At 41.7% G+C, this 60,948-nt stretch overlaps 2 protein-coding genes across 2 annotated transcripts in view; both read right to left on the bottom strand.

Moving 5' to 3' along the window:
• The window catches only part of LOC114561301 (cytochrome P450 2J2), a 6,294-nt gene extending 3,555 nt beyond the window's left edge, over positions 1–2,739 (bottom strand). Inside the window, exons 1-2 of the mRNA XM_028587239.1 lie at positions 2,506–2,739; positions 1,563–1,725 (exon numbers count right to left, since the gene is read on the bottom strand). Coding sequence (XP_028443040.1) covers positions 1,563–1,725; positions 2,506–2,688 — 346 coding nt within the window. The 5' untranslated portion in view covers positions 2,689–2,739. The remainder of the gene's footprint in view (positions 1–1,562; positions 1,726–2,505) is intronic.
• A 30,104-nt stretch (positions 2,740–32,843) lies between these two features.
• LOC114560944 (cytochrome P450 2J2) lies at positions 32,844–40,290 on the bottom strand. The gene is made up of 9 exons (XM_028586572.1): positions 40,108–40,290; positions 39,406–39,568; positions 34,813–34,966; positions 34,562–34,718; positions 34,298–34,474; positions 33,691–33,832; positions 33,393–33,580; positions 33,153–33,294; positions 32,844–33,019 (listed from the first exon to the last, which is right to left on the bottom strand). The coding sequence occupies exons 1-9, from the start codon at positions 40,288–40,290 to the stop codon at positions 32,844–32,846; spliced, it is 1,482 nt and encodes a 493-aa protein (XP_028442373.1).
• Positions 40,291–60,948: the final 20,658 nt, after the last annotated feature.

The following is a 60,948-nucleotide window of genomic DNA, read 5'->3' on the forward strand; positions in this document are numbered from 1 at the left end:
GTGAATGAGGCCCATTGTTTTTTGTTCTCTTGCACTATGTTGATTGTGAAACTTTATATGTTGTCTTGTACGCTTACGCTTCTCTCAGCCAGGTCGCCGTTGTAAATGAGAACCTGTTCTCAACGGCCTACCTGGTTAAATAAAGGTTAAATAAAAAAACAAACAGAAAAGACATTTTCTGTTTGTTGTGGTCATAGACAGTATATAATGGACCAATAGACCCCGTTGCTCTGGACGGAGACCAGTGAAGGCTATTAGAAGCACTTTTCCGGTGATCTCTTGCTTTACTGCGCAGCCTCCAACTGACAGAGACAACGTAAATGTGACGTGAGCAACGTGTCTGAAAGTTGTAAGTCTTCTGGTAGATGTGACAAGAGAAATCTCCATCATTTCCAATCTTACAGAGACGGAGAGCGTAGGTATATGTAAGGAGATAACATAAGCACAGGCTAATTATTGCTAACTAACATGCTAGTTAACATTAGTAATTAAACCTAAACAGCTAATGTAAGTCGAAACTGCCTGCGAGCTTCTCCTGTACTATACAGTAATTCCTCTACTGTGCAACAGTAAGTCACTTGGTTATGACACAATCGTTAGCTTATTTTTACAAAAACGTCTGCTACGGAGCTATAACGTGAGGTACAAGGTAATGGAGCCTTTTATACATTGTCGTGTTTCTTTAGAAATAAACAATGGACAAATAGAGTCTTTAAACGCTTCAGATGTAAAGTTATTCGCAGTCAAGTGACATAAAAAAAAATGGCGGTCAGTGTAATGCTAACAAGAGGTGATCGCTTTGTAGCAACAAAATTGCGCCATCGGAGGTTCGCGTTCTGAAGCGAAGCTTACCCCCTTGGTCGTGGTCAGTTGATGAGTAAAAAAGAAAATGCCGATTGTTGTAAGAAGTGGTGGTTTTTGGCACGGGCGAACCGGGCAGCTGCCCGGGGCGGCATTTTTTCATGTCACATGGGGGACAGAACGAGAACTTACAAAAAAAAAAAAAAACAGTGTGGGGAGGCCGCGAGTTTGAGACCCCTGGTGTAGAGTGAGTCACGACACAAACAGGTGCTCAGTCAGTGTTTGCATGCAGTGTGAGAGGGGGAGTGGCCAGCGGCTATAGCGGCAAACTTGGCACTGTGGGGCCGTGAAGTGTGTTGCAGACTACTTTGCCAGGAGAAGAGGGAGTGTCAATTTCCGAGACAAATTAGCTAGATAGCTTGTCCTTCTCTGAAGTGGCGGGGAGGCGGAGGGACCCCAGCGCTGCCGCTTGCTGTTTAGCTAGCTATAGCTAACTAGTGGAAAGGTGGCTAGCCATGCTTTAGCCATGCTTTAATAATACACTAGTTAAAGTAATTTACTCTGGCTCTCCATGCTTCATACTACTCCACTGCTTGTTTTGGTTGTCTGCAAAACACACAGTCACAGCTCTTTTGCAATATACATACATGTAAAAATGTATCATGACCCTCCAGCTATCATGATTTGAATGGGAATGTCCGTTTTACTCTCTTTCTATTTCTATGGCTTCTATTTTTCACTCATTTGTTACGTATACTCACCAAGCCCATTGAAGACAACATGGAAGAGAGGGACAATAGGTCGATCAGGAAAGCTGTCTAGCTGGTTAACAAGAGCCTCTTTGACCATCTTGTATCCTGAAACAAACACCACCCTTTCACTGCCTTTCCTCAGGCTGAACACTGGACCGTACTCCTGAGAAAGCTGCATTTCAAAACAAATAAGAGGGAATGTTTCACAAAGACTTTTGTATTCCTTCTATATATGAACTATATATTGAATTGAAGGCATTTTTTTCTTTCAGGTGAAATGCTTAAAAAGAGTAGACAATTTCAACAACACTTCATGGAAAATAACTATAACTATAAAGTTAAAGTTTAACAGCCCCCTGCAACCACTGCAAAAGGTTAAACTTGGGTGCTTATATAATACTGTTAATTTAATCTTGTGCCCACTGTTCCTGTGTTAAATTTTTAGTTTTTGGGCTATTTAGCTTCTGAAGCATGTCTTCTCTTAGACTAAAACAACATCCAAAATGCACACTAGGTGTTTATTTTACCACACATTTTCTATTTACACCTTCAAATCTTTCCTAAATTCACTAAAAGTTAGCATTAGATAAGGCCTCATTCACATATTTAAACCCATCATTTCAGAAAACTTGTAATACAAAAATATACAGTATGTCTTAATGTAAGTAAATTTAAGTAATTAACCAGAAAGTTTCAGGGGACGTTTTATGTTGATATCATTTTTTTTTTACCCTATTCACCTGTAATGTATTGTAAAATGTCTGATATTTTACAATCCATATATCTTCAAAGGCCGTTTTCTCAAAATGGGTTTTTCTCAGACTCTGAGCCAGAAATCTCCACTTCAGTAGCACTTACAACTGACAAGCAACACAAACGCCAAACTCACGCCACGCAGGCAGTGTGTAACCGGCCTAAGTAATCTAAAATAAAGCGGTACGGGTTATCTCACCTTTTCCAATGTTTTGAAATCAACTCCTGTGAAGACATTTCCAAGAAAAGGCACAGCCCAGGGTCCAGGTGGAAAGCTGTGTGGCCTCCAGTTTCTGACAACATGTGTCAGGAGTAACACTACAAAGCTCAACAACAGACAACCAGTAAAGTCCATATATTCAAAAAGTGCATGAAAAATCATGATTAGTATATTTCAAAAGGCCCTCTGTAAAATCAATGTTCTCCTGCAAAGAGGATGATGTGTGTGTGTCTCATGTTATCTGAGTGAGGAGTGGAGGTGGCTGGGGGAAAATGCTAGCCTGGATGCCAGCCGAACTTAGCCCCGCCCACAACATTCGAGGTCGGGAAGTTCGGTCTGGACTTGATCCGTTGAGGAGCAATTATGCTCGAACAAGATCTGTTCGGACCAATCAAATTGTCGGACAGATGATCAACAGTAACAGAATCAACCACGTCACGAAAGAGCGCTTGGGTTGAATTTGTTTACAACAGATGGCTGCCGCCGGAGAATTGAGATGCGTAGATTCCACCACTGCGTCTGTTACAGAAGATATCAACAGCGCATTAATTTTAAAATCCTCAACCGTCCTGTCTCAAACTTGCTGATGGTGTGGCTGTGACCAGAGGTGGGTAGTAACGAGTTACATTTACTCCGTTACATTTACTTGAGTAAGTTTTTGAAAAAAGTATACTTCTAGGAGTAGTTTTAAATTACTATATTTTTTACTTTTACTTGAGTAGATTTGTGAAGAAGAAACTGCACTCTTACTCCGCTACATTAGGCTACAATGAGCTCGTTACTTTTCTTTTTACCTCTTTGGTATTCTACGCGACATGGTTTTCATCACCCCTGCGTACGCCTCATTTTAATGTTTTATTTTGAAAGAGAGAGAGACTTCCGCTAAAGGTTCTACCACGTGACTGTGTTTCACCAACCAAACGTAGTTGGATGAACTATAATTTGCCTAAAGATGATTATTTTGTATTTTTGTCTGTCTGATTGAATGCTTTTGTTAAAAAGTACTTGAGTAGTTTTTTCACCAAGTACTTTTTTACTCTTACTCAAGTAATTATTTGGATGACTACTTTTTACTTTTACTTGAGTCATATTATTCTGAAGTAACAGTACTTTTACTTGTATCAAAGGGTACAGCAGTAAAATAATTCAGTTTTTTAAAATCAGTAATAAAGATATAAGTGGCATTTCACTTCCACCTTATGATTTTACTTATTTACTTACTTAACTGTACTTGTAAGGACCTGACCGACATAATGCTTTTCCTAGCCCCTAACCCTCACCTTAACTATCAAAATATAATCAACTAATTAACTATAACTATTTAATATGAAGCTACCCAGTAGTATACAAAGTAGTTACAAAAAGTTTAATTAGGCCCACCTTTACTTGCTCCAACATTAAAATAATATGTACAAATGAATGCATCTATAGTTCCATCCATCCATCCATCTTCGTCCGCTTATCCGGTGTCGGGTCGCGGGGGGAGCAGCTCCAGCAGGGGACCCCAAACTTCCCTTTCCCGAGCAACATTAACCAGCTCCGACTGGGGATCGGCGTTCCCAGGCCAGGTTGGAGATATAATCCCTCCACCTAGTCCTGGGTCTTCCCCGAGGCCTCCTCCCAGCTGGACGTGCCTGGAACACCTCCCTAGGGAGGCGCCCAGGGGGCATCCTTACCAGATGCCCAAACCACCTCAACTGGCTCCTTTTGACGCAAAGGAGCAGCGGCTCTACTCCGAGCTCCTCACGGATGACTGAGCTTCTCACCCTATCTCTAAGGGAGACGCCAGCCACCCTCCTGAGGAAACCCTTTTCGGCCGCTTGTACCCTGGATCTCGTTCTTTCGGTCATGACCCAGCCTTCATGACCATAGGTGAGGGTAGAAACGAAAACTGACCCGGTAGATCGAGAGCTTTGCCTTCTGGCTCAGCTCTCTTTTCGTCCTGGCGGTGCGATAGATTGAATGCAATACCGCACCCGCTGCCCGATTCTCCGACCAATCTCCCGCTCCATTGTCCCTCACTCGCGAACAAAACCCCAAGGTACTTGAACTCCTTCACTTGGGGTAAGGACTCATTCCCTACCTGGAGAAGGCATTCCATCGGTTTCCTGCTGAGAACCATGGCCTCCGATTTAGAGGTGCTGATCCTCATCCCAACCGCTTCACACTCGGTTGCGAACCGATCCAGTGAGTGCTGAAGGTCGCAGGCCGATGATGCCATCAGGACCACATCATCTGCAAAGAGCAGCGATGAGATCCCCAGCCCACCAAACTGCAACCCCACCCCCGACTACGCCTCGATATCCTGTCCATAAATATTACAAACAGGATTGGTGACAAAGCGCAGCCCTGGCGGAGGCCAACCCTCACCTGAAACGAGTCTGACTTACTACCGAGAACCCGGACACAGCTCTCACTTTGGTCATACAGAGATTGGATGGCCCTGAGTAGAGACCCCCTCACCCCATACTCCCGCAGCACCTCCCACAGTATCTCCCGGGGGACCCGGTCATACGCCTTCTCCAAATCCACAAAACACATGTAGACCGGTTGGGCATACTCCCAGGCTCCCTCCAGGATCCTTGCGAGAGTGAAGAGCTGGTCCGTTGTTCCACGACCAGGACGGAATCCACATTGTTCCTCCTCAACCCGAGGTTCGACTATCGGCCGAACCCTCCTTTCCAGCACCTTGGAGTAGACTTTACCAGGGAGGCTGAGAAGTGTGATACCCCTATAATTGGCACACACCCTCTGGTCCCCCTTTTAAAAAGGGGAACCACCACCCCAGTCTGCCACTCCTTTGGCACCGTCCCAGACTTCCACGCAATGTTGAAGAGGCGTGTCAACCAGGACAGCCCCTCCACACCCAGAGCCTTGAGCATTTCTGGACGGATCTCATCAATCCCCGGGGCTTTGCCACTGTGTAGTTGTTTGACTACATCAGTGACTTCCGCCTGGGAAATCGACGACAATCCCCTGTTATCCTCCAGCTCTGCCTCTAACATAGAGGGCGTATTAGTCGGATTCAGGAGTTCCTCAAAGTGCTCCTTCCACCGCCCTATTACCTCCTCAGTGGAGGTCAACAGTGTCCCATCCTTACTGTACACAGCTTGGATGGTTCCCCGCTTCCCCCCCCTGAGGTGGCGAACAGTTTTCCAGAAGCACTTTGGTGCTGACCGAAAGTCTGGGAAGACCCAGGACTAGGTGGAGGGATTATATCTCCAACCTGGCCTGGGAACGCCTCGGGATCCCCCAGTCGGAGCTGGTTAATGTTGCTCGGGAAAGGGAAGTTTGGGGTCCCCTGCTGGAGCTGCTCCCCCCGCGACCCGACACCGGATAAGCGGACGAAGATGGATGGATAGTTAAAATCCAATTATTTCAATCCTGAAATTGGCCGTAGAATAAACAATCTAGCATAAATAAGATAAGAAATGGAGACAATATACAGTGTACTCCGCTTGGAGTGGATGGACGGCAGGAGTATTTTGATATTTCTGTTTGTTTTTCTGTTGTTGACTGATGTTTTGAAGAACAGGGTGTCGCCAAACTTTCCACCAGGACCATGGACTCTTCCTTTTATTGGTGACCTTCATTGAGTCCACACGATTCCACCTACAGATCAGAGAGATGTATTAGTATGTATAACGTACACTTATCACACTTCAGCACTCCTCTGCCAGTAAAACCCAAGTGGGTGACAGGGTGCTATTGGTCAGTCAGGACAGATGACAAACAACTTCTCTCGACTTGACTTGCTTGATTGTCACAAAAAATGACTTGGACTTGCTTGAGACTCGAAGGTTAAGACTTGAGACTTGCTTGCGACTTGCCCATGTGTGACTTACTCCCATCTCTGGTACTTCTACTTAAGTGTTGTGCTTAAAGAGCACTTCTACTTCTACTCAAATCACTTTTTTGATAGAGCACTTGTACTTTTACTCAAGTATGGGTCTTTAGTACTTTATACACGTCTGGGTAAATATCGCTAACAGCACATAGGCGTCCACGCCTCTGAGTCATTGGTTTACTGTCATCTGTCAGTGTAAGAAGCTGGTCTAACAATATCCCTAAGTGTTGCTCCTCCAATAGGCCTTAGGCAAAACTGTAACTACAGTTTGCACACACTGTGGACATACAGCACTTTGTCCAAATGCTAACACGCTGCTGGCAAAACGGTTAGCCACACATTCAAAACAGAATGGATTTCAGTCTGGTGCATATCAAACAGTGCTTCTTATTGCAATTTTAGCTGAAAGCCTAAGCAGGTTCCTTATTTTAGACTTGTTAGTGAACACATACTCAGTCTAGCTCAGAAAGCCTTTTTTGTAGTGACCATGTAACTCAATCCACCATTGGTTTACTGTTATCTGTAAGTGTAAGAAGCTGTTCTAACAACGTCCCTAAATGCCGCCACACATTCAAAACAAAATGGATGTCAGTCTGGTGCATATTAAACAATGCTTCTTATTGAAATTTTAGCTGAAAGCCTAAACAGGTTGCTTTGTTCCATATATGCTTCCTCTTGGTAATATTATTAGGAAACACTCAATTAACTTTCACTGTTATGCGGATGACACCCAATTATACTTGTCAATCAAACCAGATTAAACCAGTCAGTTAGCTAAACTTCATTAAAGATTGCATTAAAGATTTTATATCCATTAAAGATATAGGTTAGAACTGAGCTGGGGAAAAAGGCCTTTAAGTTTGCTGCTCCCTCTGCATGGAACAAGTTACAGAAATCCATGAAACTTACTGAACTAGTCTCATTGGTCGCTTTGGATGTTGTTTGACTTGGAGGCAGTCACATCTGGCTGTAGATGTTTTACCTGATTTGGTTAAGATTGTGGTTGACTTTGAGGGATTTGCTGTTTCAGTTGTTTTATGTTCTTAGTGTTTTTGTGTATTTTGTATTTGCATGTACTGTATGTGTGGTTGTACTGCTGCCTGCCTTGGCCAGGACACTCTTGAAAAAGAGATTTTTAATCTCAATGAGTTTCTTCCTGGTTAAATAAAGGTTAAATAAAATAAAAAAATAAAATATAAAATCCTGGATGACCTACAATTTTCTGATGTTAAACTCTTACAAAACTGAAGTTATTGTGCTGGGCCCTAAACACCTCCGAACCTCATTATCTAAAGATACAGCTACTCTGGATGGTATTGCCCTGGCCTCCAGCACTACTGTCAGAAATCTAGGAGTTATTTTTGATCAGGATATATCCTTTAACGCCCATCTAAAACAAACCTCAAGAACAGCCTTTTTTCATCTTCGTAACATTGCCAAAATTAGGAACATCCTGTCTCCAAACAATGCTGAAAAACTAGTCCCTGCATTCGTTACTTCCAGGCTGGACTATTGTAATTCCCTACTGTCAGGTTGCTCAAATAAGTCCCTTAAAACTCTCCAGCTGATCCAGAATTCTGCAGCACGTGTTCTGACAAGAACTAAGAAAAGAGATCATATTACACCTGTATTAGCGTCTCTGCATTGGCTTCCTGCAAAATCCAGGATTGAATTTAAAATCCTTCTCCTGACCTACAAAGCTCTAAATGGTCAAGCACCATCATATCTAGAAGAGCTCTTAGTACCTTATTGTCCCAGTAGAGCACTGCGCTCCCAGAGCTCAGAGCTACTAGTGGTTCCTAGAGTCTCTAACAGTAGAATGGGAGCCAGAGCCTTCAGCTACCAGGCTCCTCTCCTGTGGAACCAGCTCCCAGTCTGGGTTCGGGGGGCAGAAACCGTCACCGCATTTAAGAATAAACTTAAAACTCTCCTCTTTGATAAAGCTTATAGTTAAGGAGTGAGGAGTTGCAGCGTCCGCCTAGCCCGGCCACCTGCTTCTCTTCATAGTCATCAGATTAATAATATAATAAAAATAGAGGGAGGCAGGCCGATCCGGTTGGGGAGAGTTCTAGCCCGACCAGGCTCCTCTCCTTAACCCAGGGGTCTCAAACTCAAATGAGCTGGGGGCCACGGCTGCCAACATAATCTGATTGGAGGGCCATGTCAGTGTTAAAGATTAATACAAAAAAAGAATGGATATTTCTGAAAATGCAGTGTTTTTTTATTATTTCAAATACTGTATAACACAAAACTGCAACAGAAAGTGTAAATCTTTTTATCCCTTTTTAGACACCTGTGCTAGCAACCTGAGCTTAGAAATAAAATAATGATAAAATAAATATTAATACAAATTATAAAAAACAAACAGAACTAGAACTGCAAGCAGTTATGAACGGGGCCCAAGCCTCCGACGCCACTCGCCTCCGACGCCACTCGCCTCCGACGCCACTCGCCTCCGACGCCACTCGCCTCCGACGCCATTCGCCTCCGATGCCATTCGACGCCCCTGGGAGCCGCGCCAGTCGCCCCCGATGACCCAATTAATTTCAAAAATACCCGAAAAACTCTGGACTTCAAGGCTGGACGCAAAACCTTCTGTAAGGGCTAGTAAGACAAAGAAAACACCAGCAGAAAGGGGCAACTGTTAGCTTTTAGCTCCAAAAGACCCTACTCTTCGACTATTTATGATTATGAAGTTATAAAGTTAGTATTAAGAAGTGCCGTTTGGCGTTGCATACGACATGCTCGACCTCAGAATGGATTAAAAGGGCCAAACTGGTTTATACCAACATATGTTGACTATAGCGCCCCCTAATGGCTGATCTTCGCCAAATTTGGTACAGCGCCTCAGAACGAGAACGAGCAAATTTTGTGTTGATTGCTTTTACTGTGGCAGAGATATTGCAATTGCAAATTTCCCATTTAAATGCATTGAGTTAGTGGGCGAAACAAATAAACTTTGCTTATAGCGCCCCCTAAAGGCCGATCTTCGCCAAATGTGGTACAGAGCATCGTAGTGGAATGTTGAACAAGCATCTCAAATCATTTGGTGATAACTTTAAATTTAACGGAGATATGATATGATACGTGTGTGGTAGCTAGCTAGGACAATTTGTTTGGTTGTCAAATTGGCATAGTTTAATGTAGCAAAATGATTTCCATAACTTTTTGTCAGGTCTATCTGGAGATGCTAACTACCAGGTTTCGTGCAGATCGGTCGCACGGCCTAGGACGAGTTCGAAAAAGTTGGTTTTGCACGTTGCACGATACTGCGAAAAAACGTTTGCGCGGAAATGGGCGGGGCCTATATCAGGCAATTCAGCATGATTCAAGGAACACGTGGATGTAAGAAGATGTGTGATGTGTATTGTGGGAGTTAATGACAAAAAAACATTATAGCGCCACCTAGTGGTCCACATGTGTAATTTTTGGTAGGTGTGATCCACGGCCCATTGTCCATCTACCCTGTAAATTTAAAGTTGTTCACATTAGTGTAAGTGGTGAATCTAGAGTTTGGTCACATTGGGTCCCATAGGCCACGCCCACTTTGACCCCTCGGTACTCCATTCTAGGGGTGGCCTCAGGATTGGCCACAGATGGTACCCATCAAATTTCGTATAAATCGGATGAGCCGTTCATGAGATATAAACTTTTTGTAGTTGTAGCGCATTTAGGGACGTTGTTAGAACAGCTTCTTACACTTACAGATAACAGTAAACCAATGGTGGATTGAGTTACATGGTCACTACAAAAAAGGCTTTCTGAGCTAGACTGATTATGTGTTCACTAACAAGTCTAAAACAAGGAACCTGCTTAGGCTTTCAGCTAAAATTGCAATAAGAAGCACTGTTTGATATGCACCAGACTGAAATCCATTCTGTTTTGAATGTGTGGCTAACCGTTTTGCCAGCAGCGTGTTAGCATTTGGACAAAGTGCTGTATGTCCACAGTGTGTGCAGACTGTAGCTACAGTTTTGCCTGAGGCATCTTGGAGGAGCAACATTTAGGGACATTGTTAGAACAGCTTCTTACACTTAGAGATAACAGTAAACCAATGGTGTGTTGAGTTACATGGTCACTACAAAAAAGGCTTTCTGAGCTAGACTGAGTATGCGTTCACTAACAAGTCTAAAACAATTTCAATTCAATTCAATTTTATTTATAGTATCTCAGTTATCTCGAGACACTTTACAGATAGAGTAGGTCTAGACCACACACTATAATTTACAAAGCCCCAACAATTCTAATAATTCCCCCAAGAGCAAGCAGTGCGACAGTGGCAAGGAAAAACTCCCTATTAGGGAGAAACCTCAGACAGACCCAGGCTCTTGGTAGGCGGTGTCTGACGGTGCCAGTTGGGGATGTGATGGACAGTGGCAATAATAGTCACATTAAAGATAATGGAACAGTGACTTCAAATGGCAGTCGTAGTAGTTCATGTCATATCAGGGCGCTGCAGGGCGTTACAGGATGTAGTGTGGCACAGCAGAGCATGGATGGACGTAGCAGGAAGCAGCAGGGTTCAGCAGGACGCAGCATGACATTGCAGGGCACCGCAGAGCTTATCAGGGTGTAGCAGGGAGTGCAGCAGGACCACGGCGACAGCTGCAACCAAGATGTTGGTGCCATTGTACTCCAAGGAAATATGCTGGGTGAAAAAACATAAGGACTCTGGGGAGTAAACTCCCCAAAGCTGGTTAGTAACAAGCATTTCTGGGATGGGATGCACTAAAATGGAAGGGGAGAGGAGAGAGCAGCTCAGTGTGTCAAAGTAAGGAAGGCCCCCCGGCAGTCGAGAACTATAACAGCGTAACTAAGAGAGACAGGTTAGAGTCACCTGATTGACTTCAGCTTAGAAGACAAACTTGTGAACATTTGTTTCCCAATCATACCTTTTGACAAGGCTTATTTAACCAAGTCATGTCTTTTGGGCATTCTAAAAGACAAAACCTTCAGCTTGGATTCTACAGTCCTAAATTTTAACACTGACAGCTTTTCAATAGGGTTTAGGTTAGCCCAAGGCCAAGTTTACACATGTAAAAATCCTTTAACACACATACCAGCTGAAACCCCACAATAATAATTAAAAAATTGTATTTATTTGTTGTGTCTTCCAAGTAAACAGATAGAGAAGGAATAGGAAAGGATGACATGAAAAATAAATTTATAAAATAAAAAGATATCAATTGTGATGATATGCAAAATAAGCATACACTGTTTGAATTATATGAGGTATATATCAATTATCAACGTACTAATATAAATTGGTGTCCTAGAGTCATAGTGTCCATTACGGCTGTTGGAACGAATTCCGAAAGTCGAATATAATTTGAATAGTAAAAAAATCAATACTATTCGAATGCTGAAAGTACTATTCAAATGTGATTTTTATTTTATTTTTATAAGGGTGAGGCTATTTGCACCCCTGGTACAATTAGCAGTGTATGCTATTTGTACCCTGGTGCAATTAGAAGTGCTATTCGTACCCTGATGCAATTAGAAATGAATGCTATTCGTACCCTGGTGCAATTAGAAATGAATGCTATTCGTACCCCGCCGGTGCACACAGCAATGTATGCTATTTGCACCCCTGTGCATTTACAGTAGGCTACCTTGGCATATATTTACACACAGTTATCCATACTACTCATGTATTACACCTTTTTGGAATATTATCGCCCTGACATTCTTACCCTAACCATAACCAATCCCACTCCTCTTGCCTAAACCTAACCAACCCAACCAGAGCAGGCATATTCATGAGTCTTCCCCTACCACCCTGCCAAAAAAACATTTTGCGTTCGCGGTCCCTGACTTGTAGCCTGACGTGGTCATACTCAGATTCTAGTCAGAATGTGAGTCTGAAACCGCTCCATTGGGCTGTGATTATGGGGCATGTTCCAACCGAACCAGAAAAAAAAATGCCTCTGCATTCATTGGATAGACCTTCAACCAATCAGAGCAACAGAACTCAACACTATGTATCGTCTCCATAGCAACCACTGTTTGCACAATGCATTCGTTCTAACTTCCGACTTTTAGACTTTTTTGAAGCTGGATATATCATTTGTTGCGTGTAAATATAAATGTGGATAACGTTAATGATAGTGACATGCTCGCTACAGTTGCATTTCTAGAGATGAATCGGCAAAAACACGTTTTATTTCTCTGATTCACGGCTTTGTTCTAGCGCTGGCGCTCCCTCTCTTCAGTCTCTCTCTATGTCTCTCCACCATATAACGCTACCGTACTTTCGGGCAGTTGTTGAGGCTCCTCCGCTGGGGATTTTAAAATGAATGTGCTGTCGATATCTTCTGTAACAGATGCGATGGTGGAATCTACACATCTCAACAAATTCAACCCAAGCGTTCTTTGGTGACGTGATTGATTCTGTTACTGTTGATCATCTGTCCGACAATCTGATTGGCCCGAACAGATCCTGTTCGGGCAATAACCCGAACGGAGCGACTCCAGACCGAACTTCCCGACCTCAAATTTTGTGGGCGGGGCTAAGTTCGGCTGGCATCCAGGCTACCTGACTTGCGCAATCCAATCCAAAATTTAAAAAATAATATCACCTCACAGGGGAATTGAACTCCCAACTCCCATTCCAAAGGTAAGCATACTAACCACTCACCTAGCAGTTCTTACAGAATGTTGTGTAACTGTTTATGACTTGGTTTCTTCAAGCCTCGGTTGCTAGGTAACGGTACTGTATACAAAAGATAGTTACTAACTAACAAACTAACGGTTGTATACTTTCACTGAAGACAGAAAGCGCAACTGTAGTATCCATTTTCCGCTAGAAATTCAATTGTTATAAACTTAAGAGACAAAACTTTGCCAGTATTTGCGGTCATGGAAGATGAACGTCTGCCATGATTTTGGTGCACGCGAGCAACGTGTTTTTGTTGTTACGACACAGGGTGTGAATAGCTCAGCTGTGTGGCCGAGGCTATTCGTACCGGGGGTGCAAATAGACACTCCGTTTTTGTAAATAGGTTGACTAACGTTAGCTAACCTCCGTCTTCTCATGTCACGTCCAATGAACAATAAGTTATGGGAGTGAGAAACACAAGGCATTGTGAGCTAACGTTACATATCGAGTAACGTTAGTACAAGTGGGAGTGACAGCTGTCCTGCAGTTAGCTTTGACTTCATATCTTACCTTCTAACAGCTGTATTCTCAGTAACGTGACAATCTGCAAGAAACAACATACTGTTGTTTCTTTACTTTCAAACAAATCATTTGGGCTGTGCTTTCTAACATTTCTAACATCATTGTGCTAACCGAACAACGATAGCCTTTACAACAGAGCCGCTTCACTAGCTACACTTGTTAGATAATGGTTCATTACAGAGTTCTCTGTTGATTTGTGTTTGTTGCTGTGTGCTCGTGGTGGAATATAATGTAAACACAGAGCGGCGTGCAAGAAATGCAATGCGCCATGTCCCCTTCAAGGCTAGGCTGATGTTGGAAGTCCCTCTAGTGGACAGAACGTGTAACAACAACAACCACATGCTTATAGTGGCATTGTCAATGCATAAGCCAGAGTAGTGTAGTACATATTTAACAGGCTGCATTTGAGCTAAAAAACAACCATGTGTCCATGGTTGGCACAAATGGAAACTCTTAACAGCACAGTGTCGTTGTGAAGATGTAAGGGGCTGTAACATGTTGACCTTTGATAGGTCCAGTAGCTGTAGATCTGCTGCTTCCAGATATCTGGCCAGTCTTTGGTGTGAGGACAGCATCACTGTTGTGACATGGAGGAGCCTTAGAAGGGAAAACAGTAAAAAAAAACATTATCCCTCACATTCCTAATGCAAATAGCAATCACAGTAATGCCAACAGTGTTTTTTGTTAGTTGTTAGGTCAAAAAAGGATCTTGAAATAATTGTTACCTTTACAACTTATTTAGGGAGAAGTGTGATGCTGCTCTGCAGAGGAACTGTCTCTGTGACAATGATGACGATAAGCGTAAGTTTGGTTCCCTGCATCAGTACACATGATCACTTGCCAAAGGTCAACAATAGTTAGGCTCTACTGAACTGTGCATTGGATGCACAGATGTGGAGGTAGGAGATTCAAGTGGGTCCTGACAAGAGAAAATAGAAAGTTTTTTTTCAAAAGTTACATAATCCACAATAATGATTTACCTTTGTGGGAATCCAGCTGATTTGTGAATGTATTCGCATCACATGGTCACATGGCCTGTTGCCAATCAGGAAGTGATAAAAAGCTTACCAAGTTCAGTCATTATTCCCTTACCTCTCGCTGAGCGATGAGATGCATTGTGTGAATTTTCCTGTTGTGCAGGGTTTTTTTTTCTCCTTCAGTTAATTTATTGAAAACATTTGCAGTTACAAACAACACATACAAGTACACAGACATACAACTACAAAATAAATACATAAACAAATCATATCCCAGCAAGGCTAATCAACAAGCGGTCCAATTCATAGCATCACTTACAGTTAGAAGAGTTCCAATATCATTCAGTCACGTGATGTCACAAGGGTTGAATATATCTGTGAAGCTTTACAGTTCTTTGAATATCTTATGGAGTCCAAATATTCATTGACTTCACTCTCAAACACAGGAAAGAAATGTTTAGAGCCCCTGAACTTACATTTATGGATGTGATATTTACCTGTCGTGCAGGGTGATAGCCAGAGTTCCCGTCCTTCACGTAGGGAACTGGAGCAAACTGACAGTAATGCCTATCAACTGTTCTAACCATGTGGTAGCAATTAATGTTTCGATTAAATGTTATCCTTCTGTGTTGCTTCTGCAACCGCACGCCGTGCACTACTTTTATAAGATGTTCTTCAACCTGTAGTTTCTTTAAAGTAAAGTTTCTTTGTATGTTTCAGTTTACCACTGACGTGATTACCAATGAGCTGCTGTGGCTAGAGCTCCGGAAAATATTGCATTGGAAACTCCCTCTTCTCACATTAACTGTGCTATAGGAGTTTGTGTGTCCTTGCATAGTAGACCAAGGCTTATATTTTAATCATTTTTTTATCAATGTGCTAATAATTAATTGCAAGCGACGGTGACTTTGTGACTGGCTAATGTGTTTTGTTTGTTTTCTCAAAGGGGGACCAGTCCAGTCACTGTTTTCTACAGTTATTTGACCATTTTGTTTTTTTTGTTTATTTGCCTTGGTCAATGCATTTCTGTGCTTGCATTTACAAGTGGTCTGCTGAGAGATATCGTTGATGGTAGTTTTAACACAGGTTGCTCTCCTCGCTCTGTATATCCACAGCTTGACCCTGTAGCCTACAAGGCTGGGTCTGTGTCCACACACTGCCTTCTCGTGGTGAGACTGCAGCGGGTGACATTGTTGCGATGTGTATGTAGCCTCGACACTGTATATTTTGTTGTGACTTGCATGATATTTTGTAGTGACTTCCATGGTATTTTGTAGTGAATCTTGCATGATATGCCGTAGCAAATCGTGTAGAAATAAGTTTGTAGTGCACGTCCTTGTCGGTGCTGGGCCTTCTGTCCTCTCTTTGTGTCTTCCACAGTCGCCTCCCGGGGTGGTGTGCGCGCTGACCCGACCTTCCTACTTTGAGGAGTAGATCAAATGTCTCTGTCATCTAATTTATTATTTTATTAATCTATTCCCGCTATTTTTATTGGGATTCTTTTAAACTATTTTGTAATAAAACCAAACCTATTTTTGTACAATATATGTTTCCTGTTAATTGTTCCTGTTCGGGGAAAATCAAAGTTGGTCACACAACACACTAAATAACATTAAGGATCTAAAGGGTTCCTCCTGCCCCTCAACAGGAGGTGGTGTTGTTGAGTCTGAACGTTTTCTGTGCTCTGGCACTATACCTTAAACACTACTGCAGGGCAACGCAACATTTCTGTCCAGCGCCATTCTACATAGCGAGGTTTTAGGAAGTATATTATATTTTAGAAGTTTAGTTTTGTTTTTTTTAAAGTCCTGCTTGTCTCCAGGAAAAGGGGAAAGTAAACGTATATGACTTATACGTATATAACAGCCACCCACCCTGAAGTTACAACACGGTCTCACGGCAGTTATTTTTAATCTATTGATTTGTGTTCACGGGGACGTTTTTCTAATTTTTTTCGTGGTGGCCAGCACAAAATGGTCTATACGGAGATTAACGGGGAAAGCAGACGTCACACCCCGGGGGAGGACGCCTCACGTGCCGGGACATGGCTGCGGGGGAGGACGCCTCACACGCCGGGAGACGGCCGCGGGGGAGGACGCCTCACACGCCGGGACACGGCCACGGGGGAGGACGCCTCACACACCGGGACACGGCCGCAGGGGACACGTGACAATAACGGGATGGCAGAGGTTGGGTTAAGGAAGAAAACAACGAGGAAAAGACGCCTCACACGCTGGGAGACGGCCGCAGGGAACGTGCGACAATAATGGGACAGTTAATGGGGAAACAAAACGCCACACGCAGAATGCGATCCCCGGACTCCGGGGTGAAAGTCCTGAATTGTTTGACCCATCCACCACCCCAATCAACCTCCTTACGCGCATTTCATAGTACTCACTACCGTAGTCGTGCTGTGACCACGACATATGCTTCTCATTTAAATACATTAGTTTACATTTTTGTGCTGGCCACCACGAAAAAAACGACAAAAACATCCCTGTGATCACGAATCAATAGATTAAATAACGTGACCATTTCACGTTGGGTGGTATGTAAATGTGGGGTTTCAGCTGGTAGGTATCAATACACCAGAAAGTGTTTGTTACAGAACACATACTTTCTGATGTATTTCTGCTACAGGAAATGATAGCCACAAACGCTGAATGTTTAGGGCTGTACTTGGGATGTACTGTATATACTGTATGTTGTTTAATATATCTCATAACAATATGGTTACCTGAAAAAATAATGACCTAGCACATTATCCAATACTGTCAAAAGTTTGTTTGACAAACAAAATGTCTTTCAGCTTATTACATTAAGTACAACAATATGTTGTGTGACCGCAAAATTAGGTTTCCTTTACATAGCAAGAGAAACAGACCAACAACAATGAGGTTACCTAAAAAAACAACATGATGCTCAGTGGATTTTTGTTTTACCTGCCAACTGTGGTAGAGAGATTAACATTGGGTCCAGCAGCAACAAAGAGGCCATTCTATTATTGGACCATAATGTATTTTATCATTGCAGGTTTCAATTATTTAGTCTATTAAATCAAGCTGTTATAATACATGTTTTACTCACTTTTGGTATAAGGTACAAGCCCTTTTTTTCTTTGTCTTTTTCTTTATCAGTAAAACTCAGCTATCATCTTTATGGACTGTTAGAGGTCATGGACAAAATAACGTGCTGGAGTATGGTAAGGATTGTTTCATTCAAAGGATAACCGGGAGAAGGAAAAGGAGATGTACATTTTGTAATTGTTCAAAAACTAAATCTACCAATGTGCAATGGAACAAATACCAGGTATACCAAAATCAGAATTTACATTTATATTTATAATTTAACCAGCATATATCAGTATCTGCCATGAGTTTATATATGCTCTGCAGCAGGTTATGTTCGAGATTAGAGATCAACCAGTGTAAAAGCACCGCCTACTGACCAATCAATACTTGATTGATAACGGCGTCGCCGTTCTTAGAAGATCCGGTGGAGCTCGGTACGCGGAGAGAGAGGTGCGCTCATAAAAGTTAAAACATTTAGAGACCGACAACCCTGTTAACATTCCCTGATGGGTATTTTTATGAAAGATATAGATTTTCAGCGGAGGGAATTACATATAGGCAATTTGTCGGCTTCTTGAGTCTTCAATGCGCACATCGGTTTGAATTATGTTTTTATATTTTTATTTGCTCTCACGATCGCTTAAAACAGCCAGGGTTGCAACTGAAATAAGGCTAAAGCAACAACAGTTTATCGAAAGCACACGTGTAATTATGGTCAGATCCTGGTGCTGACTGAAGGGGAAGTGATGTTGATAAGTGCTGTGATTTACGCATTTACAGCGTTGGCAATTTTTAAGGCCCAGACACACCAACCAGACAGCCGACCCTCGGCAGAAAAGGCAGTTGGACTGATCAGTTGCCCCGAGTTGGTTAAAAAGTGCCTCGGAACACACCAAAGCGACGAGACGTAATACGTTTCCATAACAGCAGGCAGCGCTAATCTGTATTGTCGCCCAAAAATGCAAACCAGCAGCTGATTGGACGAACGCATCACGTGGGTCTGGTTTCTCCGGAAATTCAAAGACAGACTATCATGGTGGCTTGTTCAGAATACGATCTCATATTGTACTAAAATAGTTCACCGAAATGTGTTTCTGAAAACATTTTAAACGAGAAATAGGCCTTGCAGTTGCTGAATCTGTCTTCATTTCACAAAGGCCAGTTTAAAAGATTTTCGTTAAATTTTGAGAGACTCTAGTCAGCTCATTCCGCTCCCCGTTTCCGGGTTAGCACTCTACCAATCAGATGGGTCATTTGAGTCTGAGTGTTGGGAGTGCCCGCCCCGCCGATTATACACATCAAATCAGCCACACTGTCAAACACTGTTGTGAATTCCTCACGCTACAGGGACTGTGTAGGTTACAGTGGGTGTAGTTACGGCTACGTTAGTTAAGTAACTACACGTAAGTTACGTAAGAAATCGCCGACATCGCCTCGTGTTTAGATCCATTCAATTAAAAAAAAAAACATTATTTTTCATGTCTTCAACAGGTGCAGGGGTCCGTTCCAGGTAGGAGGTTTAACAAACTCTGAGTCTAACCCTGATGTCTGAGTTGATTTACCCTGAGATGGGAAACTCTGAGTTTTCGGTTCCAGAACAGTTGATATGAGTTGGTTCAATCAACTCGGAGTATGTTCACTCAGGGTTATGCGCGTGCACAAAAGGCAGTATGAATGGAGCCATGATTCTACGATTCACCATGGTAACAACCACAAACAAACGGGTCGGCGGAAATACTCATGCGCACAAACAGCAAGTTTGAACATTTATTTCGTTAAAAAAGCAAGACAGCGGCTGCTGCTGCAAAAGAGAAAGAATTGGTGTGGCAGAAAATTGCTGCTCGAGTCAATGCGTACGCATTCACAGTGTATTAATTTTATATCTAATCACATTTAACTTATAATATTACTGGTGAAAACTGGAATTGTATTACACCTATAATTTCATTTAGGTGCAATCCTGCGGGCGAAAAAGTAAACTAGCCTATATATAGGCTAGTTTACTTTTTACTAATCCCATTCTGATGCTGCAGCACCATGATCATTAACAGAACTATAGCCTAATGTATAATCATTTATTTCTTTGTAATGGCTCTACTGTCCAGGGAACACTACAAAAATGTTTAAAAAACGTTTCAGAGCGAGTCACACTTTTCTGATGGCTCTGCATACAGTGGCTTTACTATTACAGTAGGCCTAGGCTATGATCCGCTATCACTGTTATAAAGAAAACTGCTGTTTGCAAAAAACGTAATGCGATACAAAGAATCTGCTTGGATGTTAAAGCCTGTCCACGATGGTTGATGTTAGTGATATGAGGACGGATAATGTATCTACATATCTAATGGACTGTGATAAAAAATACCTCTCAAATCTGTTATGTGGAAATAAAAATAGGCTACATCTATAGTCGGGACTCAATAACGACGTAAACTCTCTGTGAATTAATAAAGCTTTTTCATCAATGGGATCGTCGACAAAAGGACATGACATGTTTCAGAAACAAACGTTTTATAATCTGCCTAATATGAACCAATACGTTTTTTTATTCATGCAGATAAAACTGCATTAAAATAAGCCTGATAGACTGAATGAATGAATGAGGAAATGAGTTTCTCCTCCCTCTCAGAGGGAGGAGACTGAGAGAAACTCAAGTTTTTTCCCCCGTTTCTCTCAATCTCCTCCCTCTTAGAGGAAGGAGAGAGAAACTCGAGGTTTCTTGAAGAAAACCTGCTCCCGACCAGGTTAGGTTCACAGACTCAGTTACCATAGTAACTGACTCTGAGGTTAAGTTACCTCTCTTTCTGGAACGGAAAACCCAGAGTTTCCCTCATCTCAGGGTTAACAAACTCAGAGTTTTCACTAAACCTCCTTTCTGGAACGGGCCTCAGACCTCCTCGTTGCCAAATACATCCATGTCTGGTTCATTGAGCCGGAGAGTACCTTTACAAGAAGACCCCAGTCCCATACCCGGAGTCAGCGGAAGAGTTCATTAATGTCCTTGATGCAAAAATGTGGGTGATGGACATTATTTAGTGGTAAGTGATAGGTCAGGCTTCAAGACACAATTAATACAAAAACTTAAAAAATTGTATCACTTCTTTTATGTTATAAAGGGCTGGGAGATAAATCAAATACATTTTTAATTGCGGTTTTAGCTTTCAACAATAATGAAAACAGGATAATTAAGATAAAACAATTGTGTCACATTCTGTTTCACAATGATACTCTCGTATTGCTTTATAAGAATATGAAATATAGAATACTTTTGGAATATATTCTAGAATATGTTGTATATATGTGTGTATGGTAATTTAAAATGTCAAGGGGGTTTTCAGCAGCTTTTGAACGTAATATGTTACAGCCAGAATACACAGACAAATGCTGGAACATGGTTGTACTTGTCGTGACTTAAGGTACTAAACAAATAAAAACCAGCATGTGTTTCCTTCTTTGAAGTCTGCTTATACGCCTTCCTCGCTGCAAATAAAACTACTAGCGTTAGCTACTGTTTTCATGCTTTACTCTGGTGCACACACCAGAAAAATAATGAACAGGAATTACTCTTCATCACACTGCTGGTATCCCTGTCACTCACAATTTCATAAGTTTATGTCCATACTTTTATATCTGCATATGTATTCATATCCCTGTTTTGTTTGTTCTAGGTGATTTGGTTCCATGGTTGGCCGGTGATCTAAAAGTGTGTGTGTGTGTGTGTGTGTGTGTGTGTGTGTGTCCTTTTGGTCTGGTAGGTGTGACAGAACTATCTGAAGGCCATAAAAGAATTCAAAGAACAACGAGAGATATAAAAGTGCAAACCAAATGTATTTATTAAGTAAAAATTCGTTGCTGCATTTGAAAATCTACTTAAAACTCCACCTTCTCTACCCTACTTGTGTTGATCTCACTAAATTCAGGATTGTTAGACCCTGTAGCTTTTATCAGCGTATGTTTTGATATGTGTGTGAGAGTGTGATGTTTAACATGTTTATATAAACATCTACATTTTTAATTTTTGTTCCACTTTTTTATAAACATAAATGTTTTGTTTTTTATAAACATATACAGTAAATGTATTTTTCCAATACAGTTTTTACAATACAGAATTGTATTTTGAAAGGGTGTATTACATGCCAATTCAATAGGTTATGGTGATGAAATTACATCAAATTTTTTTTTTATGTATGAGTTGTTTCCCTTTTTTTTTGACATAACAGGGAATGTTACCAGAGAGTTTTGGTAGGTTTTCGGGCGTGTGCCTTTATCTGCAGACGTAAAGACCTAAATATCAGTATTAACTCATTATGATTGCCTTAATCAAGAAATTGTTATTGGTTTAAGTCACGCATGAGATGCTGAAATGTTGTAGATTCCTGATAGTTCATGAAGTATTACATTAATAAACCCATTCTTTTTAATGCATGTAATCATTCAAAAATTTGGGATATCGTAATTCATATACCCTTTCCATACAAGTTTACCATAATACTACAGGCCGCAGTGTGACTATGATCATGTCACTCTTCCACCACATAATGTTGCTACTTGCCACTCTGATAATGAAGGTGACACTACTCTATAAACTTTACTACAGCTACAGTACAGTATAGAATTGAGTTCATTCATATATAGTTTAGAAAATATATATCCACGATGAAGCTGACAGCAAGGTGGAACTAATAAAAAAGGTGCAATTACTAACATTTCAGCACCATGGACAGCACCATAGTCTTATCAATACACAGTAATTATAATCATACCCTGGAGGATATAAAGTAATGAATTTACAAACAGAATACCTCTAAATGCAGATGCAAAAAAATATGAAATTCAGGGTCTATGCAGTGAAGTCCACTGTATTTGGACTAATCTGTGCAATCTAAATACAGGCTAATAAACATTTAAAAGAATTTGCACATTTTGTCAACCAGTATATTGTCTGTGGGAGCACCAAGAAATACTTAAAGCAGGTTACTTATACTCTAAGAAAGGGAAGCCTCTTGGTCTGGTAGGTGTGACAGAACCATCTGAAGGTCAGAAAAGAATTCAAAGAACAACAAGAGATATAAAAGTGCAAACTAAATGTATTTATTAAGTAAAAATGTGTTGCTGCATTTGAAAATCTACTTAAAACTCCACCCTCTCTACCCTACTTGTGTTGATCTCACTAAATTCAGGATTGTTAGACCCTGTAGCTTTTATCAGCGTGTGTGTGTGTGATGATCTACATCAGTCATTGGGGCGTCTGGAGACTAATCTCCTAAGGCCAGAAGAGCCCGCCAATGTTGTGCCTTGTGTAGCTCACGTAATGCATTTCAGTAAGTGAGGACTTGGTTAGACTACTTTTTAAATGCCTCTGCTACTACCTATCAATGTTTAATATTGTAGTCAGTTCTTCTCTCAGGGAAAGGTAGAGGTCAATGGCCATGTATGCATCCACAGGAACATGGAGGTTGTTTTGGGCCATTAGGTAGGTACAGAGGGTGAACACATCTTCATCACAAGCAATGTCACTGCGGTGGATGCAGTCAGAATCACACCTGATGCAATATTCCTCAGACACCTGGCAAAGATAGTCCTCTGTGTTATATAGTTCTGGGATAGCATACATGGCATCAGGCCGACCATGGGGAACATGTTTGTTCCTTGATGGATGAATCTGGTGGTTGTTCCAGGTCTCCTGGGTTGAATCCAAATCGTCCTGCAAAGGTGAGTAGTAGAGTAGAAATGATGAAATCATATTCATTCAATTAATCATGATTACTATGGAAAAACAATACCCTGTAAAACCTGGAAATAATTCAATTTGGGGGCTTGATTGCCATATACTCCTAGATGAATGCAACAAGAAGAAAAGCCAGATCTTCTATTTAAAAATGGCATTGTGAAGGATAATCTTAATTTTCACCACATTTTCAGCCATAGATGAAAATACTTAATGAACCAAGAGAACCAGCATGACAAAGCTCTATGAAACACAGATAGCTTAGTATATAATACCAAGTTATATTGTGGATACTTTTGCAAATATTAAATTTGTTGGCCTTTAATTGTAGCACCACCACCTGGCCAATCAGGGTTATAGTTGTTGGCATGCATTTGCACACAGATATCTACAATTCTACAAAATGTAATATTTCTTTTGTGTAACATGTCAGGGAAAATATTAAGGATAGGCTACCTCATCCACCTGCCTGAATCAAACCGAAGAAGCAGAATAAGATGAGGTCCTTGTTCAAGAAGTCCCCGGCAAAATCCCCTTCATCTTTAAGTCTATGAAGGTGGTCCAGCCAAAAGTCCACACACTCTTTACAGAGAAAGCCCCACCAGCTTTCTATTCTCTGATTGCTGGAGCCTCTTCCATAAATGAAGCTTTTATCACCCCCATGGGCATCATCATCATTGTGACGAAGTACGGGTGCATATCTTGTATAGAGCTGTTTTCTGTCGCCCTATCTGACCTCAGGATACGGGCACATCCACCTTCTTCCCCTACTGTCTCAAGGAAATAACCTCCTATAACTTTGGGGTCGCTACTGGTACAGTAAGCATTCAGCCATAGTACCCTTCTTAAGAACCCATCAATGGCTCCATTGATGCATATACCGTACGGCTTTAATTTGTCGTAGGAATCGACATGCCATACAAAACTGGGCCCCTTGCTGAAGTATGCTCGTCTTTTAAACCTACTTCTTCGCATTTCGGTGCCCTCCTGGTCAAGGGTGGATATGATGAGGCGACATTTTCTTTTCGTACACTTAATCCTCTTTCTTTGCATTTAGTGTACATCCACCTGTAGCCATGCAAAGCCCCTGAGCCTTGGAGCTCTTCCCTTATGAATCTAACAGTTTCTGCTAAATCGTCAAAATGTTTTTGGTACGTTTTAGGGTTGTAAGGCTGATCACGATTCTGTGCTTCAAACTCAAAATATGGACAATGTCTTTATATTTGAGTCTGAAGTTAAAGTACAGTTCTATTAGCTCAACTTTATCCATTGGAAGGATCCTGCCTACTTCTCACTGACATAAAGCCTAGAGAAAAAAAACAGACAGGGGAAAAGTATTGGAGACTTTAATAAACTCAACACATCATTCAAGCCATTTAGTTATAGTAACTGAAAAAATCAATACACTTGTCAGTATTTACTATGATGTGACTTACGTCCACGCTTTTAGAAATGAATCTGATTTGTCAAAAAAATATCGGATAATATTGTGTGTGGCCTGAATTCAAGTAATAGAGAATCATCAATCAATGCAAAAAGTAGCTTTTTTGCCTACATGTACCTTGTAGCCTTTTAATTAAAAACAAATAATGATTATAGCCTACTGTCTGGAGGCTGTAATAATGATTCAAGAAAATGTTAAATAGTTACTAGGCTGGAGGACAATCACAATCAGCTTTATTGGCCATGTGTACAAATAGAAGTAATTCGATATTGTTTTTTCATTGCTCTCAATGTACTTATACAGGAATAAACAAATGAGAAGAACAAGGATAACAAAGCTAAAAAAAGATAACAAATAAAAAGGAAGACAACTGCACACAAAGATGTGAAAAGATAGGCTATGTGTATACAAAAAGTTAGAGTATCATATCCAATGAAAAGTAGCTTTTTTATTCATACATGTCTGCCCCTGATTATAGCTTTTTTATTCAAGCAATGATTATAGCCTACTGTTTGGTATATGTGATTAAGAATAAAGTGTGTAACGTTAGCTTACAAATATATAAAGATACGAAAATCTGCTCAACTAATTGGATGCTCACAGTTGCAATGTTTGAAGCTTCATAACTGGACAAGTGCATTCTCATGAACGTGTTTGTTCGATATGGTACGAAAATTTAAGCACACATATAAATGAAATCTAACGAAAATAGGAGACCAAACCACAGAGCCCCGTAAAAATCAGCAGCAGTTGGAAGTTGCGTTACCCGAGAATATATTATTGTTAGGTGGCTACACAGCTCGGTGATCAGTTTACTCGATATAGGGTGACTTTACGCTGGGTACAGCTAGGGCCCCGCAAGATGCTGGTCGTTTCGGCGGGACATTACAGTTATGGTAAGGCAACAAAACCACCCACCCAGACCTCCTCACTATCTGTAACAGCAGCCATTACTTTGATGCTCACAGAACGCCAGCCTAGCTAGCTAGCTAACTGAATGGTTTTGGAGTGAGTGAAAAGCTCAATACATGCAACGTTACGTTAAGAAATCAGTAAAACGAACAATGCAATACATAATATAGCATTAAATCAAGCCTTAATTCAAGATAAATATTATTATTATTTTATTATTTACAGTTATTATTTGTCGGATGCAGACGCTGCTGAAAGTAGGCTACCCATGCCGTCTTCTTCTCTGGAATGTTAAACATTTTTGCGTGTTTACGTGGGCACGTTTACAAATTTGTACAAACAGACTGCAAAACCATGCGCACAGATTACAAAACTGAGGGCACGGATTACGTGGGCACGTTTACAAAACCGTGCGCACAGATTGCAAAACCGTGCGAACAGTTAATTAAACTGAGGGCACGGATTATGAATCCGTGCGAACAGATTATAAAACCATGCGCACGGTTTCGTTTTTATTTTTTTCAGATGACCCCAGGGGGGCTCCGTATGTATGTAACAAAAATGTTGTAGCCTAAAAAACGCGTGACAATGCTTAGGGACTCTTCATTATTTATTTCAGGGGCCACCGGAGGAGTTTTTGGATCTTTAGTCAAAATAGACCTGACCAGCAATCAATTTTGGACAAACCTCCAAAATATATGTAAAAAAGGGATGACCCTCCCCAACATTTTATTGATGCCTTCCGTACTGGTTTGCACTTGGCAAAGATGTACAGATGCTAATTTTTTTTTTACAGCAATGACATACGTGACTAAACATCTGCATTCTCATCTTGAAATGCCTAGTTAGTCATTTGCACAATTTCACAAATAATCACCGGGACTGAAAGGATATTTTAGTCGGGTATGGCTGCAGCCTGGAGACCTCCCGTCTCATGCCTTCCCGGCTGGTGCTGTCCGCGAGCTTCAACTTTTCAAAATAAAAGCTTGCGTCTGGTCCGCTATGTTTTTGTACGTTTTTTTGGATGTTTTTGGACTAAACAGTATGGCAATCATGCTAATGAATAAACTTTTTTTTCAGCAGATGTCTTAGTTACAACACGATGGAGCTAGCAAAGCAGTTTTGTGTTTATATGTGCAAGCGGGATTTATTGAGTTTGGGAAATCCCGCGGTCTCTAAAGCTACAGCTCAAATTGTCTGGCTGACTAAACAGGGAGGGACCCATCTGCTAGTGCAGTGATTTTCAACCACTGTGCCTCGGCACACTAGTGTGCCGTGAGAGATCGCCCTGTGTGCCGCGAGAAATTATCAGATTTTACTTAATTTGTCCAACAACTTTTTTTATTGAGTTACTGCAAATAATTTGCCATTGTTGCACATCTGTGCCTGCAATATGATGACTGGCAGAGAAATTAAATACTATTCTGTATCATTAGGTGACAGTATAGCGCAATAATGACCTTGTTGATTTAAGACAATAGAATTACTGCCAGCAGCACTCCTGACTATGACCAAAATTTGAGAGTGCACAATTTTTCTCAAAGCAAAGCATCCAGGCACAACGGTGGTTTCTCTGCCCTGATGCGAGACTGACAGGCTGAGGTAGTAAGGCAAGGCAACTTTATTTCTACAGCACCTTTCAGCAACAAGGCAATTCAAAGTGCTTTACATGAAACATTAAAGAGCAATTAAAAAAATAATATACAAATACAATAATAATATATATATATATATATATTTGTTTTTACTGTCATGACAGCGATGGGGCTGTGAGTTTACCTTATATGTTGCATCTTCAAAAGTGACACTGAATTTGAAACAGCACATTGGAATTTATGCATCTATTATCAAAGTATTTATTATTAATAGAAATGTGAATATTTGGTTAGCACGTTGATTTACGGTGTGTGTAGGGCCAAGATCATTGATGTAAGCCTGCAAAAGCAATGGATACATTTTTATAAATGAAAAATGCATATTCTGATCTTATTAGGCAACAATGTATCATTTTGTAACATTTTTGGTTGGTGGTGTGCCATGGGATTTTTTGAATGAAAAAAATGTGCCGTGGCTCAAAAAAGGTTGAAAAACACTGTGCTAGTGATAGGGGCCGAGACTGAGAGAGCTACATGGAGCTATATGGATAAATATGCAACAAACAAGCCACTTTGAAATTTTGCTGTTCTCATAAATACAAAAGTTGGGTGACCCTCCCCCCTACACTAAAAGAAATTGGATGACCCTCCCATCAACAAAGGACTATTTTCCTCTGGTGGTCCATTCCATTAATACCGAATGGTTCCTTAAAGCACCTTTAACACGTGTCGGACATCATCACATTTTTATTCATTTACATTAGTAAGCTACAGGACAGCGTCTTTCAAAACATGACCTGCGCGAAAGAGAAAAAAAAAATGAATGCGTCATTTTACCCAGCACTTCTGAAAATGCACTTCCAAATGTGTCTGTCAAGGACCAAGCAGTATAGACAAGGACACACGGTTGTTGTTCAGAAAAGTAGGCTTTATTTTTGCCAGCTATATCCATTAAAGTTTCAAAGAAAAATACTTAGAAGTGGGTCTTTAACAAAACTGAGGTCAACATAACAATACTACCAAAGGGAAGAACATTTTACTTACTACAATTACCAAGACCCAAATTAAACCCCACAACCAACCATAAGAAATTACTAAAGAAACAAACATATGGGCTGAAATATGTGCCACCAGAAACTGAATTTGAATCATTAATATTTGAATTTGAATTGTTAACTTGAATAATTGCATTGAAAAACTGAATTGAATCACATAATTTGAAACTGTATTGTTTAATTTGAATCATTGCATTGAAAAACTGAATCTGAATAGTATAATTTGAAATTGAATGTATTCAATTAGAACTGAAGTCCAATCAAATTTGATCCTCACTGAAAATTCCACTCTCTATATATCTTCACATTCAGTTCTCACAATTCAGATTCAAATTACTGTGACAGACATCCGGGTAGTTGGAGGATGAAGGAAAAGCAATCGAGCGCAGATCGATAGGTAGAGTTCAGTGGCGCAGGATTAGCACTAAAGATGCCAGACTGTTGTGCTGTTTATGGATGTTTGAACGAAAGAAATGAAAAAAACAAACAGCAAGGGATAACAGTTCACAGGTGAGAATGTGTTTTATGATACATATGCCGCCTTGGACCTGCAATCTGAGATCCGGCGGCAGCGTCTCTTCCCCCGGGCAGGAACACCACTTCCCTGTGCCGATTACCACAAAGACAGAGTGGTAATTGGCAGGATCTTCCACGTAGTCCAGGACGACCTGTACGTAGATTTCTGCTGGAAGTTCCACTGCGTTTGCCGGCGGACGGAGAGACGCTAAATGTGGGAAGCAGAGTCCGTCTGCGGCTGCAGGATCTGGAGCTCCCTGCCCGCTTCCTGGGAGCCAAAACCGACACCACGCAGCTGAAGGACAAGGCCGTACTGCTGGGCCCGCTGGAGGGAAGAGAAGCCCGGGAGAACTAGAACCAGGACTCAGCGGAGTGGAAGTCACAGCCTGCTGAAGTTTAAATCACAGGTTTCCTAAAGGGAGTCTGGCGGGACTCGGACCACGAGACATGACTTTAAGTCTCATTAAATAAATAACTATATGCTATATATAATAAATAGTGGAGGGGTGAGCCTGGACATTTCAGTCTGTTTAAACCTCACTTTAAAGCAGAACCTCTTAGTTCAGAAGGGTGAAGTTTCTGTTTGGACACAGATCTGTGAACTGATTATAATAAATATTCTTTGTATTAACACATTAATTAGTCTCTTTGTTTTGTTTGTTACTGCACATGATAATAAAGCTACACTATTAAATCACAAACAAAACTAACTTTAATATTTATTAGGGCTGTCAATCGATTAAAAAAAATTAACTAATTAATTGCACAATTTGCTGTAATTAATCGCAATTAATCACTTTTTTAAATTGAGACTGAAGCTTATAATAATGGATATTTAAATGCTAAATCACTTAACTTTGCAAATATGAAGAAAAAACCAAACAAGGAAAGGTTCTGCTAAATTCAGAATGTTTAATATCTTTCAGAACAACAGCAGCAACAATTTGGCTTAGTCCTGCTGAAGGCTGCTGAAACGGCTAGAAACTGTCTGACTTGAGAGCAGATTTTTGTCACCGTCCCCGACTGCTGTCGCCTGCTCTCGTCTACTTAACAGGCGAGGCGCAGTTCATCTTCAACGAGCCGAGAGTTCAGTCGGCGGCAGGGCAGTCGGGACTCACCCGGAAATGGTGAGCGGAATGAGGTGACTAGTCTCTCAAAATCTGACAAAAATCTTCTAAACTGATCTTTGTTGAGCTGAAATGAAGACAGATTCAGCAACTTCACGGCCTATTTCTCGCTTAAAATGTTTTCAGAAACATGTTTCAGTGAACTATTTTAGTACAATATGAGATCGTATTCTGAACGGCCGCCATGACAGTCTGGCTTTGGATTTCCGGAGAAAACAAACCCATGTGACGCGTTCGTCCAATCAGCTGCCGGTTTCCATTACTGGGCAACAATACAAAGTAGCGCCGCCTGCTGTTATGTAGACGTATTAAGTTTCTCAGCCGCCACATGAAGTAAACAAACACAGCTGCGTTAATTTTGTTAATTTTTTTTAACGAGTTAAATATTACAAAATTAGCGCAAAAATTAACATGTTAATTTTGACAGCCCTAATATTTATATAAACGCTCTAAGGAAGGAGACAAACTATCAGATATTAGAATTGATTAAAAATAGACTCAAATAATAATTTACTATTTTGCGTTTTAATGTGGAAACATCTTACATCTTACACCACATTGTATTGCAGGCTTGCTGATGTACAAAGTACAACCAATACAATTAAAATGTTTAAATTAATTAACATGTATATTCAAATGGATAGTCACACCATTTTGCATGCAGTAGCTTAGGCTAGGCTAAGGTAAGTAGCGATAGTTCATTTTAAGTATAATTAAGTGGAAGAAGAAGAATGTGACTAATAAACCTAGGCCTACTAACACCAGGCATTACATTGTGAACATTGTTTTTTTTTAATCATTACTTTAGCCTAATTGGGTGGGGAGAAAGCTATGCCATAATCAGAACTAGTATCTATATAGGCTATGTTTAGGCCAAAGTAACAAATGTGTCCAAAAAGTTACACAAGTTGGACTACAGTTACAAAATGCAACATGTGTGATGCGCGGAGTCTCCTCCTCTCGCACACATCACACCGGGGCTGCGGGCTGTATTGTGGAGATTAAGTGCAACATGGAGCTTGAGGATGTAAAGAAAAAAGAAAAACAGGAGAATTACCTTTGAGCAAGTTTGGAGGAAAGTCGGAGGTATGGAACCATTTTAAACAAGTTGTGGGAAGTGACAACATATGTGTTGGCTTTGTCGAGTGCATTAAGTGTGGCCGCTGTTCGCCTATGACAGCAAATAAAATGGAGAAGTAGATGATGAACAGACAGATGAAGCAGGCTCGCCATGGCAGAAAAGATGATAGTCAGCCTTCAACGTCCTCTTTTGTTACTTCTCCAAGCATAGGTTACCCCTGAGGGCGAGGCAAGCCCTCCCAGAGAAATAGCCTACGTTGAGTTTTTTTTTACGTTTCTTCATTCAGATCCATTTGCGATCCGTTGCATTCTGAATAAACAAACAGCGCAGTTTAGCTACATGCTTCGCTCTTGTTGCATTATTCATTAAGATAATTTTAAACAGATTTCTGCAGTTCAAACAACTATGAATTGTAGTTGAGAACGTCAGTTATGACGGCCCGTGGATTAAAAAAGTGTCGGGTTGAAATCGGGCTCGGGCTCATAATTCCAGTTAATGTGTCGGGCCAGACTGGGCTCGGACACAACGTGCACGGGCTCGGGCTGGGTCGGGCTTGGGTCGATCTAAGCTCTAATCTGCGCTCCTTCATCCTCCAAATACCCGGATGTCTGTCACAGTAATTTGAATCTGAATTGTGAGAACTGAATGTGAAGATATATAGAGAGTTGAATTTTCAGTGAGGATCAAATTTGATTGGACTTGAATAAATTCAGTTTCAAATTATACTATTCAGATTCAGTTTTTCAATGCAGTGATTCAAATTAAACAATACAATTTCAAATTATGTGATTCAAATTCAGTTTTTCAATGCAATTATTCAAGTTTAGCAATTCAAATTCAAATATAAATGATTCAAATTCAGTTTATGTGTTGGCACATATTTCAGCCCATACAAACACTACCCAAAACCCAATATTAATCTAACCCAAACAAATTATCCACATGCTGCTGTGTTGTTAAGTATTTTGTAGTTCAGAGTCCCTCTGCCCACTGCCAATAGTTGGTTCTTTCCACTTCCTGTGGTGGAGTATTAAGGACAGTTTCAAACTCTAGCTCTCCCTTTGGCAGATGGCTCAGCAGCAGCAGCATGTGGAGAAACCAAAGACAGGTATAAATCACTAACAATTCCAATCAAATGAATACTAGTATTAACCAAAATGTGTGCATTCAGATTGGAAATGTTAGCATAATTTGTGAAAGAAAATGTGTTTGTGGTTATTTGTAAAAATCAAACCCATTACCCCACTTTAAATGCTGGCGGTGGATAGGGCCGTCACAGTGTCTCTGTCCCCAGCACATTTCAAACCAAACTGACGCCCATGGACAGGACAAATGACAGCCTTATCATTCCTAATGACCTTATTAATTCTTATTAAAGCTCCAGCCCACCTTCAAACTGAGCAGAGGTCTAATCAGCCAGAATAACTGGAATCACCTGTGTGGGTGTTTGGAGGCTTTAATGACCATGTCATCAAGTTATCTGAGTCCACTAAATAAAAGCTTGTCAGGCCAGTGATAGATCAATATTGTATCAGTACTGCTACTACAATATAAGTATATTGTAGAACTGTAGATGTTTTTTTGGTTTGTTTAACCTCTGACCTGGATGACTGCGAATCTCTTCTTTATTTTTTATATAAATTTTTTTTGGTGGCAAGTGTTTATATTTTATGCAAAATACTTCTCAGTTGCGAGTCAGATATGTAATCTTGGATATTGTTGTCTAAGAGGTATTTGATGCTTTGTGCTACTGTAATGCTGGGATCACAAAAGGTGGGAGGAAATCAGCGAGGCATAGCTAGCACCCTGAACTCCTTTGGGGAATGGGTCAAGCCCATTACACCTTCCAAGCTGGGCATTTCTCCAGGAACAGGAGAGATGGTGAAGCGTTGAAAGAGAGATGTAAAAAAAAGAAACAGCTCCATTCTGGCCACGTGCTCCCCTAAACACACACGTTTACCTGTGGGGAAACGGTTGACAGCAGCTTTAGGTTATTAGTCTACATCTATACTCTCATGAATTACTGTATGTTGGTGGCAGCAATTCCTGTCAGCTAAATTGTATCACTGAAAGAGGAGGAGTATTGAGCAAACCTGCTGAAAACGGTAAGAAGGCATCTCTTTTGCGGAACCGGCCCTCTGAATCCAAGAAATGCTCCGGATTGAAGATATCTGGGGTCGCCCACTCATTCTTATCAAACAGCACAGATGCAAGGATTGTAAATACAGCTGTGCCCTGGAAAAATAGGCATAAGGGGTTGATATCAGCTGTGTATAAATCATTTACAAATTACAGCTTGTCAAAGCTGGGTGAGTCTGGTAAATAGTCCTTACTTTGGGTATTAAGTATCCTCCAAGTGTAGCATCTTTACTGCCCGTTTTGGGGAACCCCAGAGGAACACTAGTTCCAATCCTTTGAATCTCATGGATGACGGCGTCAGTGTAAGGCAAGTTGGGTCTGTCGGCCGTGGTGGGCTGACGAGACTGTCCGATTACTCTGTCTATCTCTGCCTGGACTTTTTCTGAGTTAGGAAGCAGATTCATTAGACATTGTACACTTGAAATAGCACACAACCATCTATAATCTTTATGAGAATATTAATGTGCCCATTGTGATTAATAAATTACTAACCCTGTATTTCTGGGTAGTGCATCATGTATACGAGGGCCCAGCGTAAAGTGGTGGAAGAAGTATCTGTACCAGCCTCCAGCATTTCGAGGATGCCTACGAGCATGGATTCAATGTTGAAGCCAGCATGGGGATCCTCTTTTTTCTATCAATGACATCATACATGCTGTGGATTGTGCATTTCATCCTCCATCACTTACATAGGAATAGCATTAGAAAAAGATCTGTCCATGGCTTGTATAAACATAAGGAAAGATTACAGCAAGCAAAAACCAAGTTATTTTAATTTATTTTTTTAGTATTTTTACTGTACAGGGTGAATTTGTTTTAACCATTTAATATAAATTCAGGCTTAAAGTTCTGCATAATAAAGGGCATTCTACTTTGAATGACAGGTTAGCTGCCATAACAGGAGGCGAGTGTAGATTGTAGGCTTCATTCAGCCGGGTGACGTCACGGAGAATACTGCGTCCATATTTTATGCAGCAATGCCAAAAACTTGTTCATATATGGGAACCTGCCGATTGTTCCAAGACAAATGTGAACAATTGTAAAGCTATCCTTTGCCAGGATTCCGGTGAGCTTTACTAACAATGTGGAAATATCTTACCTTCTTCATTTCTGACAGGTATGCATCAATATAATCACGAGGGTCATCAGGGTTCCACTCCTCCAGGTGCTTCTCTACTTCCTTTTTCAGGAAAATCATGATCTCCTTATAGTTGGCATGTACAGTCTGGTGAGGTCCAGGCAGGTACTTCATTAAGACCGGGAAGGCATCATACAGCTGTCAATAGGACAAACTCAGATCAGCTATAGACCAACAGCACAGTTTGTTGTATGATCATGGTAGTTGAGTAAGATCAGGAATTACCAGAGTTTGAGCAGAGCCAGAGAGCACAAAGATCTCGTTGTCCAACTCTAGAAACTTCCGAAAGCTTTGATCACTGTATTCAAAGCGATGTCCGAAGAGCACAGACGAGATGATGTTACTCACTCCATTTGTTATGATGTAGTGGGGGTTGAATGGTCTTCCTGGAAATACCGTAAGTTAAATTCAATTCAAGTAATGATATCACATTAGGATGTAAAATCAGTCAAGTGAAATAACAGATGAATCTCTACTTGCCTTGTTCCTCTTTAAAGGCTTCACAGAGGAAGTTGTTTTCCTCTTGAATGTATTTTTCCAGTGACCTCTGGCCCTCTCCAAAGTAACGCAGATGAGTTATGGCAAACTTCCTCTGCTTCTTCCACAGGTAACCATTGCTCAAAAGTAAACCTGTGGGAATGTAATATAAAATTCTTAACAAAGCAAACACGCAGTGTTAAAAGTTGATCATTTCTGAGCACATACATTGATAATAACATTGTTTTTTGTTCTCTTGCACTATGTTGATTGTGAAACTTTATATGTTGTCTTCTTCTCTTGGCCAGGTCGCCGTTATAAATGAGAACCTGTTCTCAATGGCCTACCTGGTTAAAACAAGGTCAAATAAAAAAACAAACAGCAAAAGACATTTTCTGTACCATGCTCTCAACATAGAAAAAAAAATTAATAAAACGGACATTGAACTGTTTGTCGTGGTCCGAAGATGAGTAAAAAAGAAAATGCCAATTGTTGTAAGCAGTGGCGGTTTTTGGCACGGGCGAACTGGGCAGTTGCCCGGGGCGGCATTTTTTCATGTCACATGGGGGGCGGAACGAGAACTTACAAAAAAAAAACTGTGTGGGGAATTGGCAAATCTGCGGCCCCCTTGCAGCTGCAGGCACCCTGCTTGCACCCCCTACTTTCACAATGAAATGGACTAGTCCGTAACGGTGCGGGCGGGAAAGATAAACACACGGTGACAGGAGAACTGAGAAGTACACAGAGACGGAGAAAGACGAGTCTAAACCTTTTTTTTATGTCAATGGGTCTAAACGCGAAAATGAAACAAAGTTACCCAAGCGGCTCAAATAAAAGAAAAAAGCGAAAAGACATGTTTTCGACAGTAGCAGAACCTTCCTCAGCTCCTGCGGCTGATGATAGTGGTGGTTGTTGTTGGTGTCGGCAGCAGTGGCAGTGAGGACGAGACTCAGGAGGAGAGGGACAGAGATGAGGGAGTAAGAGTAGAACCTGCGGTAAGCAGAACTCCCCTTAAAACACTTTGCCCCTTGATAAAACTGAGCCAAAAACTGAGTGGTGGACAAACTGTTGATGGTAACACTACAATAAAAGACGTAGGCATGCTTTACTTAATGATTGCATTAGTTGCTTGTTTTATGATTCATGAGGAGTATACCGTTTTATTGTATTAATAAATGGCACTTTTTTTAAGTATTTAATATTTAATATAGTCAACTCTCACTGATTATTGCTTACTCATTACATGGCATTAGTTTTAAGGAGTAGGAGTTGCTATACATATTCAGGGGAAAGCAAAGGACGGGTGGTTTTTGTGATCTTATGTGGTGGGCCGGTCTGGGCCAAAATGCCAAGTGCGATTTTTGGTCCCAGTCCGTCCCTGTCAGTCACTGTGGCTCAAGCAGAGTAACCTGAGTCCGCCATCTGTCTATCACCACCTTACCCATCTCAAAACCAACGCTGATTGGCCCGGTCATTTGGCTAACGGCTCCAAATTTTCTCTATCTCAAGATGCCAGACTGATCTGCGAGTGGAAAACTGGAGCTCGCGAGATCAGGACGATCTCACGAGGCTACAAGCTGAGACAAGAGAGCTTTTCCAAACTAAAGTTGATCAAGTCATACCTGAGGTCACCATGTCCCAAGGATCACTGGCCTTGCCGTCATCAATATCAATAACTCAATAGGGGAGCAGATTTCATACAATGACATCATTGATGATTTTGCATCAAGGAAGGCCAGAAATGTCAGGTTTTAGTTTTAGTTTTAGTTTGAGTTTTCTGTTCTTAGCTAGAGAGAGAGAGAGAGAGAGACGGTGTTGTCTTATGTCGTATGAGCGCTGAACAGCACATATCTGCGTTCATCAACCACCAGAACTGGACTGTTTTGTGTGTGTGTGTGTGTATGCGCAGAGAGAGAAAGAGAGAGAGAGAGAGAGAGAGAGAGAGAGAGAGAGAGAGAGAGAGAGAGAGATGGTGTTGTCTCGTGTCGTATGAGGGGTCCAAACCTGACGTGGTAGGCCTACTACTAACTCACAGATTTACCTGACAGAGAACATTGCAGTTTCAGAATGTAATCATAAAATATCACAATGAAAATGTGGAGTTATCAGACATTAGCCTCATGGACTCATGGCAGTGCGCTACCCACCTGACAGCACATTCCTGCGATCATCAACCACCAGAACCTGTGTGTGTGTGTGTGTGTGTGTGTGTGTGTGTGGCGTGCGCGCAGAGAGAGAGAGAGAGAGAGAGAGAGAGAGAGACGTGTAACATGTTTCCCTGTTTATGTGCTTTAACAATACTGTATGTCATGTAGGTCATGCTAATAAAGCCTCTTTGAATTTGAGAGAGAGAGACGGTGTAGAGTGAGTCACGACACAAATAGGTCCTCAGTCAGTGTTTGCATGCAGTGTGAGAGGGGGAGTGGCCAGCGGCTAGTGCGGCAAAAGCCAATGTCTGCTTCTTTTACCTATATATTTAATTATATATTTTGCGTTTCTTATCCAAACAACGTCAAACTTGGCACTGCACTTACTCGTGCCCGTAGCAAGACACCTGTCAAGTTTGAAATCCATCGGACTAACGGTTCAAGAGATATGCGCTTAACACACATACACACATCCACACACACACACACACACACACACACACACACACACACACACACACACACACACACAGACAGACAGACAGACAGACAGACAGACATTCCTGCAATATATAGATAGATATTATTCTTAATATTTTATATTATTGTTGCTCTCTGTTCTTGTTAAATTGTTTCTGATTGTTGGGCGTAGAACCGGCCCTGGTTGTAAGTTGTTAGTTGACAACACACGTCAGTGGGGCCGTGAAGTGTGTTGCAGACTACTTTGCCAGGAGAAGAGTGAGTGTCAACTTCCGAGACAAATTAGCTAGATAGCTTGTCCTTCTCTGGAGTGGCGGGGAGGCGGAGGGACCCCATTGCTGTCGGTTGCTGTTTAGCTAGCTATAGCTAACTAGTGGACAGCTGGCTAGCCAATCTTTAGCCATGCTTTAATAATACACTAGTTAAAGCGCCCATATTATGCTCATTTTCATAACTGTATTTTAAGGTTGTACCAGAATAGGTTTACATGGTTTAATTTTCAAAAAACACCATATTTTTGTTGTACTGCAGCTCTCTCTCACTGCTGCAGATCTTCTTTTCACCTGGTTTCTGTTTTAGCTACAGAGTGAGACCTCTTTCATCTTCTTCTTCTGTACTATCTTTGATTGCACTCGCACATGCGCAGTAGCCATTGACATATATACAATGGACCAATAGACCCCGTTGCTCTGGACAGAGACCAGTGAAGGCTATTAGAAGCACTTTTCCGGTGATCACTTGCTTTACTGCGCAGCCTCAAACTGACAGAGACAACGTAAATGTGACGTGAGCAACGTGTCTGAAAGTTGTAAGTCTTCTGGTAGCTGTGACCAGAGAAATCTCCATCATTTCCAATCTTACAGAGACGGAGAGTGTAGGTATATGTAAGGAGATAACATAAGCACAGGCTAATTATTGATCACTAACATGCTAGTTAACATTAGTAATTAAACCTAAACAGCTAATGTAAGTCGAAACTGCCTGCAAGCTTCTCCTGTACTGTACGGTAATTCCTCTACTGTGCGACAGTAGGCCACTTGGTTATGACACAATCGTTAGCTTATTTTTACAAAAACGTCTGCTACGGAGCTATAACGTGAGGTACAAGGTAATGGAGCCTTTTATACATTGTCGTGTTTCTTTATAAATAAACAATGGACAAATAGAGTCTTTAAACGCTTCAGATGTAAAGTTATTCGCAGTCAAGTGATGTAAAAAAAAATGGCGGTCAGTGTAATGCTAACAAGAGGTGATCGCTTTGTAGCAACAAAATGGCACCATCGGAGGTTCGCGTTCTGAAGCGAAGCTTACCCCCTTGGCAGTAGCTCAGATGTAGAGCATGTCAGCTAGCTAACTCTAGAGACAGTAAAACTCCAACTTTGGTCAGTTACAAGGCAGGATTAGCTGGGAGACTTCTAAATGAGGGTGCACATGTAAGTAGTTCTTTTGTAGATTATGGTGAACTTGTGTGTGTTGTAGCAGTGCTTTGCTATTGAGAACGACGTAGCATGCTAGCGTTAGCATGCTAACGCTAACGCTACGAGCTAACGGTTGTGGTTAGCCAGCTCATTTGGGACATTTGATTTTGAACAGCTCACTAGGAGACTGAAGGCAGGACACATTCAGAAACCGTATCTCACTCAAAACAGCATGGATGGATTTTTTTCAAAGTTTGTATGTGTGTGGAAGCACCAGAGACACAAAAGAACACCCCAAATCCCAGAAAAAGTGTTTTTTTTATAATATGGGCACTTTAAAGTAATTTACTCTGGCTCTCCATCCTTTGTACTACACTGCTTCTTTTGGTTGTCTGCAAAACATACAGTGACAACTCTTTTGCAATATACATACATGTAAAAATATATCATGACCCTCAAGCTATCATGATTTGAATGGGAATGTCCATTCTACTCTCTTTCTATTTCTATGGCTTCTATTTCTCACTCATTTGTTACGTATACTCACCAAGCCCCTTGCAGACAACATGGAAGAGAGGGACAATGGGTCTATCAGGAAAGCTGTCTAGCTGGTTAACAAGAGCCTCTTTGACCATCTTGTATCCTGAAACAAACACCATCCTTTCACTGCCTTTCCTCAGGCTGAACACTGGACCGTACTCCTGAGAAAGCTGCATTTCAAAACAAATAAGAGTGAATGTTTCACAAAGACTTTTGTATTCCTTCTATATATGAATTATATATTGAATTGAAATTAAGGCGTTTTTTTTCTTTCAGGTGAAATGCTTAAAAAGAGTAGACAATTTCAACAACACTTCATGGAAAATAACTATAACTTTAACAGCCCTCTGCAACCACTGCAAAAGGTTGGACTTGCGTGCATATATAATACTGTTAATTTAATCGTGTGCCCACTGTTCCTGTGTTGATGCAGTTTGTGTGTGTGTGTGTTAAGGGGAGACACCCCAGGCAAAACCAGAATTTTTCAATTTTTAGCTTTTGGGCTATTTAGCTTCTGAAGCATGTCTTCTCTTGGACTAAAACAACATCCAAAATACACACTAGGTGTTTATTCTGTTTAAATCTAAGAACAATCCATGCAGCCGCCACGCAGCTGACACGCAACAGAAATGCGACACACACACACACCACGCAGGCAGTGTGTAACCGGCCTAAGTAATCTAAAATAAAGCGGTACGGGTTACCTCACCTTTTCCAATGTTTTGAAATCAACTCCTGTGAAGACATTTCCAAGAAAAGGCACAGCCCAAGGTCCAGGTGGAAAGCTGTGTGGCCTCCAGTTTCTGACTACATCTGTCAGGAGTAACACTACAAAGCTCAACAACAGACAACCAGTAAAGTCCATATATTCAAAAAGTGCATGAAAAATCATGATTAGTATATTTCAAAAGGCCCTCTGTAAAATTAATGTTCTCCTGCAAAGAGGATGATGTGTGTGTGTCTCATGTTATCTGAGTGAGGACTGGAGGTGGCTGGGGGAAAATGCTAGCCTGGATGCCAGCCGAACTTAGCCCCGCCCACAACATTCGAGGTTGGGAAGTACGGTCTGGACTTGATCCGTTGAGGAGCAATTATGCTTGAACAAGATCTGTTCGGACCAATCAAATTGTCGGACAGATGATCAACAGTAACAGAATCAACCACGTCACCAAAGAGCGCTTGGGTTGAATTTGTTTACAACAGATGGCTGCCGCCGGAGAATTGAGATGCGATTCCACCACTGCGTCTGTTACAGAAGATATCAACAGCGCATTCATTTTAAAATCCTCAACCGTCCTAGTATAATAATAGTATAAAGTATACTTCTAGGAGTAGTTTTAAATTACTATATTTTTTACTTTTACTTGAGTAGATTTGTGAAGAAGAAACTGCACTCTTACTCCGCTACATTAGGCTACAATGAACTTGTTACTTTTCTTTTTACCTCTTTGGTATTCTACACATCATTGTTTTCATCACCCCCACGTGCGCCTCGTTTTAATGTTTTATTTTGAAAGAGAGAGACACTTCTGCTAAAGGTTCTACCACGTGACTGTGTTTCACCAACCAAACGTAGTTGTGCAGTCTCGTCACGTGACCATACTCATACTGATCTCAACGGCGGAACGGGTTAGCTACCTTACAGTTGTAGCAAAACAAAAATGTCAGAATCAACCATCAGCAATGCAGACCCAGATGAGGAGGACCACCCCTGGCCTCATATTGAAAGCATGTTTACCTTAGTAAAAGTGTGAAACAGCAGCTACATTACCCTGTTCTAGTTCTGCCTGCAGAGCCTGGTAAACAAGTAGAAAGGTTTGGACATTTGTGTTACTTGTGCTTATTTAGTTTTTATTTCTTATTATTTAATTTTTTAAGTACTTGAATTTACCTGGATTATTTTAATATAAGCTATTTTGTAATTAATTAAGTTTAATTAATTGTATTACTTGTTATTTACTTGTATCAAAGGGTGCAGCAGTAAAATAATTCCGTTTTTTAAAATCAGTAATAAAGATATAAGTGGCATTTCACTTCCACCTCATGATTTTACTTATTTACTTACTTAACTGTACTTGTAAGGACCTGACCAACATAATGCTTTTCCTGGCTCCTAACCCTCACCTTAACTATCAAAATATAATCAACTAATTAACTATAACTATTTAATATGAAGCTACCCAGTATAGGGCTGTGCAATTAATTGAATTTCAATTTCGATTTCGATTTTGGCTCCCAACGATCACCAAAATAGGATAATCGAGAAAAAACAATTATTTTGCCATGTTCTGTTTTGCAAGAACACTTAGCCCCTTAACGCCGACTGTTGCTAATTTGCATCAAACCCCTTTCATTCTGACTGCAGGCGAGATAGCGTGTGTATTCCCCCCAATGCCGGTTTGTTTACATGCGATACATACCTAGGAACCTTTTGCATGCACTGGTTTCTCGTAAGACCTGTCGGAGTGGGAGATACATCCGGTTCACGTAAGCGAAATTAACCCTAACCCTACCCCTAACCCACCTAATCCTACCCCTAAACCTAACCCTACCCCTAACCCTAAAGAAACTACTGTCAATGTTAGGGAGTAGGAGACTGTTTTCTTTCTTGCCGTTGTCAAGATACATGTATTTGTCATTTACAGTTTAGAAGTTCTAACAACTTTGTGACATGAATGAAATCTACTATGTGTTTTATTAATTTTACCATTTTGTAAAGAATTTTACCATAATGCCTGTTGTCGCTAATTTGCATCATACCTAAATTTATATCTATTCCATATGCTATAGACAAATTAACAATCTCAACTTAATTTAGCATCAGCTTGGAGCCAGAAACACACATAATATTTTGTTTATATAATTGTGAATAAATTCAGGCGTCAAGGGGTTAAAATGTGGTCTTGTGTTCTGAATGACGCGCATGCGCACATCCGCATGCGCACATCCACCCCTCCCAAAGCGAGCCAGTCAGGGAGGCAAGTCGTGTGCATATCATCCACTGGGATTTGAAAACTCAGCGCGAGTAAAGATGGCAGCAGCGTTTGGTGAGCAAAAAAAGGCAAAACCAACTCCGTTGTCTGTGAACAGCTAACGCTAGCTAAACCTGCGGTCCCTCTGCCTTTGCCCCCCGCCGTAGTTGTATTCCCCCGACACGCTGTATTCACTTACTGTTTAAACTTTTCCAGCTTAGTGGGGGTGCATAGGCATACTGCTCAAAACCAACATACTAACAAAAACATAGTAATGTTCCCTCAGCATTTAGTGTTGTTGTTAAACTGTATGTAAATGAGCAGGGACGTTAAATCACCTGTTTCACGTAACGTTACTCTAAGGTACCGTCTATGTGCTGGATTTTTCCTAAGGTTAGCTAGCAAATAAGCCCACTGAAGGCGACATTATTGTTGATATTTTGGCCCAATGTTTAGTAATGACAGTAGTAGTGGTCATAAGTGAGTGAACATGTGATGTGAGATGCACATTGTGTTATGTCTGTGGAACTGTTCATTAGCTGTGTAACGTTATGTGTGATATCTGTAAAGCTGAACCGACTTACAGTAGTAAAACAGATTTTATTCTGATCCAAAGACTCTTTCTGTGAGATAAAGGACACTAACAAATTATACCCTGGACACTATCCATTATATCCAAATGTTATGAGTATATCAGTTAATGAGTAATCGTGTTAAATAATCGTGATTTCAATATTGACCAAAATAATTGTGATTATTATTTTTTCCATAATCGAGCAGCCCTAAGTAGTTACAAAAAGTTTAATTAGCCCCACCTTTACTTGCTCAAAGATTAAAATAATATGTACATATATATGCATCTATAGTTAAAATCCACTGTTGTGAATTCCTCACGCTACGGAGACTGTGTAGGTTACAGTGTGTACGTTAGTTACTTTAATTACATTAATTACGTAAGAAATCCCAGAGATCGTGTCGTGTTTCTTTTCATTACGGTTGCCCGTTCAGAAGTCAGAGACAATGTAAGTTTGTACTCTTTCTATTTAGCTATTGTTGCAGCAGATTAAGCTATTCCTTAATTGTTTCAGTCTGCAATGAGTACTGAATGTTAACCGTTTGACCCTGTGATGTGAAGCTGCTAGTTTATCTGTATCTTGCTAGCTTGCTAACTTTCCTGTAGCTACATCACACGTTACTAGCTAGTGTGTGATACATTTTTTGGGGGCTTTAATCGTTACTGTGCTGGAGAGGATGTTCATTTTATTTGCACAGTGTAATAATTGTACATTTTATTTCAGTATTTGTTAATATTTTTTTATTTTTAATATATTTAATATTTGTTAATTCCTTTGGCTACAGCCTTAGGCTAAACATTTGACATAATATACCGTAAATGATATGATATTCAAACTTTTGACTGCTTTCTTTAATAACTAAATAACACAGTACTTGTACTTTTACTACTATATTTTAAAATAAACTACTTGCAATACTTAAGTACAAAAAAGTTTGAATACTTTAGTACTTCTACTTAAGTGTTGTGCTTAAAGAGCACTTCTACTTCTACTCAAGTCACTTTTTTGATAGAGCACTTGTACTTTTACTCAAGTATGGGTCTCTAGTACTTATATATTACATCTGGGTAAATATCCCTAACAGCACATAGGCGTCCACACCTCTGAGTCATTGGTTTACTGTCATCTGTCAGTGTAAGAAGCTGGTCTAACAATATCCCTAAGTGTTGCTCCTCCAATAGGCCTCAGGCAAAACTGTAACTACAGTCTGCACACACTGTGGACATACAGCACTTTGTCCAAATGCTAACATGCTGCTGGCAAAACGGTTAGCCACACATTCAAAACAGAATGGATTTCAGTCTGGTGCATATCAAACAGTGCTTCTTATTGCAATTTTAGCTGAAAGCCTAAGCAGGTTCCTTGTTTTAGACTTCTTAGTGAACACATACTCAGTCTAGCTCAGAAAGCCTTTTTGTAATGACCATGTAACTCAATCCACCATTGGTTTACTGTTATCTGTAAGTGTAAGAAGCTGTTCTAACAATGTCCCTAAATGTTGCTCCTCCAAGATGCCTCAGGCAAAACTGTAGCTACAGTCTGCACACACTGTGGACATACAGCACTTTGTCCAAATGCTAACACGCTGCTGGCAAAACGGTTAGCCACCACGGTATGCTTCCTCTTGGTAATATTATTAGGAAACACTCAATTAACTTTCACTGTTATGCGGATGACACCCAATTATAATTGTCAATCAAACCAGACGAAACCAGTCAGTTAGCTAAACTTCATTAAAGATTGCATTAAAGATTTTATATGCATTAAAGATATACAATCCTGGATGACCTACAATTTTCTGATGTCTAACTCTTACAAAACTGAAGTTATTGTGCTGGGCCCTAAACACCTCCGAACCTCATTATCTAAAGATACAGCTACTCTGGATGGTATTGCCCTGGCCTCCAGCATTACTGTCAGAAATCTAGGAGTTATTTTTGATCAGGATATATCCTTTAACGCCCATCTAAAACAAAGCCTTTTTTCATCTTTGTAACATTGCCAAAATTAGGAACATCTTGTCTCAAAACGATGCTGAAAAACTAGTCCCTGCATTCGTTACTTCCAGGCTGGACTATTGTAATTCCCTACTGTGAGGTTGCTCAAATAAGTCCCTTAAAACTCTCCAGCTGATCCAGAATTTTGCAGCACGTGTTCTGACAAGAACTAAGAAAAGAACCTGTATTAGCTTCTCTGCATTGGCTTCCTGTAAAATCCAGGATTGCATTTAAAATCTTTCTCCTGACCTACAAAGCTCTAAATGGTCAAGCACCATCATATCTAGAAGAGCTCTTAGTACCTTATTGTCCCAGTAAAGCACTGCGCTCCCAGAGCTCAGAGCTACTAGTGGTTCCTAGAGTCTCTAACAGTAGAATGGGAGCCAGAGCCTTCAGCTACCACGCTCCTCTCCTGTGGAACCAGCTCCCAGTCTGGGTTTGGGGGACAGAACCGTCACCGCATTTAAGAATAAACTTAAATCTCTCCTCTTTGATAAAGCTAATAGTTAAGGAGTGAGGAGTTGCAGCGTCCGCCTAGCCCGGCCACCTGCTTCTCTTCATAGTCGTCAGATTAATAATATAATAAAAATAGAGGGAGGCAGGCTAGTACAGCTCGATCCGGTTGGGGAGAGTTCAAGCCCGACCACGCACCTCTCCTTAACCTGTCTCTCTTATGGTGTAGACACATATAGCCGACAGCCGACCGTTGACAGAAAACCCCGTCGATATGATCAGTCGCGTCCCCGAGGTCCAATGAACTGCCACAGAACAGACCAAAAAGACGAGAGGAGACAAGATGTAATACATCTCTATAACAGCAGGCGGCGCTAATCTGTAATGTCGCAAAAGAAATGAAAACCGGCAGCTGATTGGACGAATGCGTCACATGGGTTTGTTTTCTCCGGAAATTCAGACCTGGACTGTCATGGCGGCCGTTCAGAATACGATCTCATATTGTACTAAAATAGTTCACTGAAACGTGTTTCTGGAAACATTTTAAGCGAGAAATAGGCCATGCAGTTGCTGAATCTGTCTTCATTTCAGCTCAGCACTCTAGTCACCTCATTCCGCTCGTCATTTCCGGGTGAGTCCCGACGGCTCTGCCGCCGACCGAACATGTCAGGTCGGCCAAAATGAACGCCGACAGCCCCCCAGACGGACGACGGCACAGGACACACCGAACAGATTTGAGTCACTGACCTCACCAGACTGTCCGACGGCCGATAATCGGCCTGATGTGTCCCAGCCCTAAGTTACGCTGTTATAGTTCTAGACAGCCGGGGGACTTCCTTCCTTTGACACACTGAGCTGCTCTCTCCTCTCCCCTTCCATTTGTGTGCATCCCGTCCCAGAAATGTTTGTTACTAACCTAGCTTTTGGGAGTTTACTCCCCGGAGTCCTTATGTTTTTTTACCCAGCATATTTCCTTGGAGTACGATGGCACCAACATCTTGGTTGCAGCTGTCGCTGTGGTCCTGCTGCACTCCCTGCTACACCCTGATAAGCTCTCCTGCTGAACCCTGCTGCTTCCTGCTATGTCCACCCATGATCTGCTGTGCCACGCTACATCTTGTAACGCCCTGCAGCGCCCTGATATGAACTGAACTACTACGACTACCATTTGAAGTCACTGTTCCATTATCTTTAATGTGACTATTATTGCCATTGTCCATCACATCCCCAACCGGCACCGTTAGACACCGCCTACCAAGAGCCTGGGTCTGTCCGAGGTTTCTTTCTAATAGGGAGTTTTTCCTCGCCACTGCTTGCTCTTGGGGGAATTATTAGAATTGTTGGGGCTTTGTAAATTATAGAGTGTGGTCTAGACCTACTCTATCTGTAAAGTGTAACTCTTGTTATGATTTGATATTATAAATAAAATTGAATTGGATTGAAATTATTTTAGACTTGTTAGTGAACACATACTCAGTCTAGCTCAGAAAGCCTTTTTTGCTTTTCAAATGCTAACACGCTGCTGGCAAAACTATTAGCCACACATTCAAAACAGAATGGATTTCAGTCTGGTGCATATCAAACAGTACTCCTTATTGCAATTTTAGCTGAAAGCCTAAGCAGGTTTGGTTTCTTGTTTTAGAGTTGTGAGTGAACACATACTCAGTCCAGCTCAGAAAGCCTTTTTTGTAGTGACCATGCAACTCAATCCACCATTGGTTTACTGTTATCTGTAAGTGTAAGAAGCTGTTCTAACAACGTCCCTAAATGTTGCTCCTCCAAGATGCCTCAGGCAAAACTGTAGCTACAGTCTGCACACACTGTGGACATACAGCACTTTGTCCAAATGCTAACACGCTGCTGGCAAAATGGTTAGCCACACATTCAAAACAGAATGGATTTCAGTCTGGTGCATATCAAACAGTGCTTCTTATTGCAATTTTAGCTGAAAGCCTAAGCAGGTTCCTTGTTTTAGACTTCTTAGTGAACGCATACTCAGTCTAGCTCAGAAAGCCTTTTTTGTTTTAGTAATAAAAGAAAACCCTGAATATGCAAGAATGTTTATTCGAACAAAACAGCGAAGAGGTAAAAGAGCTACGATGCCAATGTGTCCACGTACGATGTCTAAGGTTACATACACAGCTAAAAAATAAATGTGAAAACACTGTAAAACTGCACACATACTGTTTTCAGAAAGTAATAGAGATGAAAGCAATGGAAACGGAACATTCATTTGTATTTAGAGATGATGCAGACATGGTGAAGAAAACCTGTCGCATGATGCTGTAGAGAGGCAGGATTAGTCACACTATTCTTTGATTCTGTTTAGTTTTTCCAGTGATGCTATCAGAGCTGTATAGTAACGAAGTAGAACTACTTCACTACTGTACTTATGTACTAAAAGGCTGTATCTGTACTCTACTTTTACTTGAGTACATATTTTCGATGAGTTTAATACTTTTACTATGATACATTTTTTATGTGCTGCATAGTTACTGTTGTGAATGCCTCACGCTACGGAGACTGTGTAGGTTACAGTGTGTGTAGTTACGGCTACGTTAGTTATGTACAATAATTACATACGTTGAGTACGTCATCCCTGAGATCGCGTCGTGTTTCTTTTCATTACGGTTGCCCATTCATAAGTCAGAGACGATGTATGTTTGTACTCTTTCTATTTAGCCATTGTTGCATCAGAGTTATCTATTCCTTAGTTGTTTCAGTCTGTACTGAGTACTGAATGTTACAGTAACCGTTTGACCCTTTGATGTGAAGCTGCTGTTTATCTGTATTTTTGCTAGCTTGCTAACTTTCCACTACAGCACACATTTTAGTTCAGTATTTGTTAATAAGTGATTAATAACCCACTGTTATATCATATAATAGTAGTTATAACAGCTGTGACATTAATGTACCTTTTGGGGTTTATTTCAGAAACTTCCTTCATATCCAGCAATGTACAGCGTGTGACTGCCAAGTAAAGTACAAAGTAAAAAGTTGAACTCCAACAATATGATATTCAAAATGTGACTGCTTTCTTTAATAACTAAATAATACAATACTTGTTCTTTTACGTTTAGTACTTGAGTAGTACATTTTAAAATAAACTACTTGCAATACATAAGTACAAAACGTGTTGAATACTTTAGTACTTCCACTTAAGTGGGGTGCTTAAAGAGCCCTTCTACTCAAGTCACTTTTTTGATAGAGCACTTGTACTTTTACTCAAGTATGGGTCTCTAGTACTTTATACACCTCTGGATGCTATAGATTATTAGATACAAAATAAAAAAACATATATTGAAGCAAACTGCTGATGGTCATTCCTTCTTGTTTACCTAAAATACTATTCTAATAATAATAACTATTATAACAAAAAAATGCATTTCCAGCAAAAAATGTGTGTGAATGCTGAATAGCTAAATTGCTAAAGCTAAACTGGAGTAATACCTTAAATCTGTAATGAGAATAGTTGAAAAAGTGGAAATTGTTTTAATAAGTATGAATTTCATTAAAAAGTTAAAACGTTTTTAAAAGCTTATGCTAAACTAAACTGTTGGCTTTAAAAGTTGAATAATGACAAAAGATGTAGAACATTGTGAGTTCTGAGTATATTTTCTAACTTATAAAGAATAAGTAGAGAAGACTCACAAATGCAGAAATATGAAACAAATTGTATGAAAAATCTTAAAGCTCAAATGCATTGCACTGCACTGCTTAAACATCTGGAAAATTGTCAGAATTAGAGCTGAACTGCATTACCTAAATAAATGAATAGCTAAAATACATTGTTAGAAAAGCTGGAAGCTTAACTGCAATACTGTCAAAGATGAAAGTTGAAAAGAATTACCTGAAAAGCCTGAAAGAAGAAATACTTTGTATTATTATCAGACATATATATATTATATATATATATATATTATATTATACACTACATAGAACGAAAAAGCATCAATCTAAAGAGCTGAGATGTGAAATATATTAAACTTTGCATTGAAAAATAAAATGCATTAATGACAAGCATGTTCAAAAAACATAGTATAAGATGATATTAAGGCATCAAAAATGACTAAATATGGATTGTTAGTTTATATATGATCTGAAGTTTACAGAAACAATGAAAGTCTGAGGTCTTTAAAGTAACTTTTATATTAAGTAATAATGCCAGAGTTTGGCCATCCAACACAATGTTCTGCTTTTACAATTAACATTAACAACAGTCCGAGTCAGATTTATAAAACCGTGCGTACGCACACCTGTAAGCAATGTTCCCTTTATAAATCACAGAATTACATTAGTACAAGTGTGCGTACGTGGATCAACCTCTTAACCCGCCCTGTACACGCCCATTTTGAACCATAAATAGTCAATGTAAAGCACCTCGTGAATGCTGATCAGTATGTTAATGACCCTGGCAGTTGTTCTTCGTTACACCGAAACATGCCGAATCATGACGACTGGCGGAGAAAACAAACAAACAAAAAAAAACTCTCAGACGCTCGGAATTGCTGCCAATTGAATTATAATTTCGGCCTGTTGTCGCACAGCGTATGGAAACCGGATCTATAGACTATTCATAAAATCTTCCAAATCAGCAGGCCTTACGGTACTCGGGGACAGCTTCGATATACCAGACGTATATAATAAGATTTAACAGAACTATATATTATATCCAAACAAGCCTTAGTGATGAAATTGAAGATTAAATATATAATTTATTTAAAAAAACACTTAGCTGTCAGCCATTTCCCTCTGGAAACAGCCGGTTTCACCCAGAATGACGAGGACCTGTATTTGGACGGTTCCGACGCGTTGCCCTCTCTGCTGGACCCAATTCAGTACATAGATACAAGAGCGTAGCTATATTACTATTACAGCTAGGGAATCGTCATGGTCCCTGAAGTCTCTTTTTCTCCTGATTCTTCCATTGCTGTCCTCCTGCAGGGCCAGCAGTGCCATCATGCAGCATTACGCACGGGTTCACAGCAGTATTTATATGTTTAGTCTACAACAATTTGTGATTGTTAACACCTTGCTAAAATCACAGCAACAACTAGTGGTATCCCCCACCCCGAGATACAATTTGAAATCGAAATGTAATAGGCAAACACACTTTTCTTCACGCAGGGTTTGTTATAAACAGTATTACATTTTAGACCGATAACAAGGACATAGAGCGTAACGATTGCGCGAGAGCTTAACGGCTGTATTTCCAGACTTTGACATTTGATGATATATGCACAGTTTTAAAGACAGATATTTAGTTATTTACACTGTGTTGTGCAGTTATCTAATGGTAGGGTATTTGATGATATCCTGTATTCCATGCAGTCGGGCCATCTCCTACTCCTGCGCTCGGTAGCGGACAATGTGACGGCGAGACAGTGCCGATTAAATATTAAGAATGAGTTTTTATTTAAGATTTGAGTTTGAGGTGTTTATGGAACAATTATCACTCAGTACAAGCGCAAATAACACTGCTGGATTTAATCTTCATATGGTGTGAGGAAATGTGCATGAGGCATTATTTTTTAATACTTAAACATATTAAGAGTAATATTCCCAACATGTACTTTCTGCAGTCTGACTTCAGTTCACCATCTCACCATCTGCGTCGCCAATTCCTATTTTGTCTCCAAAATATAAATGTATGTAAATAGAGTTTGCGTGGAGGACCGCACATTCTCCCGACAAGTTTGTTTTTTATAAATCACAACCTTTGCGTGGGAAGTGCCGTACGCACGTTTTCAGCCCCGTTTTGTGCGTACGCCACGTTTATAAATGAGACCCCAGCAGCTTTCCAGGGGTTCTGTCTCCTGAAGAGTTTAACGTCCCTCTCATGGATGGAAAGAGATGTCACTGAGGTGAGTGGGGGGTAGAGGTGGAGGGGGGGACCTTAAAGGTGGGCATTTGTGGTTGGGTGAGGTGGAGGTGATGATGCACTGTAGCTGGGGCTGTTGGGAGGTGCGATGGGGGATGGTTTCATTACTGTCCTTTTGTTGGTAGGTGTTGTGGGGGAGGGTTACGGTTACAGGACTTTCCGTTTGTCTTTCAAAGCAGCCATAGAACTTGTTGAGGTCGTTGGCTAGGCGTCGGCCGTTCCTGGAGTGGGGGGCTTTAGGTTTGTAATTGGTGATTAGCTTGAGCACTTTCCAGACACTTCCTCTCCGTGAACCATCACCTTATCGTGGTGGAGAGGTTTGTGTGTCTCTGTGAACCTGAGGGCTGTGTTGTCTGGAGCTTTGTGCTCCTGGTAGGGTCTCCCAAGGCAAAGTGGTCTCAGGTGAGGGGCCAGACAAAAAATGGTTCAAAAACCCTATGAGTGATCGAGGTAGAGATGGAGTGACCCTGCCCGGAGGAAGCCCGGGGCCCCCGTCTGGAGCCAGGCCCAGACGGTGGGCTCGTCGGCGAGCGCCTGGTGGCCGGGTTTGCCACGGAGCCCGGCCGGGCACAGCCCGATCAAGCTACGTGGCTCCCATCTCTCCAGCCCATGGGCCCACCACCTGTGGGAGGAACCGCTGGGGTCGGGTGCGCTGCCACATGGGTGGCAGTGAAGGTCAGGGGCCTTGACGGACCAGACCCGGGCAGCAGACGCTGGCTCTGGGGACGTGGAACGTCACCTCTCTGTGGGGGAAGGAGCCGGAACTAGTGCGGGAGGTGGAGCGCTACCGGTTAGATTTGGTGGGCCTTAACTCTACGCACAGTCTCGGTTCTGGAACCGTACTCCTGGATAGGGGTTGGACTCTTTTCTTCTCCGGAGTTGCCCAGGGTGTGAGGCGCCGAGCGGGTGTGGGGATACTAACAAGCCCCCGGCTGAGCGCCGCTACGTTGGAGTTTACCCCGGTGGACGAGAGGGTCGCCTCCCTACGCCTGCGGGTTGAAGGGGGGAAAACTCTGACGGTTGTTTGTGCATATGCACCAAACAGGAGTTCGGAGTATTCGGCCTTCTTGGAGATCTTGAGTGGAGTCCTGCATGGGGCGCCAGTGGGGGACTCCATTGTTCTGCTGGGGGATTTCAACGCACACGTGGGCAATGATGGAGACACCTGGAGAGGCGTGATTGGGAGGAACGGCCTCCCTGATCTAAACCAGAGTGGTTGTTTGTTGTTGGACTTCTATGCTAGTCATGGATTGTCTATAACGAACACCATGTTCGAACATAGGGATGCTCATAAGTGTACTTGGTACCAGAGCACCCTAGGCCGAAGGTCAATGATCGATTTTGTAATCATTTCATTTGATCTGAGGCCGTATGTTTTGGACACTCGGGTGAAGAGAGGGGCAGAGCTGTCAACCGATCACCATCTGGTGGTGAGTTGGGTCAGAGGGTGGGGGAAGACTCTGGACAGACCTGGTAAGCCCAAACGTGTAGTGCGGGTAAATTGGGAACGTTTGGAGGAGGCCCCTGTCCGACAGACTTTCAACTCACACCTCCGGCGGAGCTTTTCGTGCATCCCTATGGAGGCTGGGGGCATTGAACCTGAGTGGTCAAGGGGCGGTAACCCAGGAACACCGTGGTGGACACCGGTGGTCAGGGAAGCCGTCCGACTGAAGAAGGAGTCTTTCCGGGATTTGTTATCCCAGAGGACTCCGGAGGCGGTTGCACGGTACCGAAGGGCCCGAAGGGCTGCAGCCTCTGCCGTGAAAGAGGCAAAGCAGCGGGTGTGGGAGAAGTTTGGAGAAGACATGGAGAAGGACTTTCGGTCGGCACCAAAGTGCTTCTGGAAAACTGTTCACCACCTCAGGAGGGGGAAGCAGGGAACCATCCAAGCTGTGTACAGTAAGGATGGGACACTGTTGACCTCAACTGAGGAGGTAATAGGGCGGTGGAAGGAGCACTTTGAGGAACTCCTGAATCCGACTAATACGCCCTCTATGTTAGAGGCAGAGCTGGAGGATGACGGGGGATTGTCGTCTATGCTAACCTCAGTCCCTCTCAAATTGATACATTTGTTGACGGTGCTACGACTTGCCTACGGACGACCTTAGACTCTGTTGCTCCCCTGAAAAAGAAGATGATGAAGCAAAGGAAATTAGCACCTTGGTATAACTCCCAAACTCGCAAATTAAAACAAATCTCATGAAACTTGAATGTAAGTGGCGTTCCACCAAAGTGGAGGAATCCCGTTTGGATTGGCAAGAAAGTCTGAAAACCTATAGGAAGGCCCTAAGAAAGGCCAGATCAGACTATTACTCATCACTAATAGAAGAAAACAAGAACAACCCAAGGTTTCTTTTCAGCACTGTAGCCAGGCTGACAGATAGCCACAGCTCTACTGAGCCATCTATTCCTCTAGCTCTGAGTAGTGATGACTTCATGAGCTTCTTTAATGATAAAATTACAACAATTAGAGATAAAATTCATCACCTTTTGCCCTCAACTTCTGATGGTTCACCTTTCAACGCAGGACCGCTAGAAAGAACAACTAGTCCCGACATATACTTAGACTGCTTTTATCCTATAGACCTTCAACAATTAATGTTAAAGATATCCTCAGCTAAGCCATCTACCTGTCTCTTAGACCCCATCCCAACGAGATTACTCAAAGAAGCGTTACCCGTGGTAAACACTTCATTACTGGATATGATCAATATGTCTTTATTAACAGGTTATGTACCGCAGTCATTTAAAGTAGCTGTGATAAAACCTCTTCTGAAAAAACCCACCCTCGATCCTGATGTCTTAGCAAACTATAGACCTATATCTAACCTTCCCTTTCTCTCCAAGATCCTTGAGAAGGTGGTTGCTAATCAGTTATGTGATTTTCTACATAGCAATAGTTTATTTGATGACTTTCAATCAGGATTTAGAAAGCATCATAGCACAGAGACGGCACTGGTGAAAATTACTAACGACCTTTTAACTGCTGCAGACAAAGGACTTGTCTCCATACTTGTTTTACTAGATCTTAGTGCTGCATTTGACACTATTGACCATTCAATCCTGTTACAGAGATTGGAACACTTGGTTGGCATTAAAGGAGTTGCTCTGGGCTGGTTTAAGTCCTATTTCTCTGATCGATCTCAATTTGTAAATGTTAATGATAAATCCTCCAAGCACGCTAAAGTTAGCCATGGGGTTCCTCAAGGCTCAGTGCTTGGACCAATTCTATTCTCCTTATATATGCTTCCTCTAGGCAATATTATTAGGAAACACTCAATTAACTTTCACTGTTATGCGGATGACACCCAATTATACTTGTCAATCAAACCAGACGAAACCAGTCAGCTAGCTAAATTTCAAGCGTGCATTAAAGATATAAAATCCTGGATGACCTATAATTTTCTGATGTTAAACCCTAACAAAACTGAAGTTATTGTGCTGGGACCTAAACACCTCAGAACTTCATTATCTAAAGATATAGCTACTCTGGATGGTGTTGTCCTGGCCTCCAGCACTACTGTCAGAAATTTAGGAGTTATTTTTGATCAGGATATATCCTTTAATGCCAATCTAAAACAAACCTCAAGAACAGCCTTTTTTCATCTTCGTAACATTGCTAAAATTAGGAATATCCTGTCTCAAAACGACGCTGAAAAACTAGTCCATGCATTTGTTACTTCTAGGCTGGACTATTGTAATTCCCTACTGTCAGGTTGCTCAAATAAGTCCCTTAAGACTCTCCAGCTGATCCAGAATGCTGCAGCGTGTTCTCACAAGAACTAAGAAAAGAGATCATATTTCTCCTGTATTAGCTTCTCTGCACTGGCTTCCTGTTGAATCCAGGATTGAGTTTAAAATCCTTCTATTGACCTACAAAGCTCTAAATGGTCTAGCACCATCATATCTAGAAGAGCTCCTAATACCCTATTGTCCCACTAGAGCACTGCGCTCCCAGAATGCAGAGTTACTGGTGGTACCTAGAGTCTCTAAAAAGTAGAATGGGAGCAAGAGCCTTCAGCTACCAGGCTCCTCTCCTATGGAACCAGCTCCCGATCTGGGTTCGGGGGGCAGAAACTGTAATCGCTTTCAAGAATGAACTTAAAACTCTTCTATTTGATAAAGCTTATAGTTAGGGAGAGAGGAGTTGCAGTGTTCACCTAACTGGCCCACCTGCTTCTCTTCATAATTGTTAGATTAATAATACATAACAAAGTAGAGGGAGACAGGCCAGCCAAGCCCGATCCGGCAGGGGGACAGTTCTAAGCCCGAAAAAGCTACCTCTCCTTATGACCTGTCTCTCTTAGTTACGCTGTTATAGTTCTAGACTGCCGGGGGACTTCCTTCCTCTGACACACTGAGCTGCTCTCTCCTCTCCTTTTCTATTTTCTATTTACTTTTACTATTACTATTTGTGTGTAGTCCCAGAAATGCTTGTTACTAATCCTAGCTTCTGGGGAGTTTACTCCCCGGAGTCCTTATGTTTTTTTCCCCCAGCGTATTTCCTTGGAGAACGTTGGCACCAAGATCCTGGTTCCAGCTGTCGCCGTGGTCCTGCTGCACTCCCTGCCGAGCTCAGCGGTGCCCTGCAATGTCATGCTGCTTCCTGCTGAACCCCTGCTGCTTCCTGCTGAACCCTGCAGCTCCCCGCTACATCCATTTCCACTATTAATGTGACTATTATCGCCACTGTTCATCACACCCCCAACCGGCCCGTCAGACACCGCCTACCAAGAGCCTGGGTCTGTCCGAGGTTTCTTCCCAAGAGGGAGTTTTTCCTCGCCACTGTCGCACTGCTTGCTCTTGAGGGAATTACTGTAATTGTTGGAATTGTTGGGGCTTTGTAAATTATAGAGTGTGGTCTAGACCTACTTTATCTGTAAAGTGTCTCGAGATAACTCTTGTTATGATTTGATACTATAAATAAAATTGAATTGAATTGAATTGAAGTCTGGAACAGTGCCAAAGGAGTGGCAGACTGGGGTGGTGGTTCCCCTTTTTAAAAAGGGGGACCAGAGGGTGTGTGCCAATTACAGGGGTATCACACTTCTCAGCCTCCCTGGTAAAGTCTACTCCAAGGTGCTGGAAAGGAGGGTTCGGCCGATAGTTGAACCTCGGGTTGAGGAGGAACAATGCGGATTCCGTCCTGGTCGTGGAACAACGGACCAGCTCTTCACTCTCGCAATCATCCTGGAGGGAGCCTGGGAGTATGCCCAACTACATGTGTTTTGTGGATTTGGAGAAGGCGTATGACCGGGTCTCCCGGGAGATACTGTGGGAGGTACTGCGAGAGTATGGGGTGAGGGAGTCTCTACTCAGGGCCATCCAATCTCTGTACGACCAAAGCGAGAGCTGTGTCCAGGTTCTCGGCAGTAAGTCGGACTCGTTTCAGGTGAGGGTTGGCCTCCGCCAGGGCTGCGCTTTGTCACCAATCCTGTTTGTAATATTTATGGACAGGATATCGAGGCGTAGGGGTTGCAGTTCGGTGGGCTGGATATCTCATCGCTGCTCTTTGCAGATGATGTGGTCCTGATGGCATCATCGGCCTGTGACCTTCAGCACTCACTGGGTCGGTTCGCAGCCGAATGTGAAGCAGTTGGGATGAGGATCAGCACCTCTAAATCGGAGGCCATGGTTCTCAGCAGGAAACCGATGGAACGCCTTCTCCAGGTAGGGAATGAGTCCTTACCCCAAGTGAAGGAGTTCAAGTACCTTGGGGTTTTGTTCGCGAGTGAGGGGACAATGGAGCGGGAGATTGGTCGGAGAATCGGCGCAGCGGGTGCGGTATTACATTCAATCTATCGCACCGTTGTGACGAAAAGAGAGCTGAGCCAGAAGGCAAAGCTCTCGATCTACCGGGAGCCAGAAGGCAAAGCTCTCGATCTACCGGTCAGTTTTCGTTCCTACCCTCACCTATGGTCATGAAGGCTGGGTCATGACCGAAAGAACGAGATCCAGGGTACAAGCGGCCGAAATGGGTTTCCTCAGGAGGGTGGCTGGCGTCTCCCTTAGAGATAGGGTGAGAAGCTCAGTCATCCGTGAGGAGCTCGGAGTAGAGCTGCTGCTCCTTCGCGTCGAAAGGAGCCAGTTGAGGTGGTTCGGGCATCTGGTAAGGATTTCCCCTGGGCGCCTCCCTAGGGAGGTGTTCCAGGCACGTCCAGCTGGGAGGAGGCCTCGGGGAAGACCCAGGACTAGGTGGAGGGATTATATCTCCAACCTGGCCTGGGAACTCGGGATCCCCAGTCGGAGCTGGTTAATGTTGCTCGGGAAAGGGAAGTTTGGGGTCCCCTGCTGGAGCTGCTCCCCCCGCGACCCGACACCGGATAAGCGGACGAAGATGGATGGATGGACTTTCCAGACAGACGCAGAGTCGTTGGCTGAGAACTGTTGATGGAGCTTCTCGTCATTTAGCTTCTTTCACCGCCTTGCTAAACTTATACTTCGCCTCTTTAATTCTGTCTTTGTCCCCACTCCTAAAGGCCTTTTCCTTATCCAACCTTAATCACGCTGTGATGACTCAACAAATTGATGAGCAGTTTGACCCTCTTGGAGGCCGCAGAGTCGGGATTGAAATCCTCAGAGATGTCATACCTAGTCCATGACCATGTCATGTCTTACCTAGAGTCCCTAAACATACACTGAGGGTCATTTTTGCTTGCAACTGACTGTTTGTGGCAGTGAAGTGACTGAACAAGCAAATTGTTATTTATTTATTTTCATTTTTTCTCTTTCTTAAATTTAGTTTGGTGTACTTTGTGTCTTATTTGTCAATGTGATTTTTGTCCCCATTTTTATTGGCTAATCTATTTGCAACCCTAACAAATTTTTCATCGCCTGTTCCAGTTCCTGTTTATAAATGTATGTTTCAATGTTTGTTGAAACTTAAAATTGCAGACTTTAGTTTGTGCTCATGTTGTAATCTTACAATAAAATAAAATTTCAATTGAAATAAAATAGATTAAAATGATTAAACTAGAACGGATTCTTTAGAATAGAAAAAATCTGATAATCCCATCCCATAGTTTATTAGACAGAATCATTTATATATTTTCCTCTGCTGCCTCCCTCAGGAATGTTAGAGCAACAGTAGGCAAACTACTTTAGCTCAGTCAACAAGAACAAATGCTTTTTAAATGATATAACTATACTCCACATATTTTATTATACAGTCATATGTATAAATAATAAATAAATAGTTAAATAACACCCAAGTGCATACTGGGGACGTTCTTTGTCGTGCATTTCAACACCAGCTCTCCTATCTGGATGTTTTGCCCAGGCCACCACACGGATTGCTTGGCTCGGTCACAGCATTTGACTATTCCCTGGTGCCCTTCATGCATTTTGAAAATGTTCTGGACCTGAGGCAATACCAAATGGTAAGCGGTTGAAGAAGTAGCGCCCAAATGGGGTGATAAAAGTGGTGTAATGGGCACAGTCTTTTGACAATGGGATCTGCCAAAACCCCATGTTGGCATCCAGTTTTGTGAATATCTTTGCACCAAACAGCATAGCCTAGGGTCTGGTCCACAGACGGGAGGATCAATGTTGTGCCTGAATGCGTTCATTGAACGTTTAGTTCATGAACTCGTTCATATTTTGGGGCGAACATGAACTGAACGTACTGTATTACTGCCTGATGAACGTTACTGTGAACTCGTTCATTCTGGTGTCTGTGAACGGCACGCTCTCTCAGTTTAACTCCGCTCAATAGGGTGCCAGATTTCTATAGCGCCTTCCAGGCGAAAACCCAGCTAAAACACACCGTAAACAGGCCTTAATATGTAGCGGAAAAAACACCCAATCTGGCAACACCAGCCACCAGTGTCGCACCGCCGCATGCGTCATCAAAACAAAAGCAGCATGGAGGCGACAGCAGCATGGAGGCGACAAAGCAGCAAGCAGGCGTAGTACAGGCACGGCGTTAACAGGCCCACCCAAAACTTTTCTTCAAAAAAACATTAATTAATTAATATATTATAATTTGGTGAAGAATTATTAAAAATCTGCAAATAATCATAATAATTTGTGCTAAAATTGTCTAAATGTTTAGTTTTCAAAAACAATTTAAAAAAGCTGGTCATGTCTATTTTATGTTTCTGCGCAAGTTCAGCAGACAGTGAGGTTCGGGATGGATGTAGCTTGTCGGTATGCTAGGCTAGCTCCAAGTGATCTGAAAGTGTGAAAATCATTTCCAGTAAAGGACAATGTTGCAACAGTCGTTCTTTAGGTACCTTAAATGTTCACGAGCGGTCTCAGAGCGGGTCTCGCTGTTGAGGAGATGAAGGAGAGCTGAGATCCACAACACCTAGCACATCTTTGTCTCTGCCACCCCAGGATGCTAGCGCGGTTAGCGTGGTTAGCGCGACCTGCGCGGTTAGCGCGACCAGCGCCGGTGCTACTGCCTCTGTCTCTGCCTCGCGAGTGGATGATATAGCCCTGTGGATCTGTCTTCCGTGGATGAACCTGCAACTCAACCAGTGCTAAAGTATCCGGTCACTTCTTCTGCTTTAGGGAGTTTAATTGTGTAGGACCGCCAGAGGATAACAGCAAGGTATGTGAAGGCTGCTCTGTATGGAGGAAATATTTATTCATAATTCAAATTGAAAGTCTAAAGAGAAATTGAAAGTCCAAAGGGAAAACAAAGCGAGATCAAATTAAAAATATTATTATTTTTTAAATTTTTCATTTGGCTTTGGCTTTTGAATTTAATATTTGGCTTTTGAATTTCAATTTATCATTGGCTTTTAATTTTCATTTAATATTTGGCTTTTGAATTTCAATTTAACATTGGATTTTAATTTTCATTTAATATTTGGCTTTTGAATTTCAATTTAACATTGGATTTTAATTTTCATTTAACATTGCCTTTTCGTTTGGACTTGACATATGTCAATGTAAATGAGGAGGCGTGGCCCAAAGGCTGGTGGGAGGGTCTGAAACGAAAGGAGTGCAGAGGCACCTTATGAGCAGCAGGGTAGCAGACTGCTGAGGAGCACACTGTTAAGCATCTGTCTGCAGCTTCACCACTAGGCTGGGTCTTGTTTCACATGATAGAAAATGATGATGTAGGCTAAACACAAACCACATTTCATGCAACAACAGTGAAGTGTTACTGAATGTAGTTACTATAATTGGGCCTGTGTTAGTGAGGACTAGATTAGGACTGGATTTAAGGCTGATTCTGGTTTCCAACTTCGCCCCAGGTGTGTCTGTTTAAAACACGGACTCAGACAACTTCTCTCTATTGATGTTATATTTAATTAAGCAACAGTAGAAACATGGGTGTGGGTAGCTCTGCTTACGTGTGTTTAGGGGTGGTCAGATTTCGAGGACGCACACACACACAATCTCAACCGGATAGTCATCGTCCGAACTGCGACCTCTCCTTTTTCTTTCTCTCACTTATTTCTCCGGGTGGTGCGCGCAGTGTGAGGTGCGTGTCCGCGCTATTCTCCAACATGTAGCCTACTCACAACAATCACTCCTGATTGATGCCCTTTTGTACAGCCTGTGTAGGCTACTTTTTCAGACTTCCAGCTAACAGCGGTGTCTGTTTGCATCACTGGCCGGCCAGCAGGGAGGCGATCCCGGCCACCACCAGCTGGCTGTCTCGTCAGAGTGAAGCTTCTGACAACATCGGAGAAAATGTGCAGTTGGCCATCAACGTTT

This window comes from Perca flavescens, chromosome 9 (genome assembly GCF_004354835.1).
Source record: "Perca flavescens isolate YP-PL-M2 chromosome 9, PFLA_1.0, whole genome shotgun sequence".
Taxonomy (NCBI): domain Eukaryota; kingdom Metazoa; phylum Chordata; class Actinopteri; order Perciformes; family Percidae; genus Perca; species Perca flavescens.

Coding starts and splice junctions, on each gene's coding strand:
- LOC114560944 (XM_028586572.1), bottom strand. CDS start 40,290: ATGATTTTTCATGCACTTTTTGAATATATGGACTTTACTGGTTGTCTG. Junction 34,719..34,812: donor TTTAAAGAGGAACAAGGCAA/GTAGAGATTCAT, acceptor ATTTCCAGGAAG/ACCATTCAACCCCCACTACA. Junction 34,475..34,561: donor CTGGCTCTGCTCAAACTCTG/GTAATTCCTGAT, acceptor TCCTATTGACAG/CTGTATGATGCCTTCCCGGT.